This window comes from Toxotes jaculatrix, chromosome 11 (genome assembly GCF_017976425.1).
Source record: "Toxotes jaculatrix isolate fToxJac2 chromosome 11, fToxJac2.pri, whole genome shotgun sequence".
In the NCBI taxonomy this organism is placed as follows: Eukaryota; Metazoa; Chordata; class Actinopteri; family Toxotidae; genus Toxotes; species Toxotes jaculatrix.
The window spans coordinates 14836087-14906482 of record NC_054404.1 but is presented as its reverse complement, the minus strand read 5'-3'; the positions used below and the strand labels follow the sequence as shown (position 1 = coordinate 14906482).

Below are 70396 nucleotides of genomic sequence, written 5' to 3'. Positions count from 1 at the left end.
TAAGGCGTCAAAATCGGACAAAAAAAGTCAAAATTTTTTTTGACCTCAAAATGTCATAAAAACCGTCATAGTATAGTAAGGCGTCAAAATCGGCCAAAAAAAGTCAAAAAATTTTTTGACCTCAAAATGTCATAAAAACCGTCATAGTATAGTAAGGCGTCAAAATCGGACAAAAAAAGTCAAAATTTTTTTTGACCTCAAAATGTCACAAAAAACGTCATAGTATAGTAAGGCGTCAAAATCGGACAAAAAAAGTCAAAAATTTTTTTGACCTCAAAATGTCATAAAAAACATCATAGTATAGTAAGGCGTTTTTTTCGGGCAAAAAAAGTCAAAATTTTTTTTGACCTCAAAATGTCATAAAAAACGTCATAGTATAGTATGGCGTTTTTTTCGGGCAAAAAAAGTCAAAAATTTTTTTGACCTCAAAATGTCATAAAAAACGTCATAGTATAGTATGGCGTTTTTTTCGGGCAAAAAAATTCAAAAATTTTTTTGACCTCAAAATGTCATAAAAAAACGTCATAGTATAGTATGGCGTTTTTTTCGGGCAAAAAAATTCAAAAATTTTTTTGACCTCAAAATGTCATAAAAAACGTCATAGTATAGTATGGCGTTTTTTTCGGCCAAAAAAAGTCAAAATTTTTTTTGACCTCAAAATGTCAAAAAAAACGTCATAGTATAGTATGGCGTTTTTTTCGGGCAAAAAAAGTCAAAAATTTTTTTGACCTCAAAATGTCATAAAAAACGTCATAGTATAGTAAGGCGTCAAATTCGGACAGAAAAAGTCAAAAAAATTTTTGACCTCAAAATGTCATAAAAAACATCATAGTATAGTAAGGCGTTTTTTTCGGGCAAAAAAAGTCAAAATTTTTTTTGACCTCAAAATGTCATAAAAAACGTCATAGTATAGTATGGCGTTTTTTTCGGGCAAAAAAAGTCAAAAATTTTTTTGACCTCAAAATGTCATAAAAAACGTCATAGTATAGTATGGCGTTTTTTTCGGGCAAAAAAATTCAAAAATTTTTTTGACCTCAAAATGTCATAAAAAACGTCATAGTATAGTATGGCGTTTTTTTCGGGCAAAAAAAGTCAAAAATTTTTTTGACCTCAAAATGTCATAAAAAACGTCATAGTATAGTATGGCGTTTTTTTCGGGCAAAAAAAGTCAAAAATTTTTTTGACCTCAAAATGTCATAAAAAAACGTCATAGTATAGTATGGCGTTTTTTTCGGGCAAAAAAATTCAAAAATTTTTTTGACCTCAAAATGTCATAAAAAACGTCATAGTATAGTATGGCGTTTTTTTCGGCCAAAAAAAGTCAAAATTTTTTTTGACCTCAAAATGTCATAAAAAACGTCATAGTATAGTATGGCGTTTTTTTCGGGCAAAAAAAGTCAAAAAATTTTTTGACCTCAAAATGTCATAAAAAACGTCATAGTATAGTAAGGCGTCAAATTCGGACAGAAAAAGTCAAAAAAAATTTTTGACCTCAAAATGTCATAAAAAACGTCATAGTATAGTATGGTGTTTTTTTCGGGCAAAAAAAGTCAAAAATTTTTTTGACCTCAAAATGTCATAAAAAACGTCATAGTATAGTAAGGCGTCAAAATCGGACAAAAAAAGTCAAAATTTTTTTTGACCTAAAAATGTCATAAAAAACATCATAGTATAGTAAGGCGTTTTTTTCGGGCAAAAAAAGTCAAAATTTTTTTTGACCTCAAAATGTCATAAAAAACGTCATATTATAGTATGGCGTTTTTTTCGGGCAAAAAAAGTCAAAAAAATTTTTGACCTCAAAATGTCATAAAAAACGTCATAGTATAGCATGGCGTTTTTTTCGGACAAAAAAAGTCAAAATTTTTTTGACCTCAAAATGTCATAAAAAACGTCATAGTATAGTATGGCGTTTTTTTCGGCCAAAAAAAGTCAAAATTTTTTTTGACCTCAAAATGTCAGAAAAAACATCATAGTATAGTAGGCGTTTTTTTCGGGCAAAAAAAGTCAAAATTTTTTTTGACCTCAAAATGTCATAAAAAACGTCATAGTATAGTATGGCTTTTTTTCGGGCAAAAAAAGTCAAAATTTTTTTTGACCTCAAAATGTCATAAAAAACGTCATAGTATAGTAAGGCGTCAAAATCGGACAAAAAAAGTCAACATTTTTTTTGACCTCAAAATGTCATAAAAAACGTCATAGTATAGTAAGGCGTCAAAATCGGACAAAAAAAGTCAAAAAAATTTTTGACCTCAAAATGTCATAAAAAACGTCATAGTATAGTAAGGCGTCAAAATCGGACAAAAAAAGTCAAAAATTTTTTTTGACCTCAAAATGTCATAAAAAACGTCATAGTATAGTAAGGCGTCAAAATCGGACAAAAAAAGTCAAAAAATTTTTTGACCTCAAAATGTCATAAAAAACGTCATAGTATAATAAGGCGTTTTTTTCGGGCAAAAAAAGTCAAAAATTTTTTTGACCTCAAAATGTCATAAAAAAACGTCATAGTATAGTATGGCGTCAAAATCGGGCAAAAAACATCAACATTTCTTTTTGACCTCAAAATGTCATAAAAAAAGTCATAGTATAGTATGGCGTTTTTTTCGGGAAAAAAAAGTCAAATTTTTTTTTGACCTCAAAATGTCATAAAAAACGCCATAGTATAGTAAGGCGTTTTTTTCGGGCAAAAAAAGTCAAAAATTTTTTTGACCTCAAAATGTCATAAAAAACGTCATAGTATAGTAAGGCGTTTTTTTCGGGCAAAAAAAGTCAAAAATTTTTTTGACCTCAAAATGTCATAAAAAACGTCATAGTATAGTAAGGCGTCAAAATCGGACAAAAAAAGTCAAAAAATTTTTTGACCTCAAAATGTCATAAAAAACGTCATAGTATAGTAAGGCGTTTTTTTCGGGCAAAAAAAGTCAAAAAATTTTTTGACCTCAAAATGTCATAAAAAACATCATAGTATAGTATGGCGTCAAAATCGGGCAAAAAAAGTCAAAATTTTTTTTGACCTCAAAATGTCATAAAAACCATCATAGTATAGTAAGGCGTCAAAATCGGACAAAAAAAGTCAAAAAATTTTTTGACCTCAAAATGTCATAAAAAACGTCATAGTATAGTATGGTGTTTTTTTCGGGCAAAAAAAGTCAAAAATTTTTTTGACCTCAAAATGTCATAAAAAACGTCATAGTATAGTAAGGCGTCAAAATCGGACAAAAAAAGTCAAAAAAAATTTTTGACCTCAAAATGTCATAAAAAACGTCATAGTATAGTAAGGCGTCAAAATCGGACAAAAAAAGTCAAAAATTTTTTGACCTCAAAATGTCATAAAAAACGTCATAGTATAGTAAGGCGTCAAAATCGGACAAAAAAAGTCAAAATTTTTTTTTAACCTAAAAATGTCATAAAAAACATCATAGTATAGTCAGGCGTTTTTTTCGGGCAAAAAAAGTCAAAATTTTTTTTGACCTCAAAATGTCATAAAAAACGTCATAGTATAGTATGGCGTTTTTTTCGGGCAAAAAAAGTCAAAAAAATTTTTCACCTCAAAATGTCATAAAAAACGTCATAGTATAGCATGGCGTTTTTTTCGGACAAAAAAAGTCAAAATTTTTTTGACCTCAAAATGTCATAAAAAACATCATAGTATAGTATGGCGTTTTTTTCGGCCAAAAAAAGTCAAAATTTTTTTTGACCTCAAAATGTCATAAAAAACGTCATAGTATAGTATGGCGTTTTTTTCGGGCAAAAAAAGTCAAAAATTTTTTTGACCTCAAAATGTCATAAAAAACGTCATAGTATAGTAAGGCGTCAAAATCGGACAAAAAAAGTCTAAATTTTTTTTGACCTCAAAATGTCATAAAAAACGTCATAGTATAGTATGGCGTTTTTTTCGGGCAAAAAAAGTCAAAATTTTTTTTGACCTCAAAATGTCATAAAAAACGTCATAGTATAGTAAGGCGTCAAAATCGGACAAAAAAAGTCTAAATTTTTTTTGACCTCAAAATGTCATAAAAAACGTCATAGTATAGTATGGCGTTTTTTTTCGGGCAAAAAAAGTCAAAATTTTTTTTGACCTCAAAATGTCATAAAAAACGTCATAGTATAGTAAGGCGTCAAAATGGGACAAAAAAAGTCAAAAATTTTTTTGACCTCAAAATGTCAGAAAAAACATCATAGTATAGTAGGCGTTTTTTTTCGGGCAAAAAAAGTCAAAATTTTTTTTGACCTCAAAATGTCATAAAAAACGTCATAGTATAGTAAGGCGTCAAAATCGGACAAAAAAAGTCAAAATTTTTTTTGACCTAAAAATGTCATAAAAAACATCATAGTATAGTCAGGCGTTTTTTTCGGGCAAAAAAAGTCAAAATTTTTTTTGACCTCAAAATGTCATAAAAAACGTCATAGTATAGTATGGCGTTTTTTTCGGGAAAAAAAAGTCAAAAAAATTTTTGACCTCAAAATGTCATAAAAAACGTCATAGTATAGCATGGCGTTTTTTTCGGACAAAAAAAGTCAAAATATTTTTGACCTCAAAATGTCATAAAAAACATCATAGTATAGTATGGCGATTTTTTCGGCCAAAAAAAGTCAAAATTTTTTTTGACCTCAAAATGTCATAAAAAACGTCATAGTATAGTATGGCGTTTTTTTCGGGCAAAAAAAGTCAAAAATTTTTTTGACCTCAAAATGTCATAAAAAACGTCATAGTGTAGTATGGCGTTTTTTTCAGCCAAAAAAAGTCAAAATTTTTTTTGACCTCAAAATGTCATAAAAAACGTCATAGCGTAGTAAGGCGTCAAAATCGGACAAAAAAAGTCAAAATTTTTTTTGACCTCAAAATGTCATAAAAAACGTCATAGTATAGTAAGGCGTTTTTTTCGGGCGAAAAAAGTCAAAAAATTTTTTGACCTCAAAATGTCATAAAAAACGACATAGTATAATAAGGCGTTTTTTTCGGGCAAAAAAAGTCAAAAAATTTTTTGACCTCAAAATGTCATAAAAAACGTCATAGTATAGTAAGGCGTCAAAATCGGACAAAAAAAGTCAAAATTTTTTTTTGACCTCAAAATGTCATAAAAAACGTCATAGTATAGTAAGGTTTTTTTTTCGGGCAAAAAAAGTCAAAATTTTTTTTGACCTCAAAATGTCATAAAAAACGTCATAGTATAGTAAGGCGTTTTTTTCGGGCAAAAAAAGTCAAAATTTTTTTTGACCTCAAAATGTCATAAAAAATGTCATAGTATAGTATGGCGTTTTTTTCGGGCAAAAAAAGTCAGAATTTTTTTGACCTCAAAATGTCATAAAAAACGTCATAGTATAGTATGGCGTTTTTTTCGGGCAAAAAAAGTCAAAAATTTTTTTGACCTCAAAATGTCATAAAAAACGTCATAGTATAGTAAGGCGTCAAAATCGGACAAAAAAAGTCAAAAAATTTTTTGACCTCAAAATGTCATAAAAAACGTCATAGTATAGTAAGGCGTCAAAATCGGACAAAAAAAGTCAAAAAATTTTTTGACCTCAAAATGTCATAAAAAACGTCATAGTATAGTAAGGCGTCAAAATCGGACAAAAAAAGTCAAAAAATTTTTTGACCTAAAAATGTCATAAAAAACATCATAGTATAGTAAGGCGTTTTTTTCGGGCAAAAAAAGTCAAAATTTTTTTTGACCTCAAAATGTCATAAAAAACGTCATATTATAGTATGGCGTTTTTTTCGGGCAAAAAAAGTCAAAAAAATTTTTGACCTCAAAATGTCATAAAAAACGTCATAGTATAGCATGGCGTTTTTTTCGGACAAAAAAAGTCAAAATTTTTTTGACCTCAAAATGTCATAAAAAACGTCATAGTAGAGTATGGCGTTTTTTTCGGGCAAAAAAAGTCAAAATTTTTTTTGACCTCAAAATGTCATAAAAAACATCATAGTATAGTAGGCGTTTTTTTCGGGCAAAAAAAGTCAAAATTTTTTTTGACCTCAAAATGTCATAAAAAACGTCATAGTATAGTATGGCTTTTTTTCGGGCAAAAAAAGTCAAAATTTTTTTTTGACCCCAAAATGTCATAAAAAACGTCATAGTATAGTAAGGCGTCAAAATCGGACAAAAAAAGTCAACATTTTTTTTGACCTCAAAATGTCATAAAAAACGTCATAGTATAGTAAGGCGTCAAAATCGGACAAAAAAAGTCAAAAAAATTTTTGACCTCAAAATGTCATAAAAAACGTCATAGTATAGTAAGGCGTCAAAATCGGACAAAAAAAGTCAAAATTTTTTTTGACCTCAAAATGTCATAAAAAACGTCATAGTATAGTAAGGCGTCAAAATCGGACAAAAAAAGTCAAAAATTTTTTTGACCTCAAAATGTCATAAAAAACGTCATAGTATAGTAAGGCGTTTTTTTCGGGCAAAAAAAGTCAAAAAATTTTTTGACCTCAAAATGTCATAAAAAAACGTCATAGTATAGTAAGGCGTCAAAATCGGACAAAAAAAGTCAAAATTTTTTTTGACCTCAAAATGTCATAAAAAACGTCATAGTATAGTAAGGCGTTTTTTTCGGGCAAAAAAAGTCAAAAAATTTTTTGACCTCAAAATGTCATAAAAAACATTATAGTATAGTATGGCGTCAAAATCGGGCAAAAAAAGTCAAAATTTTTTTTGACCTCAAAATGTCATAAAAAACGTCATAGTATAGTAAGGCGTTTTTTTCGGGCAAAAAAAGTCAAAATTTTTTGACCTCAAAATGTCATAAAAAACGTCATAGTATAGTATGGCGTTTTTTTCGGGCAAAAAAAGTCAAAAATTTTTTTGACCTCAAAATGTCATAAAAAACGTCATAGTATAGTATGGCGTTTTTTTCGGGCAAAAAAATTCAAAAATTTTTTTGACCTCAAAATGTCATAAAAAACGTCATAGTATAGTATGGCGTTTTTTTCGGCCAAAAAAAGTCAAAAATTTTTTTGACCTCAAAATGTCATAAAAAACGTCATAGTATAGTATGGCGTTTTTTTCGGGCAAAAAAAGTCAAAAAATTTTTTGACCTCAAAATGTCATAAAAAAACGTCATAGTATAGTATGGCGTTTTTTTCGGGCAAAAAAATTCAAAAATTTTTTTGACCTCAAAATGTCATAAAAAACGTCATAGTATAGTATGGCGTTTTTTTCGGCCAAAAAAAGTCAAAATTTTTTTTGACCTCAAAATGTCATAAAAAACGTCATAGTATAGTATGGCGTTTTTTTCGGGCAAAAAAAGTCAAAAATTTTTTTGACCTCAAAATGTCATAAAAAACGTCATAGTATAGTAAGGCGTCAAATTCGGACAGAAAAAGTCAAAAAAATTTTTGACCTCAAAATGTCATAAAAAACGTCATAGTATAGTATGGTGTTTTTTTCGGGCAAAAAAAGTCAAAAATTTTTTTGACCTCAAAATGTCATAAAAAACGTCATAGTATAGTAAGGCGTCAAAATCGGACAAAAAAAGTCAAAATTTTTTTTGACCTAAAAATGTCATAAAAAACATCATAGTATAGTAAGGCGTTTTTTTCGGGCAAAAAAAGTCAAAATTTTTTTTGACCTCAAAATGTCATAAAAAACGTCATATTATAGTATGGCGTTTTTTTCGGGCAAAAAAAGTCAAAAAAATTTTTGACCTCAAAATGTCATAAAAAACGTCATAGTATAGCATGGCGTTTTTTTCGGACAAAAAAAGTCAAAATTTTTTTGACCTCAAAATGTCATAAAAAACGTCATAGTATAGTATGGCGTTTTTTTCGGCCAAAAAAAGTCAAAATTTTTTTTGACCTCAAAATGTCAGAAAAAACATCATAGTATAGTAGGCGTTTTTTTCGGGCAAAAAAAGTCAAAATTTTTTTTGACCTCAAAATGTCATAAAAAACGTCATAGTATAGTATGGCTTTTTTTCGGGCAAAAAAAGTCAAAATTTTTTTTGACCTCAAAATGTCATAAAAAACGTCATAGTATAGTAAGGCGTCAAAATCGGACAAAAAAAGTCAACATTTTTTTTGACCTCAAAATGTCATAAAAAACGTCATAGTATAGTAAGGCGTCAAAATCGGACAAAAAAAGTCAAAAAAATTTTTGACTTCAAAATGTCATAAAAAACGTCATAGTATAGTAAGGCGTCAAAATCGGACAAAAAAAGTCAAAAATTTTTTTTGACCTCAAAATGTCATAAAAAACGTCATAGTATAGTAAGGCGTCAAAATCGGACAAAAAAAGTCAAAAAATTTTTTGACCTCAAAATGTCATAAAAAACGTCATAGTATAGTAAGGCGTTTTTTTCGGGCAAAAAAAGTCAAAAATTTTTTTGACCTCAAAATGTCATAAAAAAACGTCATAGTATAGTATGGCGTCAAAATCGGGCAAAAAACGTCAACATTTCTTTTTGACCTCAAAATGTCATAAAAAAAGTCATAGTATAGTATGGCGTTTTTTTCGGGAAAAAAAAGTCAAAATTTTTTTTGACCTCAAAATGTCATAAAAAACGCCATAGTATAGTAAGGCGTTTTTTTCGGGCAAAAAAAGTCAAAAATTTTTTTGACCTCAAAATGTCATAAAAAACGTCATAGTATAGTAAGGCGTTTTTTTCGGGCAAAAAAAGTCAAAAAATTTTTTGACCTCAAAATGTCATAAAAAACGTCATAGTATAGTAAGGCGTCAAAATCGGACAAAAAAAGTCAAAAAATTTTTTGACCTCAAAATGTCAGAAAAAACGTCATAGTATAGTAAGGCGTTTTTTTCGGGCAAAAAAAGTCAAAAAATTTTTTGACCTCAAAATGTCATAAAAAACATCATAGTATAGTATGGCGTCAAAATCGGGCAAAAAAAGTCAAAATTTTTTTTGACCTCAAAATGTCATAAAAACCATCATAGTATAGTAAGGCGTCAAAATCGGACAAAAAAAGTCAAAAAATTTTTTGACCTCAAAATGTCATAAAAAACGTCATAGTATAGTATGGTGTTTTTTTCGGGCAAAAAAAGTCAAAATTTTTTTTGACCTCAAAATGTCATAAAAAACGTCATAGTATAGTAAGGCGTCAAAATCGGACAAAAAAAGTCAAAAAAAATTTTTGACCTCAAAATGTCATAAAAAACGTCATAGTATAGTAAGGCGTCAAAATCGGACAAAAAAAGTCAAAAATTTTTTGACCTCAAAATGTCATAAAAAACGTCATAGTATAGTAAGGCGTCAAAATCGGACAAAAAAAGTCAAAATTTTTTTTGACCTAAAAATGTCATAAAAAACATCATAGTATAGTCAGGCGTTTTTTTCGGGCAAAAAAAGTCAAAATTTTTTTTGACCTCAAAATGTCATAAAAAACGTCATAGTATAGTATGGCGTTTTTTTCGGGCAAAAAAAGTCAAAAAAATTTTTCACCTCAAAATGTCATAAAAAACGTCATAGTATAGCATGGCGTTTTTTTCGGACAAAAAAAGTCAAAATTTTTTTGACCTCAAAATGTCATAAAAAACATCATAGTATAGTATGGCGTTTTTTTTCGGCCAAAAAAAGTCAAAATTTTTTTTGACCTCAAAATGTCATAAAAAACGTCATAGTATAGTATGGCGTTTTTTTCGGGCAAAAAAAGTCAAAAATTTTTTTGACCTCAAAATGTCATAAAAAACGTCATAGTATAGTAAGGCGTCAAAATCGGACAAAAAAAGTCTAAATTTTTTTTGACCTCAAAATGTCATAAAAAACGTCATAGTATAGTATGGCGTTTTTTTCGGGCAAAAAAAGTCAAAATTTTTTTTGACCTCAAAATGTCATAAAAAACGTCATAGTATAGTAAGGCGTCAAAATCGGACAAAAAAAGTCTAAATTTTTTTTGACCTCAAAATGTCATAAAAAACGTCATAGTATAGTATGGCGTTTTTTTTCGGGCAAAAAAAGTCAAAATTTTTTTTGACCTCAAAATGTCATAAAAAACGTCATAGTATAGTAAGGCGTCAAAATGGGACAAAAAAAGTCAAAAATTTTTTTGACCTCAAAATGTCAGAAAAAACATCATAGTATAGTAGGCGTTTTTTTTCGGGCAAAAAAAGTCAAAATTTTTTTTGACCTCAAAATGTCATAAAAAACGTCATAGTATAGTAAGGCGTCAAAATCGGACAAAAAAAGTCAAAAAATTTTTTGACCTCAAAATGTCATAAAAAACGTCATAGTATAGTAAGGCGTCAAAATCGGACAAAAAAAGTCAAAAAAATTTTTGACCTCAAAATGTCATAAAAAACGTCATAGTATAGTAAGGCGTCAAAATCGGACAAAAAAAGTCAAAAAAATTTTTGACCTCAAAATGTCATAAAAAACGTCATAGTATAGTAAGGCGTCAAAATCGGACAAAAAAAGTCAAAATTTTTTTTGACCTCAAAATGTCATAAAAAACGTCATAGTATAGTAAGGCGTCAAAATCGGACAAAAAAAGTCAAAAATTTTTTTGACCTCAAAATGTCATAAAAAACGTCATAGTATAGTAAGGCGTTTTTTTCGGGCAAAAAAAGTCAAAAAATTTTTTGACCTCAAAATGTCATAAAAAAACGTCAGTATAGTAAGGCGTTTTTTTCGGGCAAAAAAAGTCAAAATTTTTTTTGACCTCAAAATGTCATAAAAAACGTCATAGTATAGTATGGCGTTTTTTTCGGGCAAAAAAAGTCAAAAATTTTTTTGACCTCAAAATGTCATAAAAAACGTCATAGTATAGTAAGGCGTCAAAATCGGAAAAAAAAAGGCAAAATTTTTTTTGACCTCAAAATGTCATAAAAAACGTCATAGTATAGTAAGGCGTTTTTTTCGGGCAAAAAAAGTCAAAAAATTTTTTGACCTCAAAATGTCATAAAAAACATTATAGTATAGTATGGCGTCAAAATCGGGCAAAAAAAGTCAAAATTTTTTTTGACCTCAAAATGTCATAAAAACCATCATAGTATAGTAAGGCGTCAAAATGGGACAAAAAAAGTCAAAAATTTTTTTGACCTCAAAATTTTATAAAAAACGTCATAGTATAGTATGGTGTTTTTTTCGGGCAAAAAAAGTCAAAAAATTTTTTGACCTCAAAATGTCATAAAAAACGTCATAGTATAGTAAGGCGTCAAAATCGGACAAAAAAAGTCAAAATTTTTTTTTGACCTCAAAATGTCATAAAAAACGTCATAGTATAGTAAGGTTTTTTTTTCGGGCAAAAAAAGTCAAAATTTTTTTTGACCTCAAAATGTCATAAAAAACGTCATAGTATAGTAAGGCGTTTTTTTCGGGCAAAAAAAGTCAAAATTTTTTTTGACCTCAAAATGTCATAAAAAAAGTCATAGTATAGTATGGCGTTTTTTTCGGGCAAAAAAAGTCAAAATTTTTTTTGACCTCAAAATGTCATAAAAAACGTCATAGTATAGTATGGCGTTTTTTTCGGGCAAAAAAAGTCAAAATTTTTTTTGACCTCAAAATGTCATAAAAAACGTCATATTATAGTATGGCGTTTTTTTCGGGCAAAAAAAGTCAAAAAAAATTTTGACCTCAAAATGTCATAAAAAACGTCATAGTATAGCATGGCGTTTTTTTCGGACAAAAAAAGTCAAAATTTTTTTGACCTCAAAATGTCATAAAAAACGTCATAGTAGAGTATGGCGTTTTTTTCGGCCAAAAAAAGTCAAAAATTTTTTTGACCTCAAAATGTCATAAAAAACATCATAGTATAGTAGGCGTTTTTTTCGGGCAAAAAAAGTCAAAATTTTTTTTGACCTCAAAATGTCATAAAAAACGTCATAGTATAGTATGGCTTTTTTTCGGACAAAAAAAGTCAAAATTTTTTTTGACCTCAAAATGTCATAAAAAACGTCATAGTATAGTAAGGCGTCAAAATCGGACAAAAAAAGTCAACATTTTTTTTGACCTCAAAATGTCATAAAAAACGTCATAGTATAGTAAGGCGTCAAAATCGGACAAAAAAAGTCAAAATTTTTTTTGACCTCAAAATGTCATAAAAAACATCATAGTATAGTCAGGCGTCAAAATCGGACAAAAAAAGTCAAAATTTTTTTTGACCTCAAAATGTCATAAAAAACGTCATAGTATAGTAAGGCGTCAAAATCGGACAAAAAAAGTCAAAAATTTTTTTGACCTCAAAATGTCATAAAAAACGTCATAGTATAGTAAGGCGTTTTTTTCGGGCAAAAAAAGTCAAAAAATTTTTTGACCTCAAAATGTCATAAAAAAACGTCATAGTATAGTAAGGCGTTTTTTTCGGGCAAAAAAAGTCAAAATTTTTTTTGACCTCAAAATGTCATAAAAAACGTCATAGTATAGTATGGCGTTTTTTTCGGGCAAAAAAAGTCAAAAATTTTTTTGACCTCAAAATGTCATAAAAAACGTCATAGTATAGTAAGGCGTCAAAATCGGAAAAAAAAAGGCAAAATTTTTTTTGACCTCAAAATGTCATAAAAAACGTCATAGTATAGTAAGGCGTTTTTTTCGGGCAAAAAAAGTCAAAAAATTTTTTGACCTCAAAATGTCATAAAAAACATTATAGTATAGTATGGCGTCAAAATCGGGCAAAAAAAGTCAAAATTTTTTTTGACCTCAAAATGTCATAAAAACCATCATAGTATAGTAAGGCGTCAAAATCGGACAAAAAAAGTCAAAAAATTTTTTGACCTCAAAATTTTATAAAAAACGTCATAGTATAGTATGGTGTTTTTTTCGGGCAAAAAAAGTCAAATTTTTTTTTGACCTAAAAATGTCATAAAAAACGTCATAGTATAGTAAGGCGTCAAAATCGGACAAAAAAAGTCAAAAAATTTTTTGACCTCAAAATGTCATAAAAAACGTCATAGTATAGTAAGGCGTCAAAATGGGACAAAAAAAGTCAAAAATTTTTTTGACCTCAAAATGTCATAAAAAACGTCATAGTATAGTATGGCGTTTTTTTCGGGCAAAAAAAGTCAGAATTTTTTTGACCTCAAAATGTCATAAAAAACGTCATAGTATAGTAAGGCGTCAAAATCGGACAAAAAAAGTCAAAAATTTTTTTGACCTCAAAATGTCATAAAAAACGTCATAGTATAGTAAGGCGTTTTTTTCGGGCAAAAAAAGTCAAAAAATTTTTTGACCTCAAAATGTCATAAAAAAACGTCATAGTATAGTAAGGCGTTTTTTTCGGGCAAAAAAAGTCTAAATTTTTTTTTACCTCAAAATGTCATAAAAAACGTCATAGTATAGTAAGGCGTCAAAATCGGACAAAAAAAGTCAAAAATTTTTTTGACCTCAAAATGTCATAAAAAACGTCATAGTATAGTAAGGCGTTTTTTTCGGGCAAAAAAAGTCAAAAAATTTTTTGACCTCAAAATGTCATAAAAAACGTCATAGTATAGTAAGGCGTTTTTTTCGGGCAAAAAAAGTCAAAATTTTTTTTTACCTCAAAATGTCATAAAAAACGTCATAGTATAGTATGGCTTTTTTTCGGGCAAAAAAAGTCAAAATTTTTTTTGACCTCAAAATGTCATAAAAAACGTCATAGTATAGTAAGGCGTCAAAATCGGACAAAAAAAGTCAAAAAATTTTTTGACCTCAAAATGTCATAAAAAACGTCATAGTATAGTAAGGCGTCAAAATCGGACAAAAAAAGTCAACATTTTTTTTGACCTCAAAATGTCATAAAAAACGTCATAGTATAGTATGGCGTTTTTTTCGGGCAAAAAAAGTCAAAATTTTTTTTGACCTCAAAATGTCATAAAAAACGTCATAGTATAGTAAGGCGTCAAAATCGGACAAAAAAAGTCTAAATTTTTTTTTACCTCAAAATGTCATAAAAAACGTCATAGTATAGTATGGCGTTTTTTTCGGGCAAAAAAAGTCAAAAATTTTTTTGACCTCAAAATGTCATAAAAAACGTCATAGTATAGTAAGGCGTCAAAATGGGACAAAAAAAGTCAAAAATTTTTTTGACCTCAAAATGTCATAAAAAACATCATAGTATAGTAGGCGTTTTTTTCGGGCAAAAAAAGTCAAAATTTTTTTTGAACTCAAAATGTCATAAAAAACGTCATAGTATAGTATGGCTTTTTTTCGGGCAAAAAAAGTCAAAATTTTTTTTGACCTCAAAATGTCATAAAAAACGTCATAGTATAGTATGGCGTCAAAATCGGGCAAAAAAAGTCAACATTTCTTTTTGACCTCAAAATGTCATAAAAAAAAGTCATAGTATAGTAAGGCGTTTTTTTCGGGCAAAAAAAGTCAAAAATTTTTTTGACCTCAAAATGTCATAAAAAACGTCATAGTATAGTAAGGCGTCAAAATCGGACAAAAAAAGTCAAAAAAATTTTTGACCTCAAAATGTCATAAAAAACGTCATAGTATAGTAAGGCGTCAAAATCGGACAAAAAAAGTCAAAATTTTTTTTGACCTCAAAATGTCATAAAAAACGTCATAGTATAGTAAGGCGTCAAAATCGGACAAAAAGAGTCCAAATTTTTTTTGACCTCAAAATGTCATAAAAAACGTCATAGTATAGTAAGGCGTCAAAATCGGACAAAAAAAGTCAACATTTTTTTTTACCTCAAAATGTCATAAAAAATGTCATAGTATAGTATGGCGTTTTTTTCGGGCAAAAAAAGTCAAAATTTTTTTTGACCTCAAAATGTCATAAAAAACGTCATAGTATAGTAAGGCGTCAAAATCGGACAAAAAGAGTCAAAATTTTTTTTGACCTCAAAATGTCATAAAAAACGTCATAGTATAGTAAGGCGTCAAAATGGGACAAAAAAAGTCAAAAATTTTTTTGACCTCAAAATGTCATAAAAAACGTCATAGTATAGTAAGGCGTTTTTTTCGGGCAAAAAAAGTCAAAATTTTTTTTGACCTCAAAATGTCATAAAAAACGTCATAGTATAGTAACTCGTCAAAATCGGACAAAAAAAGTCCAAAAAATTTTTGACCTCAAAATGTCATAAAAAACGTCATAGTATAGTAAGGCGTTTTTTTCGGACAAAAAAAGTCAAAATTTTTTTTGACCTCAAAATGTCATAAAATGTCATAGTATAGTAAGGCGTTTTTTTCGGGCAAAAAAAGTCAAAAAATTTTTTGACCTCAAAATGTCATAAAAAACGTCATAGTATAGTAAGGCGTTTTTTTCGGGCAAAAAAAGTCAAAAAATTTTTTGACCTCAAAATGTCATAAAAAACGTCATAGTATAGTAAGGCGTCACAATCGGACAAAAAAAGTCAAAATTTTTTTTGACCTCAAAATGTCATAAAAAACGTCATAGTATAGTATGGCGTCAAAATCGGGCAAAAAACGTCAACATTTCTTTTTGACCTCAAAATGTCATAAAAAAAGTCATAGTATAGTAAGGCGTTTTTTTCGGGCAAAAAAAGTCAAAATTTTTTTTGACCTCAAAATGTCATAAAAAACGTCATAGTATAGTAAGGCGTCAAAATCGGACAAAAAAAGTCAAAAATTTTTTTGACCTCAAAATGTCATAAAAAAACGTCATAGTATAGTAAGGCGTCAAAATCGGACAAAAAAAGTCAAAAATTTTTTTTGACCTCAAAATGTCATAAAAAACGTCATAGTATAGTAAGGCGTTTTTTTCGGGCAAAAAAAGTCAAAATTTTTTTTGACCTCAAAATGTCATAAAAAATGTCATAGTATAGTATGGCGTTTTTTTCGGGCAAAAAAAGTCTAAATTTTTTTGACCTCAAAATGTCATAAAAAACGTCATAGTATAGTAAGGCGTCAAAATCGGACAAAAAAAGTCAAAAATTTTTTTGACCTCAAAATGTCATAAAAAACGTCATAGTATAGTAAGGCGTCAAAATCGGACAAAAAAAGTCAAAAATTTTTTTGACCTCAAAATGTCATAAAAAACGTCATAGTATAGTAAGGCGTCAAAATCGGACAAAAAAAGTCAAAAATTTTTTTGACCTCAAAATGTCATAAAAAACGTCATAGTATAGTAAGGCGTCAAAATCGGACAAAAAAAGTCAAAATTTTTTTTGACCTCAAAATGTCATAAAAAACGTCATAGTATAGTATGGCGTTTTTTTCGGGCAAAAAAAGTCAAAATTTTTTTTGACCTCAAAATGTCATAAAAAACGTCAGTATAGTAAGGCGTCAAAATCGGACAAAAAAAGTCAACATTTTTTTTGACCTCAAAATGTCATAAAAAACGTCATAGTATAGTATGGCGTTTTTTTCGGGCAAAAAAAGTCAAAATTTTTTTTGACCTCAAAATGTCATAAAAAACGTCATAGTATAGTAAGGCGTCAAAATCGGACAAAAAAAGTCTAAATTTTTTTTTACCTCAAAATGTCATAAAAAACGTCATAGTATAGTAAGGCGTCAAAATGGGACAAAAAAAGTCAAAAATTTTTTTGACCTCAAAATGTCATAAAAAACGTCATAGTATAGTAGGCGTTTTTTTCGGGCAAAAAAAGTCAAAAATTTTTTTGACCTCAAAATGTCATAAAAAACGTCATAGTATAGTAAGGCGTCAAAATGGGACAAAAAAAGTCAAAAATTTTTTTGACCTCAAAATGTCATAAAAAACGTCATAGTATAGTAGGCGTTTTTTTCGGGCAAAAAAAGTCAAAATTTTTTTTGAACTCAAAATGTCATAAAAAACGTCATAGTATAGTATGGCTTTTTTTCGGGCAAAAAAAGTCAAAATTTTTTTTGACCTCAAAATGTCATAAAAAACGTCATAGTATAGTATGGCGTCAAAATCGGGCAAAAAAAGTCAACATTTCTTTTTGACCTCAAAATGTCATAAAAAAAAGTCATAGTATAGTAAGGCGTTTTTTTTGGGCAAAAAAAGTCAAAATTTTTTTTGACCTCAAAATGTCATAAAAAACGTCATAGTATAGTAAGGCGTCAAAATCGGACAAAAAAAGTCAAAAAAATTTTTGACCTCAAAATGTCATAAAAAACGTCATAGTATAGTAAGGCGTCAAAATCGGACAAAAAAAGTCAAAATTTTTTTTGACCTCAAAATGTCATAAAAAACGTCATAGTATAGTAAGGCGTCAAAATCGGACAAAAAGAGTCCAAATTTTTTTTGACCTCAAAATGTCATAAAAAACGTCATAGTATAGTAAGGCGTCAAAATCGGACAAAAAAAGTCAAAATTTTTTTTGACCTCAAAATGTCATAAAAAATGTCATAGTATAGTATGGCGTTTTTTTCGGGCAAAAAAAGTCAAAATTTTTTTTGACCTCAAAATGTCATAAAAAACGTCATAGTATAGTAAGGCGTCAAAATCGGACAAAAAGAGTCAAAATTTTTTTTGACCTCAAAATGTCATAAAAAACGTCATAGTATAGTAAGGCGTCAAAATGGGACAAAAAAAGTCAAAAATTTTTTTGACCTCAAAATGTCATAAAAAACGTCATAGTATAGTAAGGCGTTTTTTTCGGGCAAAAAAAGTCAAAATTTTTTTTGACCTCAAAATGTCATAAAAAACGTCATAGTATAGTAACTCGTCAAAATCGGACAAAAAAAGTCCAAAAAATTTTTGACCTCAAAATGTCATAAAAAACGTCATAGTATAGTAAGGCGTCAAAATCGGACAAAAAAAGTCAACATTTCTTTTTGACCTCAAAATGTCATAAAAAAACGTCATAGTATAGTAAGGCGTTTTTTTCGGGCAAAAAAAGTCAAAAATTTTTTTGACCTCAAAATGTCATAAAAAACGTCATAGTATAGTAAGGCGTCAAAATCGGACAAAAAAAGTCAAAAATTTTTTTGACCTCAAAATGTCATAAAAAACGTCATAGTATAGTAAGGCGTTTTTTTCGGGCAAAAAAAGTCAAAATTTTTTTTGACCTCAAAATGTCATAAAAAACGTCATAGTATAGTAAGGCGTCAAAATGGGACAAAAAAAGTCAAAAATTTTTTTGACCTCAAAATGTCATAAAAAACGTCATAGTATAGTAAGGCGTTTTTTTCGGGCAAAAAAAGTCAAAATTTTTTTTGACCTCAAAATGTCATAAAAAACGTCATAGTATAGTAACTCGTCAAAATCGGACAAAAAAAGTCCAAAAAATTTTTGACCTCAAAATGTCATAAAAAACGTCATAGTATAGTAAGGCGTCAAAATCGGACAAAAAAAGTCAACATTTCTTTTTGACCTCAAAATGTCATAAAAAAACGTCATAGTATAGTAAGGCGTTTTTTTCGGGCAAAAAAAGTCAAAAATTTTTTTGACCTCAAAATGTCATAAAAAACGTCATAGTATAGTAAGGCGTCAAAATCGGACAAAAAAAGTCAAAAATTTTTTTGACCTCAAAATGTCATAAAAAACGTCATAGTATAGTATGGCGTCAAAATCGGGCAAAAAACGTCAACATTTCTTTTTGACCTCAAAATGTCATAAAAAAAGTCATAGTATAGTAAGGCGTTTTTTTCGGGCAAAAAAAGTCAAAAATTTTTTTGACCTCAAAATGTCATAAAAAACGTCATAGTATAGTAAGGCGTCAAAATCGGACAAAAAAAGTCCAAAATTTTTTTGACCTCAAAATGTCATAAAAAACGTCATAGTATAGTAAGGCGTTTTTTTCGGGCAAAAAAAGTCAAAAATTTTTTTGACCTCAAAATGTCATAAAAAACGTCATAGTATAGTAAGGCGTCAAAATCGGACAAAAAAAGTCCAAAATTTTTTTGACCTCAAAATGTCATAAAAAACGTCATAGTATAGTAAGGCGTTTTTTTCGGACAAAAAAAGTCAAAATTTTTTTTGACCTCAAAATGTCATAAAATGTCATAGTATAGTAAGGCGTTTTTTTCGGGCAAAAAAAGTCAAAAAATTTTTTGACCTCAAAATGTCATAAAAAACGTCATAGTATAGTAAGGCGTTTTTTTCGGGCAAAAAAAGTCAAAAAATTTTTTGACCTCAAAATGTCATAAAAAACGTCATAGTATAGTAAGGCGTCACAATCGGACAAAAAAAGTCAAAATTTTTTTTGACCTCAAAATGTCATAAAAAACGTCATAGTATAGTATGGCGTCAAAATCGGGCAAAAAACGTCAACATTTCTTTTTGACCTCAAAATGTCATAAAAAAAGTCATAGTATAGTAAGGCGTTTTTTTCGGGCAAAAAAAGTCAAAATTTTTTTTGACCTCAAAATGTCATAAAAAACGTCATAGTATAGTAAGGCGTCAAAATCGGACAAAAAAAGTCAAAAATTTTTTTGACCTCAAAATGTCATAAAAAAACGTCATAGTATAGTAAGGCGTCAAAATCGGACAAAAAAAGTCAAAAATTTTTTTTGACCTCAAAATGTCATAAAAAACGTCATAGTATAGTAAGGCGTTTTTTTCGGGCAAAAAAAGTCAAAATTTTTTTTGACCTCAAAATGTCATAAAAAATGTCATAGTATAGTATGGCGTTTTTTTCGGGCAAAAAAAGTCTAAATTTTTTTGACCTCAAAATGTCATAAAAAACGTCATAGTATAGTAAGGCGTCAAAATCGGACAAAAAAAGTCAAAAATTTTTTTGACCTCAAAATGTCATAAAAAACGTCATAGTATAGTAAGGCGTCAAAATCGGACAAAAAAAGTCAAAAAATTTTTTGACCTCAAAATGTCATAAAAAACGTCATAGTATAGTAAGGCGTCAAAATCGGACAAAAAAAGTCAAAAATTTTTTTGACCTCAAAATGTCATAAAAAACGTCATAGTATAGTAAGGCGTCAAAATCGGACAAAAAAAGTCAAAATTTTTTTTGACCTCAAAATGTCATAAAAAACGTCATAGTATAGTAAGGCGTCAAAATCGGACAAAAAGAGTCCAAATTTTTTTTGACCTCAAAATGTCATAAAAAACGTCATAGTATAGTAAGGCGTCAAAATCGGACAAAAAAAGTCAAAATTTTTTTTGACCTCAAAATGTCATAAAAAATGTCATAGTATAGTATGGCGTTTTTTTCGGGCAAAAAAAGTCAAAATTTTTTTTGACCTCAAAATGTCATAAAAAACGTCATAGTATAGTAAGGCGTCAAAATCGGACAAAAAGAGTCAAAATTTTTTTTGACCTCAAAATGTCATAAAAAACGTCATAGTATAGTAAGGCGTCAAAATGGGACAAAAAAAGTCAAAAATTTTTTTGACCTCAAAATGTCATAAAAAACGTCATAGTATAGTAAGGCGTTTTTTTCGGGCAAAAAAAGTCAAAATTTTTTTTGACCTCAAAATGTCATAAAAAACGTCATAGTATAGTAACTCGTCAAAATCGGACAAAAAAAGTCCAAAAAATTTTTGACCTCAAAATGTCATAAAAAACGTCATAGTATAGTAAGGCGTCAAAATCGGACAAAAAAAGTCAACATTTCTTTTTGACCTCAAAATGTCATAAAAAAACGTCATAGTATAGTAAGGCGTTTTTTTCGGGCAAAAAAAGTCAAAAATTTTTTTGACCTCAAAATGTCATAAAAAACGTCATAGTATAGTAAGGCGTCAAAATCGGACAAAAAAAGTCAAAAATTTTTTTGACCTCAAAATGTCATAAAAAACGTCATAGTATAGTATGGCGTCAAAATCGGGCAAAAAACGTCAACATTTCTTTTTGACCTCAAAATGTCATAAAAAAAGTCATAGTATAGTAAGGCGTTTTTTTCGGGCAAAAAAAGTCAAAAATTTTTTTGACCTCAAAATGTCATAAAAAACGTCATAGTATAGTAAGGCGTCAAAATCGGACAAAAAAAGTCCAAAATTTTTTTGACCTCAAAATGTCATAAAAAACGTCATAGTATAGTAAGGCGTTTTTTTCGGGCAAAAAAAGTCAAAATTTTTTTTGACCTCAAAATGTCATAAAAAACGTCATAGTATAGTAAGGCGTTTTTTTCGGGCAAAAAAAGTCAACATTTTTTTTGACCTCAAAATGTCATAAAAAACGTCATAGTATAGTATGGCTTTTTTTTAGGGCAACAAAAGTCAAAATTTTTTTTGACCTCAAAATGTCATAAAAAACGTCATAGTATAGTATGGCGTTTTTTTCGGGCAAAAAAAGTCAAAATTTTTTTTGACCTCAAAATGTCATAAAAAACGTCATAGTATAGTATGGCGTTTTTTCGGGCAAAAAAAGTCAAAAATTTTTTTGACCTCAAAATGTCATAAAAAACGTCATAGTATAGTAAGGCGTCAAAATGGGACAAAAAAGTCAAAATTTTTTTTGACCTCAAAATGTCATAAAAAACGTCATAGTATAGTAAGGCGTTTTTTTCGGGCAAAAAAAGTCAAAATTTTTTTTGACCTCAAAATGTCATAAAAAACGTCATAGTATAGTATGGCGTTTTTTTTGGGCAACAAAAGTCAAAATTTTTTTTGACCTCAAAATGTCATTAAAAACATCATAGTATAGTATGGCGTTTTTTTCGGACAAAAAAAGTCAAATTTTTTTTTGACCTCAAAATGTCATAAAAAACGTCATAGCATAGTAAGGCGTCAAAATCGGACAAAAAAAGTCAACATTTTTTTTGACCTCAAAATGTCATAAAAAACGTCATAGTATTGTAAGGCGTCAAAATCGGACAAAAAAAGTCAAATTTTTTTTTGACCTCAAAATGTCATAAAAAACGTCATAGTATAGTAAGGCGTCAAAATCGGACAAAAAAAGTCAAAATTTTTTTGACCTCAAAATGTCATAAAAAACGTCATAGTATAGTATCGCGTTTTTTTCGGGCAAAAAAAGTCAACGTTTTTTGACCTCAAAATGTCATAAAAAACGTCATAGTATAGTATGGCGTTTTTTTCGGGCAAAAAAAGTCAACATTTTTTTTTACTTCAAAATGTCATAAAAAACGTCATAGTATAGTAAGGCGTTTTTTTTCGGGCAAAAAAAGTCAAAATTTTTTTTGACCTCAAAATGTCATAAAAAACGTCATAGTATAGTAAGGCGTTTTTTTCGGGCAAAAAAAGTCAAAATTTTTTTTGACCTCAAAATGTCATAAAAAACGTCATAGCATAGTAAGGCGTCAAAATCGGCTGAAAAAAGTCCGATTTTTTTTTTTGCCTCAAAATGTCATAAAAATGTTCATAGTATAGTAAGGCGTCAAAATCGGCCAAAAAAAGTCCAAAATTTTTTTGACCTCAAAATGTCATAAAAAACGTCATAGTATAGTAAGGCGTCAAAATCGGACAAAAAAAGTCAACATTTTTTTTGACCTCAAAATGTCATAAAAAACGTCATAGTATAGTAAGGCGTCAAAATCGGACAAAAAAAGTCAACATTTTTTTTGACCTCAAAATGTCATAAAAAACGTCATAGTATAGTATCGCGTTTTTTTCGGGCAAAAAAAGTCAACGTTTTTTGACCTCAAAATGTCATAAAAAACGTCATAGTATAGTATGGCGTTTTTTTCGGGCAAAAAAAGTCAAAATTTTTTTTGACCTCAAAATGTCATAAAAAACGTCATAGTATAGTAAGGCATCAAAATGTGACAAAAAAAGTCAAAATTTTTTTTGACCTCAAAATGTCATAAAATGTCATAGTATAGTAAGGCGTTTTTTTCGGGCAAAAAAAGTCAAAATTTTTTTTGACCTCAAAATGTCATAAAAAACGTCATAGTATAGTATGGCGTTTTTTTTGGGCAACAAAAGTCAAAATTTTTTTTGACCTCAAAATGTCATTAAAAACATCATAGTATAGTATGGCGTTTTTTTCGGACAAAAAAAGTCAAATTTTTTTTTGACCTCAAAATGTCATAAAAAACGTCATAGCATAGTAAAGCGTCAAAATCGGACAAAAAAAGTCAACATTTTTTTTGACCTCAAAATGTCATAAAAAACGTCATAGTATTGTAAGGCGTCAAAATCGGACAAAAAAAGTCAAATTTTTTTTTGACCTCAAAATGTCATAAAAAACGTCATAGTATAGTAAGGCGTCAAAATCGGACAAAAAAAGTCAAAATTTTTTTGACCTCAAAATGTCATAAAAAACGTCATAGTATAGTATCGCGTTTTTTTCGGGCAAAAAAAGTCAACGTTTTTTGACCTCAAAATGTCATAAAAAACGTCATAGTATAGTATGGCGTTTTTTTCGGGCAAAAAAAGTCAACATTTTTTTTTACTTCAAAATGTCATAAAAAACGTCATAGTATAGTAAGGCGTTTTTTTCGGGCAAAAAAAGTCAAAATTTTTTTTGACCTCAAAATGTCATAAAAAACGTCATAGTATAGTAAGGCGTTTTTTTCGGGCAAAAAAAGTCAACATTTTTTTTGACCTCAAAATGTCATAAAAAACGTCATAGCATAGTAAGGCGTCAAAATCGGCTGAAAAAAGTCCGATTTTTTTTTTTGCCTCAAAATGTCATAAAAATGTTCATAGTATAGTAAGGCGTCAAAATCGGCCAAAAAAAGTCCAAAATTTTTTTGACCTCAAAATGTCATAAAAAACGTCATAGTATAGTAAGGCGTCAAAATCGGACAAAAAAAGTCAACATTTTTTTTGACCTCAAAATGTCATAAAAAACGTCATAGTATAGTAAGGCGTCAAAATCGGACAAAAAAAGTCAAAATTTTTTTTGACCTCAAAATGTCATAAAAAACGTCATAGTATAGTATCGCGTTTTTTTCGGGCAAAAAAAGTCAACGTTTTTTGACCTCAAAATGTCATAAAAAACGTCATAGTATAGTATGGCGTTTTTTTTGGGCAAAAAAAGTCAAAATTTTTTTTGACCTCAAAATGTCATAAAAAACGTCATAGTATAGTAAGGCGTCAAAATGTGACAAAAAAAGTCAAAATTTTTTTTGACCTCAAAATGTCATAAAATGTCATAGTATAGTAAGGCGTTTTTTTCGGGCAAAAAAAGTCAAAATTTTTTTTGACCTCAAAATGTCATAAAAAACGTCATAGTATAGTATGGCGTTTTTTTTGGGCAACAAAAGTCAAAATTTTTTTTGACCTCAAAATGTCATTAAAAACATCATAGTATAGTATGGCGTTTTTTTCGGACAAAAAAAGTCAAATTTTTTTTTGACCTCAAAATGTCATAAAAAACGTCATAGCATAGTAAAGCGTCAAAATCGGACAAAAAAAGTCAACATTTTTTTTGACCTCAAAATGTCATAAAAAACGTCATAGTATTGTAAGGCGTCAAAATCGGACAAAAAAAGTCAAATTTTTTTTTGACCTCAAAATGTCATAAAAAACGTCATAGTATAGTAAGGCGTCAAAATCGGACAAAAAAAGTCAAAATTTTTTTGACCTCAAAATGTCATAAAAAACGTCATAGTATAGTATCGCGTTTTTTTCGGGCAAAAAAAGTCAACGTTTTTTGACCTCAAAATGTCATAAAAAACGTCATAGTATAGTATGGCGTTTTTTTCGGGCAAAAAAAGTCAACATTTTTTTTTACTTCAAAATGTCATAAAAAACGTCATAGTATAGTAAGGCGTTTTTTTCGGGCAAAAAAAGTCAAAATTTTTTTTGACCTCAAAATGTCATAAAAAACGTCATAGTATAGTAAGGCGTTTTTTTCGGGCAAAAAAAGTCAACATTTTTTTTGACCTCAAAATGTCATAAAAAACGTCATAGCATAGTAAGGCGTCAAAATCGGCTGAAAAAAGTCCGATTTTTTTTTTTGCCTCAAAATGTCATAAAAATGTTCATAGTATAGTAAGGCGTCAAAATCGGCCAAAAAAAGTCCAAAATTTTTTTGACCTCAAAATGTCATAAAAAACGTCATAGTATAGTAAGGCGTCAAAATCGGACAAAAAAAGTCAACATTTTTTTTGACCTCAAAATGTCATAAAAAACGTCATAGTATAGTAAGGCGTCAAAATCGGACAAAAAAAGTCAAAAATTTTTTTGACCTCAAAATGTCATAAAAAACGTCATAGTATAGTATTGCGTTTTTTTCGGGCAAAAAAAGTCAACGTTTTTTGACCTCAAAATGTCATAAAAAACGTCATAGTATAGTATGGCGTTTTTTTCGGGCAAAAAAAGTCAACATTTTTTTTTACTTAGAAATGTCATAAAAAACGTCATAGTATAGTAAGGCGTTTTTTTCGGGCAAAAAAAGTCAAAATTTTTTTTGACCTCAAAATGTCATAAAAAACGTCATAGTATAGTAAGGCGTTTTTTTCGGGCAAAAAAAGTCAACATTTTTTTTGACCTCAAAATGTCATAAAAAACGTCATAGCATAGTAAGGCGTCAAAATCGGCTGAAAAAAGTCCGATTTTTTTTTTTGCCTCAAAATGTCATAAAAATGTTCATAGTATAGTAAGGCGTCAAAATCGGCCAAAAAAAGTCCAAAATTTTTTTGACCTCAAAATGTCATAAAAAACGTCATAGTATAGTAAGGCGTCAAAATCGGACAAAAAAAGTCAACATTTTTTTTGACCTCAAAATGTCATAAAAAACGTCATAGTATAGTAAGGCGTCAAAATCGGACAAAAAAAGTCAAAATTTTTTTTGACCTCAAAATGTCATAAAAAACGTCATAGTATAGTATCGCGTTTTTTTCGGGCAAAAAAAGTCAACGTTTTTTGACCTCAAAATGTCATAAAAAACGTCATAGTATAGTATGGCGTTTTTTTTGGGCAAAAAAAGTCAAAATTTTTTTTGACCTCAAAATGTCATAAAAAACGTCATAGTATAGTAAGGCGTCAAAATGTGACAAAAAAAGTCAAAATTTTTTTTGACCTCAAAATGTCATAAAATGTCATAGTATAGTAAGGCGTTTTTTTCGGGCAAAAAAAGTCAAAATTTTTTTTGACCTCAAAATGTCATAAAAAACGTCATAGTATAGTATGGCGTTTTTTTTGGGCAACAAAAGTCAAAATTTTTTTTGACCTCAAAATGTCATTAAAAACATCATAGTATAGTATGGCGTTTTTTTCGGACAAAAAAAGTCAAATTTTTTTTTGACCTCAAAATGTCATAAAAAACGTCATAGCATAGTAAAGCGTCAAAATCGGACAAAAAAAGTCAACATTTTTTTTGACCTCAAAATGTCATAAAAAACGTCATAGTATTGTAAGGCGTCAAAATCGGACAAAAAAAGTCAAATTTTTTTTTGACCTCAAAATGTCATAAAAAACGTCATAGTATAGTAAGGCGTCAAAATCGGACAAAAAAAGTCAAAATTTTTTTGACCTCAAAATGTCATAAAAAACGTCATAGTATAGTATCGCGTTTTTTTCGGGCAAAAAAAGTCAACGTTTTTTGACCTCAAAATGTCATAAAAAACGTCATAGTATAGTATGGCGTTTTTTTCGGGCAAAAAAAGTCAACATTTTTTTTTACTTCAAAATGTCATAAAAAACGTCATAGTATAGTAAGGCGTTTTTTTCGGGCAAAAAAAGTCAAAATTTTTTTTGACCTCAAAATGTCATAAAAAACGTCATAGTATAGTAAGGCGTTTTTTTCGGGCAAAAAAAGTCAACATTTTTTTTGACCTCAAAATGTCATAAAAAACGTCATAGCATAGTAAGGCGTCAAAATCGGCTGAAAAAAGTCCGATTTTTTTTTTTGCCTCAAAATGTCATAAAAATATTCATAGTATAGTAAGGCGTCAAAATCGGCCAAAAAAAGTCCAAAATTTTTTTGACCTCAAAATGTCATAAAAAACGTCATAGTATAGTAAGGCGTCAAAATCGGACAAAAAAAGTCAACATTTTTTTTGACCTCAAAATGTCATAAAAAACGTCATAGTATAGTAAGGCGTCAAAATCGGACAAAAAAAGTCAAAAATTTTTTTGACCTCAAAATGTCATAAAAAACGTCATAGTATAGTATTGCGTTTTTTTCGGGCAAAAAAAGTCAACGTTTTTTGACCTCAAAATGTCATAAAAAACGTCATAGTATAGTATGGCGTTTTTTTTGGGCAAAAAAAGTCAAAATTTTTTTTGACCTCAAAATGTCATAAAAAACGTCATAGTATAGTAAGGCGTCAAAATCGGACAAAAAAAGTCTAATTTTTTTTTGACCTCAAAATGTCATAAAAAACGTCATAGTATAGTATGGCGTTTTTTTCGGGCAAAAAAAGTCAAAATTTTTTTTGACCTCAAAATGTCATAAAAAACGTCATAGTATAGTAAGGCGTCAAAATGTGACAAAAAAAGTCAACATTTTTTTTGACCTCAAAATGTCATAAAAAACGTCATAGCATAGTAAAGCGTCAAAATTGGACAAAAAAAGTCAAAATTTTTTTTGACCTCAAAATGTCATAAAAAACGTCATAGTATTGTAAGGCGTCAAAATCGGACAAAAAAAGTCAAAATTTTTTTTGACCTCAAAATGTCATAAAAAACGTCATAGTATAGTAAGGCGTCAAAATCGGACAAAAAAAGTCAAAATTTTTTTGACCTCAAAATGTCATAAAAAACGTCATAGTATAGTATCGCGTTTTTTTCGGGCAAAAAAAGTCAACGTTTTTTGACCTCAAAATGTCATAAAAAACGTCATAGTATAGTATGGCGTTTTTTTCGGGCAAAAAAAGTCAACATTTTTTTTTACTTCAAAATGTCATAAAAAACGTCATAGTATAGTAAGGCGTTTTTTTCGGGCAAAAAAAGTCAAAATTTTTTTTGACCTCAAAATGTCATAAAAAACGTCATAGCATAGTAAGGCGTCAAAATCAGCTGAAAAAAGTCCGATTTTTTTTTTTGCCTCAAAATGTCATAAAAATGTTCATAGTATAGTAAGGCGTCAAAATCGGCCAAAAAAAGTCCAAAATTTTTTTGACCTCAAAATGTCATAAAAAACGTCATAGTATAGTAAGGCGTCAAAATCGGACAAAAAAAGTCAAAATTTTTTTGACCTCAAAATGTCATAAAAAACGTCATAGTATAGTATCGCGTTTTTTTCGGGCAAAAAAAGTCAACGTTTTTTGACCTCAAAATGTCATAAAAAACGTCATAGTATAGTATGGCGTTTTTTTCGGGCAAAAAAAGTCAAAAATTTTTTTGACCTCAAAATGTCATAAAAAACGTCATAGTATAGTAAGGCGTCAAAATGTGACAAAAAAAAGTCAACATTTTTTTTGACCTCAAAATGTGACAAAAAAAGTCAACATTTTTTTTGACCTCAAAATGTCATAAAATGTCATAGTATAGTAAGGCGTTTTTTTCGGGCAAAAAAAGTCAAAATTTTTTTTGACCTCAAAATGTCATAAAAAAACGTCATAGTATAGTATGGCGTTTTTTTCGGACAAAAAAAGTCAACATTTTTTTTGACCTCAAAATGTCATAAAAAACGTCATAGCATAGTAAAGCGTCAAAATTGGACAAAAAAAGTCAAAATTTTTTTTGACCTCAAAATGTCATAAAAAACGTCATAGTATTGTAAGGCGTCAAAATCGGACAAAAAAAGTCAAATTTTTTTTTGACCTCAAAATGTCATAAAAAAACGTCATAGTATAGTAAGGCGTCAAAATCGGACAAAAAAAGTCAAAATTTTTTTTGACCTCAAAATGTCATAAAAAACGTCATAGTATAGTAAGGCGTTTTTTTCGGGCAAAAAAAGTCAAAATTTTTTTTGACCTCAAAATGTCATAAAAAACGTCATAGCATAGTAAGGCGTCAAAATCGGCTGAAAAAAGTCCGATTTTTTTTTTTGCCTCAAAATGTCATAAAAATGTTCATAGTATAGTAAGGCGTCAAAATCGGCCAAAAAAAGTCAACATTTTTTTTGGCCTCAAAATGTCATAAAAATGGTCATAGTATAGTAAGGCATCAAAATCGGCTAAAAAAAGGCAGATTTTTTTTGGGCCTCAAAATGTCATAAAAATGGTCATATTATAGTAAGGCGTCAAAATCGGACAAAAAAAGTCAACATTTTTTTTGGCCTCAAAATGTCATAAAAATGGTCATAGTATAGTAAGGCGTCAAAATCGGACAAAAAAAGTCAAAATTTTTTTGGCCTCAAAATTTCATAAAAATGGTCATAGTATAGTAAGGTGTGAAAATCGGCAGCAACAGCAACAGGCTGTATACTGCTGTGAAGCCTTGTGGCCGTAGCTAGGGCTAAAAATAATGCATACAGACAGTAGGTGGCGCTATGACTGTACCATCATATTAGCATATCAATCTGTTCAGAATCACATGCTCATCATGCCTGATTTTTTTCATCCACGTTGGATGAAGTATGTATATCCCTTTCCTGTGTGTAGGCGAAGGGTCAAGTTCGTGGCGGCACCACGGGTAGACCGTGTAACCCACACCAAAACTTTTGATAACTTTTTGTCCCTAATGCCTTCTGAGCAATCTGATCAATTCCCCTAGGAGGAGTTCGTCAAAGTACGGCAAGAGCGAAAGGAAAAATGGTGCAGTCTTTCCAAAATGGACTTCCTGTACATCATGGAATTTTTCTCCAAGAGGCTTTTTTTCCTGTCTTGACATGATGCATCTGTGTACCGATTTTCAAGTCCGTAGGTCTTACGGTGAATATTTCCACACTCTAGGGGGCGCTGCAGAGCCGTTTGGCCGCGCCCGGTCGCACGGACAGTGTCAAACAAGAATTTTCATCGAGGGACAATTTTGGGCAAAGTTTGGTGACTTTTAGAGCACGTTCAGGGGGTCAAATTAGCTGACAAAGCGGCGGAAGAAAAATAAAAGAGGAGAATAACAATAATCCCTTCAGTTACAATAGGGCTTTGCACGAATTTCGTGCTTGGGCCCTAAATATGTGCGCACATGATAAAATGTCCAGCAGATTTCCTATTTACAGCTCATGCAACAGGGAATTTTATTCAGAGTTTTTTTCTCATCTAAGAGAGCTGTGTTTGGTGCATCTTCATTTCCCTCTGGTGTTGGCAAGAGGAAATTGATATTATTTTGGGTCAAACTGAAGAAAGCATTAAAAGTGAATTCCTTGTACGTCAGTGTATCTGTTTCCACTTCTAGTCTGTTTTACTTTCAGCTGAGGGATGGGGATCCATGACCCAATTCACACAGATGTAATTATTAACTGTGAAAAACCCAACTGATGCCCGAGTGCTTGACTCACTTGAGCGTGACTGTTGTTTTGCTTCTTTGAGAACATTTTAATTTGGGGAATGGATTATTTAGCCCATTAAAGTTATTTATGCTGCTAAGTCAGTGGAGGAATCTTGCTTTTATCAAAATTGACTTTGAGGAGTTTTATATGATAAATGAATTTAACAAGAGTGGTTGAGCTTTGGTGGTCCTGAGCTATAAAGTCCTAAGTCAGGGTTGTTAAATCTTTAGGCAGTGTGTAACAAATAATGCAGAAGACATCTGAAATATTTCCATTTGATGCCTGAAAACACTTTTCTGGCTACGGTTCTTACTATCAGCACTGTTGTAGTGTAGAGAAAAAAAATTAACTTTAAACCTGCTTGAGAGGAAATTTGAAGGAACAACCAGGTTAATGAGTCCAAGAGTGTTATGTATTGTGAAGTGCTACTAGTACTAGTAGTATTTATTTGCAGTCACACCCCAAAATTTCTGATACTGAGGTCCACCTCCTGTGCTGCGGACTAGATATTGCCTGGATTCATTTAAGGTCAAGTAAAATCACTTTTGTTATGCACATACCACAGATTACCTGCAGGGAGTGCTGTTAACCAAGACCCAGCACCACTGTTTGCCAGTTTCCTTTAAAAACTCTGGCAACATATTAAACACTCTGTGGTCTGATCCAGACAAAAAAAGAGAAAGGAAGTGACATTTGGCTGAAACAGCCGTCACCTTTGTTGGCTTTATTATACTTTTATTGTAGTTTATCAAGAAAAGACCACTGCGCATGCGTCCCACTCCACCTTTCCTGTGCCCAAATATAGGCAACGCAAAGATGAGGAGAAACAGAAAGAGGTCTCACTCTTTCCCAGTTTGTGGCACCAAGAAACGACAGCGTGTAAAAGCTGTTTAACGCTTTAGAGGTTTACTCGACACAGATCACACACAAAATAAACGTATTACAAGTATCCTGAGTGAAACGTGACCTGTTGACTGATTACTGAATATTTATCGTTATTTAGCACACCGGTCACCATGGTAACAGGGCTGCTCTGCGTATGAATCAATGCGCGCACCGTGGCTGCGTCTTCCAACATCTTTGCAGCCGGCTCGGCTCCACAGTTTCTAGAAGGAAGCGGAGCTCTCATATGTCTCCATCCTCCGGTCCACGCGTGGCTTTCAGATGGGTGTGGTTCCTTGTTCGAGGAAGTTTTTTTTTTCTCTTCTTCTTCTTTCATCGTCGGCCACTGAACACATGTCATGTGGAATGAATATGACTGAAATCTGAAGAAGAGCAGGAGCCCTAAGTGGCATGGACATATAGTGAAGACTGGTGTTTTCTTTTTTCTTTTCTTTTGCCAGCTGAAAGGTTGAAGGTCTCTGTGACAGGGCAGCTCTCTTCTTGGCGAACACAAAGTGATCAAGGTAAATGTCACGTTTTCAGATTAATTTCAGGTGTGTGTCCCTTTTTTTTAAATTTCCTCTTTATATAGTCATAACTTGACATTGGACCTTGTCAGACGCAGTCTGTTAAAATAATCTTTGTCATTGTTTGCACTTAATCTGATTTTATTTTATTTTATTTATTTATTTTTGCTGAATTTCCATCTCATCTCTTCTCCGATATGTGAATGTCACATGTTGTTGTTTACTTGCTGTGTTGTACCATCAAAAGCAGTTTGATGGTAAACAGTAAGGATAGTGCGTCTCAAAGCTGTGGAACAGTTGACAATGTGACCTTCTAATAAGCTGCTAAACTACAGTATAATTGACCTGACCTTTCAGCGCACATGGTTTCAATAACACAGATAATGCCTGTAAACTGATATTACCTTGACTTTAGGGAGATGTGCTGACAAAACTACAGCATATTTATGGGCTTGGTGATGATACAGTGTCTGTGTCCTTGAAGGGGTTTACTGTGAAGAATGACCTTTTACCCTGTGAAATGCTGTTTATGCACAGTCCAGCTCAGAGGCTCCATTCAGCAGATGAAATCCAGTCAAAGAAAACCTTTATGTCAGAGTGGGCTCAGTGCTGGGAGAACAGTTTGCTGTCACAGCCCAGGGCAACACCAGCTGACAACTTTATCTAACAGAGCTGAATGGTGACATATATTGTAGCAAGGGAAGTGTGTGTGACGCAGGGAGGTGGTTGTGTTTTAATGGTTTAAGTTGTGCAACTCTTACAGAACAATGGGTGTCCTGCAGCTGCTGAAATCCCAGTTCTTGTGCCATCTGATCATCTGCTGTGTGTTCTTGGTCAGCGGCCTCATCATCAACCTGCTGCAGCTCTGTACTTTACCTCTGTGGCTGGTCAGTAAACAGCTGGCCCGCAGGATCAACATCAGACTGGCCTACTGCATCAGTAGTCGTAAGTATTGTCCTCTGTCTCTGTCAAACTGTCTTTTGTTCACAAAACATGGACACGTGCATCATTGTGTCTTCGTGATCCTCAGAGATGGTAGCTGCCCTGGAGTGGTGGTCTGGGACAGAGTGTACACTCTACACGGACCCAAAGAGTTTCCCACTGTATGGAAATGAGAATGCAATTGTGGTCCTCAATCACAGTTTTGAGATAGACTTCCTATGTGGCTGGACCTTCTGTGAGAGATTCGGAGTCCTTGGGGTAAGAGAAAGTGTCCCAGAAAACCCAAGAGCTCAGTATGTCTTTTTTTTTTCCTTATCTATCTTTTATATTTATCTTTTTCCAGAGCTCTAAAGTGTTAGCCAAGAAAGAGTTGGCTTACGTACCAGTCATTGGTTGGATGTGGTACTTCCTGGAGATAGTTTTCTGCAAGAGGAAATGGGAGGAGGATCGAAGGACGGTGGCACAGAGTCTTCAGAACCTGCAAGATTACCCAGAAAACTTCTGGGTAAGCTTCGTCCTGTGGAAATTATTATAAAATAAAGATGACAAGACAAGATAAGTGATATGTTTTTAGAGTTAGTGATGTCAGAGATATTTCTGAGTAATGCTATTAATGAACACTCTCTTTTCCTGGGTCCTAGTTCTTACTTTACTGTGAAGGAACACGCTTCACACCAAAGAAACACCAGGTCAGCATGCAAGTGGCTGAGAGCAAAGGTCTGCCCAAACTGAAGTATCATCTTCTACCCAGGACCAAAGGATTCTGGGTAACTGTCCAAAACCTCAGGGGAACTGGTGAGCATCCATCTCTGATGAAGTATTTGAATATGGCCACCAGTAGATACCAGATACTGTGAGCTGTGTGTCTTTGAGGGGGGAAGGCCAGAGGGATTTGCAAATCAAATGATCTGTACAGTAAACTGCTGTCATGTGGCTTTTCGTGTGCAGCTGCGGCGGTTTATGATTCCACGCTGAACTTCAGAAACAACGAGGCGCCGACCTTGCTTGGAATTCTTAATGGGAAGAAGTATCATGCAGATTTATATGTGAGGTACAAAGAAATGGGTTTGTAGTGAGCACATTTCATCTCCTGTTTACTGGTGTTGCCGCTCTTTATCTGAGAGAGACGACTTCCCCTGTCATTTGCAGGAGAATCCCTCTAGAGCAGATCCCAGAAGATGAGGCAGAGTGCGCTGCTTGGCTCCACAAACTCTACCAGGAAAAGGTAGGAGTGTGCTGAAGGTGTTCAAGTTTCAGGTCTTCCCACAAGGGAGTATATACAGGCCATACAGATTAAATGTAAAACTTAAAATTTACTGTATTTAGTATTCTTTTTCTTCTTTTTGTAGTGGTTAGCACTGTCACCTCACAGCAAGAAAGTTGATTGTTGACTCTAAATTGTCCATAGGTGTGAGTGTGAATGGTTGTTTCTAGAACCCTGTGATAGACTGGCAACTTGCCTAGAGTTGGCTGGGATTGGCTCTGGCCTCCTTAAGAGGATAATCAACGTCATGTTTACATTGATGTATCTGCAGGACAACTTTCAGGAGCAATACGTACAGACAGGGCGTTTCCCTGGCCCCATAGTGAGCCCTCCACGCCGACCCTGGGCCTTGTTCAACTGGCTGTTCTGGTCCTGCTTGCTCCTCTACCCTCTAGGCCTGCTGCTCGCTCAGCTCATCAGCTCTGGCTCGATGCTTACCATCTTAGCTTCTGTGGCTCTCTGCTCTGCAGGTCAGTTTTCATGCATTCAGGCCCTGGGTTGAAGTCTCCCTGAAATGGGTTTAACAGTCCTGAGTTTAACCAGCTCCTTTTTGTTCAAACATTCCATAAAGCAGCAGATCTGACAACTCAAATGTAAGTCCCCCACCCTTTTTCTGGAAAGTATGATTTATCAGTCTTGGGAGCATGTCCCCAAACAGCATTCAGGCATGTGGTTACTTAGCAGCGTTAAACATTAATCCATCTAAATAGTTTCACAGAGATGGTGCAATGGTGAAATGATTTCTCTAACAGCATGGGATCATGAGGAGCATGTTACAGTTTCCACAATAAATGAGAAGCCATGTTTGTGGTTGCGGTTAAAATGACAAAATTTTGTTTTGTTGGAGGAGACAAGTCCATCTTAAGCATTTAATAAAAAGTGTCAGTATAAATTTGAAATAAATTTAGGATTTTCTCCAGACTTCGGTTGTTGACAGACTCAGCCCTTGGCTTCCAATCTCAAAGTGGCAAATTCAGCCATATAACTTAATTCTGATCCTGAAAAATATTCACATTTTGAAGTTAAAAGTAAAAAATTTACTGTGGAAATAACCATGTATTGTACAGGATCTCAGAAATTGTCACCACTTCTTTGTGACTCGCTCGAATATTATTCTGAATGCACTCTTTCTGAATCTTTCCCTCACAGCTTCACTGGGAGTTCGCTGGATGATTGGCCAGACTGAGATCAACAGGGGCTCAAGCTATGGGAATAAGGAAGTTCCTCTGAACAGAAACTAAGGAATCCTGACCTACTGCGAGCTGCTTCTTTGCTCAGCTACTAACCTACAAGCTGCCAGCGGCAGAGTTTGTAACCACCAGTCTGTCAGGTCCCTGCTGGTCCAACAAGTGCAAACCTGCTTCAAAGCACAATGCAGACAGGGTAGTCTTAACGCTACGTTGCATAAGCTCATGATCGTGACACTGGACTGTGGTGAGCGGCTTCCTTTGGGAAACCTACAACAAAAATATGAGGCAAGATTAAATATGACCCCTCAAATCAGAGGGTAAATATTTGAATACAGTGACAGACATTCTTGTTTATCTTGACTGATATGTCTGATAATTCCAACTAAAATTTTAAATTTAGCCAAATGAAAAACTGACTACCTCTTTGATTGTAATGTAATGGATAAATGATTTTCGTGGTGGAATAAAATTTACATTTCACTTTAAAAAAAAAAGAAAAAATATATTGCTTTTTTTTTATATGTAAGAGCAGCAGAGCACCAGAAGTTGTGGTGTGTGTGTGTCAGTGTCTGGGTTTGTGTTGTTTGTGTGTTTTGTGTTCAGCAGCAGGGAAGGAGAGCAAACCACTGTCTCTCCTCTTAACTGTCTGCTCTCCAGTGGCAAGAAACTAGATTCTTGCCACTGGAAACTAGATTCTTGGCAAAGAAAAAAAAACATCTAACACACAACACAAAAATCCTTCCTGGTGTCTGCATTTGCCAGTTGTTGAATGATAAAACAATGTACTATGAGTATTAGAATATTTGCAGTTTTTTAAAGTAGATGCTAAAGCAGTGTCTCCCTTTGACTTCTACATTGTTGTAGCTGTGCCCGAGGAAGCAGAACTTAAAAATGAGGAGTCACCACCTGAGTTGTGAGTCACTTCCCTTTGGTTTTGATAAATAAAACAATATACTGCACCGTTACAATACATGTGTTGTTGACAGTAAAAACAGAGGTACAGTAATGTTGACAGTAAGTACGAATTTCAGTCACTCCTTTCCTTTCCTGGTGATGGGTGTAAGGACACAGCTCAGACTCCAGATACCTGCTGCTTGTCTATGACCTTCCACCCTTTGCTTGTGAAACTGTTAAAATTTCCATCACATACTCATCACCATTACTTCATAAGGCCACACTTGATTCTAAACATGGATTGGACAAAAAAAAAAAGACAAGCTATAGTGTCCCCTGGTGTTGGTATGCAGACACTAGACATAATTTCTTACTTTCTGTTCCCAGTGTTCTCTTCACTTCCCCAGGCATGGTATGAATGTTGTTCTTCAACTTCACTGAACAGGCAGACTCACCCAGCTTAATCATGCATGACAACGTCAGTGTCGTTGGCTGCTCATGTCAAAGGACAGGTAAATCAAGTTGTACAGTGACACCGCCCCTTGACGTCTTAGTGTACCATGTGATTTGTTAGTTTATAGTCTTTTTTTTTTTTTTTTAAACTACGTGTCATGTTTTATTATGGCATAATAAACGCATCAATTGAAAGGAAATACATATAACTGTGTTTCACTTAGCTTCATTTGAATTTTTATTTTTAATTCACCTTTGTAAATCCTCTATATTGCAGTCTGCTGAACAGACTAAAGAAGGTGCAAACACTTGAGCTCAGGCTGCTAGAGTATCATCTTAGCATTAGCTGAACCTAAAGATGTATATATATGTGTGTGTGTTTGAAGTTACCACTAGCATTAGTGGAGTTTTGACCTCTTCAAATCACAGCTATTAACAGTTATTGTCACACCTTAGGACAACACAAGGCTTGAGCTGATAGGTCTGTTTGACAAAGGCAAGTGATTCAGTATCTGACCACTACGTCAGGTCTATGATGTGGAGGTGGTTGTGTTTTAATGCTTTAAGTTGTGCAACTCTTACAGAACAATGGGCTGCTGAAATCCCAGTTCTTGTGCCATCTGATCATGTGCTGTGTGTTCCTGGTCAGTGGCCTCATCATCAACCTGTTCCAGTTCAGTAAAGAGCTGGCCCACAGGATCAACATCAGACTGGCCTACTGCATCAGTAGCTGTAAGTACTGGGTGTTCACTGTCGCTTCAGTGCAAGTGTCACTTTGTTGAACAAGATCAAAGATTTAAACTCAGTTTGCGTGAAGCATAAGACTTTACAACCACAATCAAACAATCCTTTGTTCACAAAACACGTATGTGTGTGCCTCAGAGATGCATTTCATTTCCTGTTTACTGGTGTAAACAAAATGGTCTTTATCTGAGAGATATTACTTCCCCTTTTATTTTCAGGGGAATCCCTCTAAAGCAGATCCCAGATGAAGAGGCAGAGGGCGCTGCTTAGCTCCACAAACTCTACTAGAAAAAGGTGAGAGTGTGCTGCAGGTGGAGGTTTTGTCTGTAACAACTCTGTGGCTTCTGTCATTGGTTCCCTTGTCATGTTCCTCATGTCAAGTCATTAAACTGCCTAATATTAAGAATTTTAAGCTTTTCAACTCCAAAACATCATAAAACGTGGTCACAAATTTCACTTTCAGACTTTTGGTATTGACTCGTTTGCATTGATGTATCACTACACACAGACAGGGGGGTTTAACCTTGCTCCATAGTGAGCCCTCCATGCTGACCCTGGGCCTTGATCAACTGGCTGTTCTGGTCCTGCTTGCTCCTCTACCCTCCAGTCTTGCTGCTCGCTCAGCTCATCAGCTCTGGGGTCGATGCTTTACTGTCTTAGCTTCTGTGGCTCTCTGCTCTGCAGGTCAAATGGATATAATTGTCTCCTGGCCTTTATTCTGTGACAATTTGTGGTAAAGGTATGATTGGTATTGATTTGTAATTTCCTGCCACTTCTGCTACTTGGTGAAAAGTTTCTCACCTTCTAATTATTAATAGAATACTTAATAATATTCTGTAAGTCATCTGCAGTCTGCAGTTTTAAATATTGAAAAGTTGCTAATGGATGGATTATGGTCCAGAAACTCTCATTTTACCTTAACAACAAACATTTACACAGCCAGGGTATCCAAAAGTTTTTCTTTATAAGACCTCTAACTGATCCATAAAGAATTAGTAAAGTATTTACCCTTAATAAAGACACAAGTTACACTGTATGAATGCTTTATAATGGATGCCTCATTTGAAAGTATCATGAAGTTCATGCACTGTTGTGAGAGCAGATGTGAGAATTTCCCAGTGTTGTGAAAATGATTTTTATTTGAGGAAAGCAAATAATCTGATACTGAAAATCCTGGAAGGGAAATTGACTGTGGAAACCGTGTCTTGCAAAAACTGTCACCACTTCTTTGTGACTTGCTCAAATAATATTCTAAATGTACTCTTCCTAAATCTATCCTTCACAGCTTCTCTGGCACTTTGCTGTCTGGATAACTGGCCAGACTGGGATTGACAGAGGCTCAAGCTGTGGGGGATAAGGAGGTTCTTCTAAACAAACACTCATGACATACACTGAGCTGTTTCTTTGCATAGCAGCAGAACAGTAATCATCAGTTTCAACACCTGCAAGTTTTGTCTTAATGCTGAATATGTCAGATCATGAAACTGGGCAGCGTATGTTCATCTTGCTTTGGGGAAATCTGAGGCAAGATAAATATTATGCCTCCAATTACAATGCAAATATTTAAATCTAGCTATATTGAAAAAAAAACACATTTCCCTTTAAAAAAAAAAAGATTGGTTTATTAATATTGTTTGTACATAGCAAACACTATAAGAGCAGCAGAGGACCAGAAGTTGTGGTGTGTGTCAGTGTCTGTGTTTGGTTGTGTGGGTGTTTACGTGTTCAGCAGCAGGGAGGGAGAGCAGGCCCTGTTTCTCCTCTTTGTTGGCTACGCTCCAGTCACGTGAACAGCTCTTCACCGGTGACCAGTAGACTTGAACATTGCTCCAACTTAACATTTACTCCTCAACAAAAGGCAAAGAAAAATACATAACATAAAATCCTTCCTCATTTGCCCGAGCTTGCCAAATGACAAGTGATAAATTAATTTGACTATTTGGATGGTGCTCATTCTCATTTCACAAGGTAAACCAGCATCTCCTTCCCTTCAGTGTGGTTTACCACATCCTTTTCTGCCTCAAAGGGCGACTGAAATATGATTCCTCCCTCCTCTACTCAACTGCACCCTTGGGTAAACAGTTTAAAAGTGCCATAGATTCTTGCCCCCCCTACCCATTTCTTTAAAAAAAAAAAAAAGTATTCCTCCATGCCTTTTCAGAGGTCTCTTTACCAGTGAGAACAACAAATGTGGCAATAGTTACTTTAACTTTACAATATTGTTTATACAAGAATTGAAGCCAATCCTATTCTTACAGTATGTACAGCCCCACCCCTGCCCCTCCTCCCCCGAGTCCATAGTACATAAAAACACAACAACCCTATACTTCATAGGTCCAGTTGTCCTCTGAAATGATATTGTATTAGTTCCTCAGTTTAACTCCATGTGCCTTCAGCCGTAGCTTCCACTTCTCCGCACCCACAGTTCCTTTTTTCTTTTGCCAACAGCATGTACAGTAGTGCTTTAATTTGTAAACTTGAAAGCCACAGAGTAGGTTTCATTCACTCTTCATCTGTACAAACCTGAAACAGGAGACAGCAGCTGTAATGTAGGGCCGTATGATTTCCGCGATCACTGAATTGCGGAATTGGCTGACTAGAGCGGAGTCTATTTTTTGACGCGGAATATCGCGGAATTTGACATAATTTGTCGGGTTCCGACACAACTTGACAAGTTCCGCGATGTTCCGCGTTAAAGAGTGGATTCCGTTTTGGTTGGCCAATTCCGAGATTTGGTGATTGCGGAAATCATAGGGCCCTAGTAATGTAATGTAGTATTCACTCATGAAAAAAAAAAAAACAGAAAGAAAACATGACGGCTTTATAATCCATGCCACGCTAGTACCTCACCTTGACAAACGGGTGGTCCAGCAGCATGCTAGCTGTCCAGCGGCGTTTGGGTTCACTCTCTAGACAGTGACCAAGGAAGTCCTTCCCCTCTGTGCTCAGCTTCTCTGGGATGGGGGGTTTATGGCCCATGCCCACTTTGTACATGATCTGGAAGTTGTGCTCGTACTCGTGCCAAGGTCTCTGCAGGTCGAGATGAAAGTAAGAACATGAGTCACTTCCTGCTGGTTTTTAGTTTTGTTTTTACTGTAAGAGCTAAGAAAGGGGGAAATTTAAGACCTTAAGCCAACAGACAAAGATTTGCCTGGAATGAGCAGAGTGAGCATTAGATTTTGATGGCTATTTCAAATAACCACCATCATGTCACTACCATGAAAGTGGCAGGTTTGGTATAGGAACACCTGCTCCACAGGTTTTTAATCAGACTAAAACAGCAATAATTTGTTGCCAGAACATAAAGAATTTATGTCTATAATGATAACAAATAATAACAAATCGACCATAAATTGAGACATTAAAACAAATATTTCCTTCTGTGTCCTCTCTGACAGCAGAAACCAACATCATACTCACGGCACAGAAAACTATCCCTGAATAAGATGTAAGCCTGTGTGCCTCTTTTATTGTTTTTGAAAACCTTTAGAAGATCTATGAGTGTGTGAAACAGACGATCATTTCTGTCACGTCTAACCTTTCCTGTCACCATCTCAATGAGGACGCAGCCCAAACTCCAGATGTCTGCTGCTCGTCCATGACCTTCACCCTTTGCTCTTGTGATGACTTCGGGTGCCATGTATGCTGATGAAAACAAAAAAGGAAAAAAAAAAACATAACCAACAGGTACAAGACTAGAATTTATTAAGCATAGTTTGGCATAATGCTGCAAATGACATAATACAATAAAAAGTGTGTAGTATATTGATTATTTTCAGTATGAAGGATGAAAATGCATCAAAAATTAAGACTGCTGTTATATTAGGATTCATGCTTCATGTTCTATTATTTTTTTTAATTAAACATAGCGTGACAGACAGTAGACATCCATTAGTAAAAGGGCGTAAATAAAAATATCACAGTGACCCCTGCTGGCAGCTGCAACCCAAACACAACATAAAAGCTTTTACCTGCAGTTCCCAGGGTGCTGTTCACCTCTCCGGGCATGGTGTGAGTGTTGTTCCTCAACTTGACGGAGCAGCCAAAGTCCCCCAGCTTAATCAGACCGGACGATGTCAGAAAGATGTTGGCTCCTGATATGAAAAGAACAGAGACAGAATCAACAAAGGGAAAACTCGGAATTTCCTGAACTTCTGAGAAAAAAGAAAAAAATAAACATGAGGAAAAGCATGTGGCACTGACCCTTAATATCACGGTGGACAATGCCGTGTTCATGGAGGACATTGATGGCTGTAGTGATCTGTTTACTGTAGAGCCTGATAACATGTTCCTGCAGCCCCAGTCTGGACACCTCCTCCAGAGTGCCCTCATCACAGTACTCCATGAAGATGTACATCTCCTCCTGCGGGTGGGCATCGTGAAAATTTAAACCAAACTACTTTGGTATGTATGTACCGCGTGATGTCTGAACTGACATAAGCATGTGTGCCTCTTACCCGATGGAGCTCAACTCCAAAGTATCGCACCAGGTTCGGGTGTTTAATGCCTTCAAATATTTTCAGCTCATCCGCAGTCTCCTTGATCGTTTTGTGATCATTCGGCTGGAATCGGATCTGGTTGACAGAAAAAAAAAAAAAATCTTTATTTAAATATTATTTTTTTATTATTATTTTGAAAACCACTGAACTCGCTGGAGTGCATACCTCCTTCATGGCCATTAGTTCTCCAGTGTCAACATTGATGCAGGTGTACACCTTCCCATACTGGCCCTCACCTGTTACCACACACATGGACTTAACATCACTGCCTGTACGTGCATTAAATCATCCACGTGATAGCAAATGCAGTCACAAGGTAGCCGTACCTATCTTGTTGCCCCTCTGCCACTTGAAGGTCACCTTCCTGAGCCCAACTTGCATGACGTTGTCATAGGACTTGGGTGTGTGACACACTTGGCCAATGATATTGCGCTGCTTCATCATGGCATAGCGTTTATCTTCGAACTTGCGAATGGAGCGACGGACAGCCTCCATGGGGCTTTGCCGTGCTGCTGTGTCTAAGACGGGAGCGAGAAAATAATTAGTTACTGAAGTCAAACAGCTGAGTGGAGCAGTCTGTCTAACAAAGCTGCTGTACTCAACAATCTCACCCTTGGACTGGCTGATGAAGGTGCGGAGCTCCCAGCTTCGGCGTGCAGTGCTGTTAGGATCTCCCTTAGGATAGGAAGGTTCTACAGGGAAGAAATAACCAGAGGATGTTCACCTAATCAGGGGGATGAACATTGACAGTGTGTATCAAACCATACCAATTACTCAATGCACCCACCTTCTCTGTCCTCTGTGGGGCTGGAGTGGCGGCTCAGAGATTTGAAATGCAACTCTGCTGCGACTGATGACAGACGGTCATTCTCATGGAAACTGGATCCCCTGCAAGGACATGAAGGAAACTGATGCAGCACTGTGGTCCAAACATAATCTTCTGATTTAGACAGTATGTTTCAGGGGGGGTTCTCTGTTAATGGCCAAATTAAGGGTCAGCACAGAGTGCAATCTCTTCTGCCAAATTAAACAGCAGAGGGCCCTGTTTCCTAAAAGCATCTTAATTTTATGAGACAAAGTGACTTGCCAAGGGTTAGAGATTTCCTTCACCTTTTGGGGAAAATGTTCCCAGACTTATCCTTAAAATGAAAACTACTTAAATATTGTAAACCATATAAATAATCCAACCAATAAAATGTTTCACAAATTCTATGCTGAAAATCCAGAATTAAGGTTTCAAGATGATTTAAATAAACTGACGAGCTCATCTGGCCTTTCAAGAGAAACAAAGATTTCTGCCTTTTGAAACCCACTGACAGTTCAGCATGCATCAGAGTCATTCACACTTGAAGGTTAGAGGTCTAGAGTGCATTGTTTTGATTTGAAAAGCACACACAAATGCGCCAGAAAATCTAATCAAATGGCAAATAACCAGCATCAAAGCAAGACTGGTGTTCACAGCACTATAAAGCAGAATCTCAAAGCCCACTCTTTCAATGAGGTAGTGTGTTTGTTTTTTTTTTTCTCCATTCTCACACCATGCACAACAACTTCCCTTGACCTGCAGAAAAGACGTGTTAGGCACTTTTCTGATTGGGTGACATTTAGTGGGGCTTGAAAACACTACTTGAAACACTTATATTAACATTTGAGCAAAAAAAGTCTTTTGTAGCTGACAGTGATTCCATGCAGGTCATTTAAGCTTTAGCAAGTCTACAGTGATTAACATAATCAAATCTGAAGAGCCGTGCTGTAAACGCAGCAGTGGATTAAAAACCAGATTCTTCAAGTAAAATGACATTTCAGGTAGAATGTGAAGGGTAATGCCTCATTAGATAATTTAATAAAATTGTTCCTACAAAATAAAACTTCTCTGTAACTACAGGGGATACATGCCTGTGATGTTGTACCAGTGTAGAGCCTGGAAATGCTCAGTTTACAAAGAATGGCAGAGTAACTTTGTGGACACAGTAGTTAATCCAATATCTGTCCTAATATCCAAATTTATAGTGTTTGTTTAGATGCTATCAGACGGCTAAAAGCAGGAAATCTGAAATCTGCCAGTGAAACGTATAAATCAAAGCTACAAATCTAATAATGGAAGAAAAGCCAGTACAGTATAAACTATATCCCTCTATAACAGCACTATCACAAGCACAGTGTTTCATTTGTTTCATCTTTAGAAATTCACTGCTAAAGCTATACATTAGCACAACATCACAGGTTTAAAAAAAGGGCAAAATATGTTTTGGCTCGAAGCTAAGTTTATTGCCCAAAAACAATATAGTGAATCCAATACAGAACAGTTCCGATTTGCAGTGTCCTGCTAATAATGAATTTATGATTTCAAATCTTAAGATGAGGCATTTTCTCCTTCCATTTCCAGAGGCCTGATAAAAAATGTAAATAAAATTAGTGACGGGTTTTGCTTTTGTTTCTGGGGCTGTGATTTCGACAACAGTTTCTGCTGGGGGGGGCAAGGCTACCTGACGTCACTGGGGGTGCTGCCTGGTGCTTTGGTGTGGCTTTGTTCCCCTAGGCCCTGAGGGACGGGGCGAGGGCCGTTGGGGAGCTGGTTCCGGAGATCGCAGGGGAGACTTCGAGAGCTGTGTGGTGAAAAAACAAACTGAGGAGCTCTGCCTTGGGAGGTGAGGTGGCTTGCGAGGGATATGTACACATGTTTTTGTGTGTTTGACTGGGTGGCTGATTCAGGGACACACACACACACACACACACACACACACACGCTCACGCACTCACACACTCACTCCCTCTCTCAGACACTATGATATTAAAAAAAAACTCGACATAGTGACATACTCGACAGCGGACACAGACACACAAAGAAGCTCACTTAACACACAACTACAAAAACACCAGGCATAAAAAAAGCAAGAGGAGCCATGCAGGAAAGAGTAATAACAGTAAGACACAGTAAGCACGCAGAGTAGTGTCAAAACCTGAACTGTCACGACTCACCTGAACCCTTCAGCATTGGGGATGAACAGATTGGGGTTTGGTGGGTCACTATGGCAACGAGGGACCTTTACGGGACGAGGACTATTCCTGGGAGCTGAAAAGAAAAACACCCAAAGCTTAATTTAGTCAAGACGCCTTTCCAAAGCAACCCCCAAACAGACTATGCATTAATTGAGTGGAACTCACGGCTATAGACAGTTAAAGTGCTATGGTAACGTAAAACAGGACACCACGAGCAAGCACGCAAACACTGTTTATATACAGTAGCACTACTTAAAACAGACATTCACAAAATGCTTCATATACACATGGAAAAGGGACAGAGGGAGACAGAGAAGACAACATATAAAACAAGGAGAGATAAATGTATAACACACAAAGGAAAAAGTTAGACGTCAATAAAAAGGTAAAGGAAAAAACTAATGGGTTTTCAGATCCTTTTTAAAGATGTGCCCTGATTTGGTTTCTCAGAGTCAGAGTGCATTTACTACACTGCTACGTGGTCTATGTTTCTTCAATTTTTTTGTTTGTTTGCATGACGTAAAATATTCCGTTCTCAAAATCTGTGAACTGACACCACATAATTAACATTAATTCTGCTCTGCAGGGGCAAACCTGCTGACCTCTTTACAACCACATACATCCAGTGGTAAGGTTATTATACAATCACATGAAAGCCACTGTGCTGTGTTGCTTTACTTCCGCCAAGTCACAGACAGACAACTTGCAAAATTTTGTTTCATATCAAAGTTTGCACAAAATTAAAACCTTTTGCATCAGGAAATTATTTTTAGCAGGATCTGGTGATCACTTTTTTGTAGCATTCATTTTCTATAAAGACACCACTTTTGTATTGAATTAATAGGCAGAAACAAAGCTGTGGGTGACCTTCTGCCGCTAGCCTGGTTTGAATAACCGTTCCTTGTTTTACCCACAATAAAATTAGTTTTGTGGTCTTTTATTTTTTTAACAACTTAATTCATGGTCTTTTGCCCAAAAACAACCACTGGTTTCTACTGCTGCCCACTGAGCAGCAGTATCCAATGGAGTCACTCAAACTAACAAACGTCAGGTCACACAAATAAATCTTTGTTATTCTACGGGAACTGGATTGTTATTTCATTGCTGTTGTATCTGCTGTGTGTAACAGCCCGTCCCCATGACACCCAGGTTATAAACCTGCAACAGAATGTAAACACTGAAATAAATCCTGAACTCCAGAGGCAGAAGTCACCGACAGTTTGTATCACAGGAGAGCGCCCTACCGATGTACAAGCCGGTGACTGGGCTATGAGGTTTTCCGATCACATGTCCAATACATTCATTCATCAAAGCTTGTAAATTCTGCAGAAAGAAAAGTAAATTCAAGGTGAACGGATAATAAATCCATTATATTCCACATATACTTGTGCATTTGTAGAAAACAATAAAGAGAATAGAACAGGTGATTTTACCAGGAAGTCATCTTCAGGTAATGCTGATATGAAGGCAGGTTCAATGGCCTGTAGGAAATCAAAACCCTGAGTCGCCCACCTGTAGGAGTAACACGGCAGTCCATCAGTGAGCCCCAAAACTTCCCGCTGCTTTTAATTTCATTTTTTCCCCCTCGCTGCCATTTGTGTTTTAACTTAAGAAAATGTGCAGCAGTCATCACATGTGAGCATCATAACTGACATGTCATTTGAGGTGTTAAAGACACTTCTACAGTACAAGTCCATCCTCTAGGACATGTTCTTCTTGTGTTCCCCTCTGTGAGAACAGGGAGAAATATGGTAACAGAGTTATAAATAATCCAAATATGATTATTTGACTCATGCTCACTGTTAAATGTGCCTATTTTTGTTTGCATATTTGCCATAATATCAAAAAAAGGTCTCAGTTGCGTCTCCAAAATGTCATGCCACTGTTGCAGTTGTATTCCATGAAATAACCTACAAAAGCTTCCCTCTATTATCAGAGTACAACGTTGCCATGGTAGCTTGATATGGCTCAAAACATGAGCTCTTGACAACGAGAGCTAAAATAAATGTATTTCAATTAAGACTGTAGCTCTTACAGAGAAGCTAAATATATCTGGTTTTACAGTTAACTATATATATCTTAAAATAAGAAAAGAAGCAGCTGGGCAAATGAGGAATTTATAACATAAACAAAATTACTTTAACTACCATGAACTTATATACAGTAAAAAAAAAAAAAAAAAGCTTTTATCAGTCTAAACACAACAGTTTGTTTAGGGGGGAACATTGTTCAACTGATTTATCTAAGACTAATGCCCAAACACAGGGCCTTGCTTTAACTCTCTCTGCAGCAATGCTACAAAAAGCATCCCTGAGAAACATCCTCAAACCAGTAAATGGAGCCTCAGGAACACCACACTAAACTGCCAGTCCCCAACCAGAGGGTAAAAAACAAACAAACAAACAGAGACATAAGTACATAACACAAAAATGTCTGTGAGTGCTCCACTGATGAAAGGCAGGGCCTTACCTGGGCTTGGTGCCTCTTCCACTCTCGCATTTGGTCAGGACATAGGTCATCCATTTGCGGGCAAAAGCTATATAGCGCTCCCCGATCCTCTGCCTGAACTCTCCTGACATGAGGCGCACCACCTCCTTGTGGTACTGCAAATAACAGATTTTTTAAAAATGAAAGAAATAAAACGGCAAAGAAATTACTCCTCATCTGATGTGGTGTTGGTGGTGGGAGGGGGGGCCTTCGAAGAATGCTCAAAGAGTTTCCAGTGAATAGTATTTTTGCTTGAAATGCCCTTATGCCTAATTCAGTCCTTATGTAACTTTATTGCCCTCTGCAAAGCGTCACCCATAACCACACCGATATTTCAAAGTCTACATTGGCCCAAATGTTAGTGAAGGGGAAATGTGACTGTCACAAGCTCTGACCAGGAAAAATCTGAGCTGAAGAACAGATAGATGAGATGTGTAGAATCTAAAGCATGTGCTACTGTAAATAAAAAAACAAAACACACACACACTGTGTTACGGCTCACACCTCTAAAACCCTGCAGGCTCTTACCTCGAAGGCAAAATTGTAGCCCTGTATCATGGCCTCCCTGTAGTACTGTTGCAGAGTGGCTGACTCAGACTCCTCCACCTCTGCCTCAAACTCGGTGGTGAACATGTACTCCACTCGTTCGATGGCAGTGCTGATCTTAATGCATAGCTGTAGTGCCTCATCCTGTGGCAGGAAAGAGAATGATGGGGAGAGTAAAGAGGAAAGAAGAGCTTTATTATGCTTTATTATTATTTTCTGATTTAAAAAAAAGGTTCTGTAGAAAATCTCAAAGTGAGCAGCATTCAAAATGGGAAACTGATAGCATCCATGTGAGAAATCACATGAGGTATCACAGCTCCGACTGCAGCGTCCTGCACCGGGGTACCCAAACCATTTGCAAAACTGGACCCATGCAAGACTCTGACCACCAGGCTGTCACAGATAGGAAAGTTTAGTCACTTCCCAAATACATCGAAAATTAGGTCTGATAGTGGCTTTCTTTTCAGGTAATGTCACTAGAGTCGAAATTGAGGGTAACTGATGGCAGTTGCGGAGAAAAACAGATGTGAAAGTAGGACATGAACATGCACCTGTTTTAAATCAGTGTTTGAACAGGTTAGAAATCATCGCGTGTGATTTTGAAAGTACCTTGAGCTCCTCCAGAGCGGTCGCGATGAGAGGCTGACTAGACGTTTGCTCCCGGCTAAGAGTGAGCACGTCCTCCATGGACTGCTGAAAGGCCTTTCGCTGTGCCACCAGGTGAGCGGACTGCATCACTATCAACAGCATGTTCTCCACCTAAGAGCGCATAAAACCACTGTGAGGCCTGTAAACAATGGATGCATACACATACACACAAATACACAGACTCACACACACACCTTCATAGCTCTTAAAGTGTCAACAGTTTCCATCTGAGGGACCAGTTTGAGCAGCTCTCCGTCCCACTGAGCCCATTCAGAATCGGTCGCGGAGTCCCCGGCTCTGTGTTTGCTCATGAGCAGGTAGGCCTCATCGTCTGCAATTTCCTCAGGCTCTTTGGAGCAGTCTTTGCCGGCAGCAGCATTGAGAAGCTGCAGGATGAGTGGCCTCTGATCCATCAGACCACAGGGGACAAAAACCTGCAGCTCCTCCAAGCCCGGAATCTGAACCTGGATATACAAGGAGGAGGTTAAACTGTAAATAAATGACCTGAGGAGAGAAAAGAAAGATGTGGAAATGTGCAAAATGAACAGAAAAGGAAAACATACCTTGACATAGTTTCTCTTTTTCAGTGCCTCCAGGAGGCAAGTCACCCCGTTAGTGATGCTGAAATCCGCAGCGACCTCTAAGTCCTGCAGAGAGGGAAGCAAACAAAGTGTGTGTCAGAACACTCAGTCCCAGTTCTTAAGTGACCAGAGAAAACAGGGTCACAGATAAACAGCAAAGTTTGTGCTGCTTCCATTTCAAGGGAGTGAAATATTCTTCACTGCTGTCTCTCACCTTGCGAAGCATTTTGGCAAAGCCTAGAGCCTTGGACGCTCGCTCCCTGGCCTCGTGGAACAGCTCTTTCAGTGACCGACTAGCCTCAATAACCCACCGCCTGGAAGGGTCGAGAGGTTCAAAGGTTAAAAACACTTCCACTGGGACAAAGAAAGTATAATACTGACTATAATTATTATTAAAAAAAAAAAAACAAACATGTTATTCCCTTTACCTGATCTCATCTGAGGCCGTGCTATCATCTGCACTTTCCCAGAATTCATTCCCACATTTCTGCAGTCCGGCATCAAGGAACTCTCCAGTGGATTTGAGCAACATCCCAGCAATGTCACTGCCAATAGCGGGACAGTCCTCAAGTCACATATCAATAAGTTTGGTAGGTAGGTGACATGACTATAATAGGAATTTAAAAATAATAATAATAATGTTTTTTTTTAACTGCCACATGTTAGATGTCTTGCAGGTCCACTTACCAGAAAAGCTTCCCAGACTGGGCCTCGCCTCCACGGATGTAAGGAGTGATGACCTTGGTGAAGTGCCACTCCTCCTCTAAGAGGTTCTTTAAGCTGTGAGAGGCCTGAGGAAGCTGCTGCAACATCTGGATCCAACTGTGCATGTAGTCAAAGTAAACCTAAAATCAAAGGGGACAGATGTTAGTATTTGTTACTGTATTTGTTTTTCAATAATTCATAAATTTGTAAGCCAGTAGTTATGCACTCAGAGTAAATACAGGAGGACAGCGGAAGATTAGGAATCTTACCACGAGCATCTTGTGAAGGTCCTCCTCAAAGTCGTCAATGTTGGCATTTGTCTGCAAGCCCTGAGCATCAGTCACCACGCCGCGCAGCATGAACTGATAATACTGCTTCATCAGAAGACCACCTTTAAGAACCTCCTTACACTCGCGCACCAACTGCAGAGAACACGCACAGAGGTTAGCACATTTTAAATTGCATGGTTTAGTGCTGTCCAGTAAAATGCTTTCAATAGTTATCTCAATGGGTTTTTTTCTTTAAGACAAAATGAACTAATAACTTATTTGATAATCAATAAAGAAGAATTACATAGCTCTGTATAAGACTTGACCAAGTGACGACCAAATCAAATCAAACTAAAGGAATAAGTATGTATTTCTGTCAGGCAATCGTGTCCATCTAGAAAGTACACAAAATACATACAGCCTATATGTTCAGATTATTGGTTCTACTAATAGTGCATATGTGTATATATTTGCAGGCCATGCCATATGACTGATCTCTTTTTTTGCTTATGCTAAGATTAGTTTTCAAACAGCTTCTTGCCTGTTTAATACTGAGCAGTGAAGGCTCTCCAGCAGGCCTTTGTTCAAGTCGCAGTTTAAGGCATTCGTGAATGACATTGAGAAGGACTCTGCACAGCACGAGGAACGCCGGCCGGAAGGATGGGAGGTCCATGTCCAGCAAATCCTCCCAGGACACCTGGTCTGCTCCGAGCTCTGGGTGAGCCGGACCGCTGTAGGACACGTGGCGCGACAACTCTGGCAGGTAATCACTGTACAGCATGGGGTCTGGGAAGTCCGCAAACTGCAGGTAGAAGACAAGGTCCAGGGAAGTTAATTCAGAAAGTCTCAGTGGTATAATATGCTGTTATATTAACAGAGCCCGTTTTTGTTTTATTTTGCTGTTTAATAAATCTTATTCAGACTGTGTCTTCATTGCTTGATCCATCATGGCTGCCCAATCTCAGAAAGGAATCTGCAAAGATTCTGTCAAGATGCATCCCTTTTGGACTGCACAGCACAGTACGCATTACCGAAAACTGTGACGAAATCTAGAATGGTGCCAAGGCAGTGTTCTCACCTCTTTAAAAATGCTCCACTAAACTGTCAAAGCTCGTCATTTCAAACTCCCAGATGAGCTCATCATCTATTGTAACAAACTCAAAGACGAGCCTTTCCCATTCACTGCTCTTTCTTTCTTCTTTCTCACTGTCAACACATCCTCTTGTTGTGAAGCGTGGGCTCAGACTTCTTGTAAACTCCTAGCTGTGAAAACTCCTCCAAATGCTGTTCCCTGAAGTGCCTAATGAAATGACTAACATTTGCACAGAAATGTTGATACGTATTTTTACATAAACCTGTAAGTTTGAGGATTCAGAAACATTTAAAAATGTTAAATGAAGAATAAATTCTTAAGGCTCGGCACCATTTCTGTGTCAGCAGTCTAACTTAAGTGAATTTGAGCAAATGACCAATTTAACTCCTTTATGCAAAAGGTCAGATTACGTTGAGTTGTATCCTTTCCATTAAGGCATCCGCTCAGATGACACTCAGGTGGATTTGATCTACTCTTCAGAGGTTAATTCAAGTAAGCCATTGTTCATCTGTTATAAATAAGGCTGTGCCTCATGTTTCCAGCACTAAGTAGCACTGTGATAGTGGGGAAAGTGGCATCACAACTAAGCGAAAGTGTCAGAAGTCAGATTGTTATTCTAAAGAAAGAGGGGCTTTCTCAGTGTCAAATCATGGCTGGACTAAAGGTTTCTAAGTGGGGGGTGCATGGAAGTCTAAAACGCTTTACAGAAACTGGATCGGTTGTATCCAAAGCATGATCAGGCAGACCAAAAGTGACCACACCATCACAGAAACAGAATTTGCTAAATAAAGAACACAAGACTGCAATCAACAAAAGTACTGTTAAAAGAAGGCCGTCTTGAAGTGGTCTCAGAGGACGAGTTTCTAAACCACTTCTCAGGAGGGGAAACAAGGCCAAATGCTTGGAGTGGGCTAAGAAATACCAGCATCCCACAGAGGATGACTGGAAAAAAGTCCTGTTTACTGATGAATCCAAGTTTGAGATTTATGGCAGTAACAGTGTGTATGTAAGGAGACAAACAGAGGAGATAATGTTGCCACAGTCTATGTTTTGCCTTCTCTGGAGTTGGAAACCTGCACCAAACTGACCACACCAGGACCAAGGAGAATATGTATATGTGCTACTGAGCTGATTTTAGTTCTGTTTAATGCTGGATGGTTTTGGATAAAATGGTAATCATGTAAGTGTGCAGTTTGCAGATGTTATAGCCTCACCTCCAGTGCTGGAGTGTGGCGGAGCAACGCTGCTCTGGACCGTTGAAGAGAGCGGTCCATCAGTTTGTGCAGTCTGAGGATCAGTTTACGCAGTCCCATCTGTTTCAGAGCTTTATCCACAAACGGTCTGTAGATGGCTGTGGGGCAGAATACTCCCCCTCCCGCACTTGCTTCTGCACTTCCTGCAGCAGCAGTTGAGAGAGACTCATCTTCTGACAACAATCGGGAAAATTTAAGAGTCAGGGAGGAAGACAACTCTCCATCTGTTTCATGTCCCAATTCCCCCTCCCCCTCCTCCTCCTCCTCCTCCTCGGCATCCCTGTCCTCCCCTTCACTTTCCGCGGTAAAAGTGGCTGTCGAGTCATTCTCCTCATCTTTCTCAGTCTCCTCTTCTTCGTTGCCACGGGAGCAGCGAGGTGAAGGGATCTCAAAGACAGGCCACCCGATACGGGATAGATCATGGAGTCCCAGCACAGTCGCCATAACGCGCAGCTTCTGGTTGAGGTCCTGGGTGATATTGAGCCACAGACAGAGCGCCTGCACCCTGCCCTGGAAGTCTCGTGCTGCATACTTTTCGTAGTCCTTCTGCAGGGCCTGCAAAGATGGGTACAAAGCTTCCACATACTCCAGCAACTCCATAACCCGCTTGACCTGCTCAAATGCCAGCCGCTGGCGCTGAAGGTGTTCCCTGCAAGCAGCACCAGAGCCCAGAGGCTCTGCTGCATTCATTGCAGTCGAGGGGCTGGCGCTAAAGCCCCAGGGATCTATTCCACAGTGGTTGGTCTCTGCTACAGCAGGCTCCCTCTCCTCCCCACAAAGCAGATCTGGGATGCTCGGATAGTCCCCCTGGATTGTTTGAGACCCCAAACACTGGGCCCCTCTCAAACTGTCATAGTCGACCTTAAAGTGCAGCACCTCATTGATGATGTCAGGGATGGCCTGGCGGGCAGTGAAAAGAAAGAGGTCTTGATCACCGGTGGAGCGTCGTGCGTGCCAAGCCTGCAGCTCCAACCAAATGACCTCATTGTTGTGACCCATGAAGGCCATGATCTCCTGGCCTCTCTGCTCCTTCTCCTTCCTCTTGGAGGACATAGACGTGAGCTTGAGCAGGAGCCGCAGAGTTTCAAAGAACTTGAGGCGGTCGGCAGGACAGTCTGTCCTGGAGGTCTGGCGGTGGGTCCGGGCAATATGGGGCATAGACACAGGAAGTTTGCCGCTGCTGCAGCCCAAACTCAAGTAATGCTTCCTGGGATCCATGTTGATGGCACCGAAAGGGCTCGACTTTGAGAGTGGATCCAGCATGAAGGAACCTTCAAAGGTCTTCTTGTGGTCTCTCTCCGTAGAGCGCAATGTAGCCCTGTGCTTCTTGCCCTGCTTGTAGCTGTGCTCCTCAGGGGTCTCCGCTGGCCTGGGACCCTCTCTCAGAACAGATGGGCTGAGGTCTGCTGAAATTGACACAGAAAATACCTCTCAGTCAGTACAAGGCATGTAAAAATGTTAAAACATTTTCAAAACTTATTATCACGCATGCAGTCAAATCGATTTCTTAACTTACTCTTGTTGGGAGACCGACCAGCACTCCTCGCCTGGCTGTTCCTTTGATGTTTGCCAGACATGCGTTTCATCTGACGGGGGGTACACGGAGGTGACGTGCCATACAGAGCTTCCTCTTCCTCACTGGCAGAGTCCCAGGATTCATCCACCTCCGAGTTCTGTTGGGATGCATCTTCCACCGGCTTAGCCTGCCTGTCAACATGCAAAGACATTTAAGCAAAAACAGAACAAACTATGACTGTGGGCTAGATTTGCATCTTTACCATAACCACTGTTACCTGGAAGTGATGTTAACCACAAGCCAGTGCATTATGAAACTGTCTCCGTCATATAACAAGGAAACCCAAGAAATGTGTGTGCAAGGTCAAAGAGTCCTAGGTTGTTTGTACCCATAACAGGGTGTGCAGCAAATCTCCTCTAATACCACAGCAAATAGGTTGCTAAACTGCAACTAGACTGAATGTCTGCTGCAACCGACAGCAGACTGACGAGTCGTCTGTCCTCTGGAGCCTGACCGGCTGCCTCCCAAATGTACAGCAGCAACGCTCTGTGCATGACCACAGCCATCCAGACGCAGAATAATAAGCTGTGGGCACCCTCTCTCGGTCTAGGTAAACATAAAGGCTCAACCAGAGAGGGAGAAATAGTAACCCTCATTAACTCTGTCTGCTAAGTCATCAGCCGTACTGCACAAGTCAAGTTTTCATGGAGCACTGAGATTCACTCAACCACAGTGTGTAGAAGCTGTTCGACCGTGTGCGAACACAGTGCTAATGCAAAACAGAATTTCACTTTCATGTGATTATAGTAAATCTTGAGCCACAATAGAAAGATGTGGACATCATGGTTGTGTAACCACATTCTGTGAATTTCAAATAATGAAAGGCCATAGAAGAATTTGTTGCATCAAAAGAAACACAATAATCACTGGAATCCCTTCCTTCTGGGGAAAAAAGCAAAAGAAAAAAAAAAGAAAACAGAGTGTGCGAGCAGCACGCTTTTCCAGATTACAATGTCACAGCTTTGTTCCTTAATGTCTTTCTGAGGGCTTTTTTAATAGGATTAGAGAGAAAGGTTGGTGGGTCTGACCCTGCCAACAAAAACAAAAGGAGAGAGAAGAGGAGGGGCATGAAAAAGCGCGTACTATATGCTTTTCACCATGTGTCCCTCCATCGATCAACTGACTGAAAGGCATTCCCCAACACGCGCCTGTTAGCGTCTGTGCAGACGGAGTTGAAAGGGGCAAGGCTGTATCACTTTCACTGGGGGAGTGTGTGCGTGCGAGTGTTAAGGGAGGGGGTTAATCTGGAAATGACTTGCTTAAACTTTTCAAGGAGCCACATAGCGAGAGAGAGACCAGACTTCTATGGCCCATCTGCTCCAAAGCATTTGAATTTGTCTCTATACACACACGCACGCACACACTCACAGTCCCCTGGGAGCAGCTGTAGCAGTTACACGCGAGTCAGACAGACACCTGCTGCAAATCCTGCAACTTTAAATGCAATAAGAATCCAGATGCAATCAAGACTTCATGAACGAAAAGTACCGCAAGACTAATGTGAACAGCAGAGCGCAACCATTTAAACCACAACAGTCTTGAAACTGCAAAATAACTCTCTTGCATGAAAGAACACTGGTGCCTTTATGAGTGTATTGTATGGGAAATTGTGAAGGGGCTTGTTCTACAGGAGCAGCACACCACAGTGATCTTTTCAGTATGCAGGCACAAGAAGGCACAGTAAGCAATCCTGTGCGTTACAATAAGGCATTTAAACAACGGCAACAGACACACCGCTGTGCAAACACAATGTGAAAATCGAGACAGGTATCAGGAAACTGCGTGGAGGAAGCTGATAGAGTGAACGCAATCAACCTCCCCCTGAATCCATCACACGTATGACAGGATTGTGCGCACATTTGTAAACATTCCAGAGCGTGCATGGGTGTGCGGTGTCTAGAGGACAGAAATAGCAAATGCATGTGAGAGTGAGTGAGACCGAGTTTTAAAAAGACACTTCCTTACGCAGAACAGCATGACTAAATCACTCAGGAATGACAGCGGAACCAATGACGCCATCACCGCCGGTTATTTGTTTGGTTGCCATGAGACACTTTGAGCACAGATTGTGCTGCTGCAGTAAAGGCTGCACAAATTCCTGCTCTAAATTCTTTTCTTTTTTTTTTCTTCCCCCAAACCTACTTGCAGGTCGCCCAGAGAACGTTCCTGGCCTGCATGCCCTGCAGTTAACCATAGCCACACTATGGTCTTCAAGCTGGCCTTGCCTGGCTGCCACTGGTGAATTATCACTGCAGATGGTGTCTGGCTGCTCTCAATGGCTCATCTGATGGCTCATTGGGGCTCCAATAAAGGCCAGTGGAATGCTAGAGCCCCTAGGCAGAAACACTGAGTGCATAATAAACAGCACAAAATTGGGACTCTTTTCTGTATAGCGACTGAAGCAGTGATACCAAGGGCTGCCAGAGTCAGGGGGGGGGGCTGACCTTTGACTCCAACCATCCACACCATTGTACCAGGAAAGGGCATTCTATTGTATAGTTCTGACACGTGGCCCGAGAGGCCCACAGCTGAATAGCACACAGCTGGTTAGTGAGCACACTTGCTCACAATGACCAAACTAAAGGGTTTTTTTTTTTCAGAGAGGGGAAAAGTAGGAAAAGGTGGCTGGGGTTTTCTAAGAGCACACTTTTCACTAATTAGGTCATCCTGGCTTAACTGATGCACGATAGGCCCAATCCAGATTTTGACACCCACCCCCTGTAAAAAGGATGTGTCTGCTTGTCTAGTATTCAAGCCCAGGGGTAACTGGTGAGGCATTAAGTATATAAAACCTATATGTACACATGTATCCAAATTTCAGTGGAAGTGTGGTTTGCCAACCACGCGCATCATGTCTGGCCTGTAAATCCATGACCAACAGGCAGAGGTTGATGCAATGATCAGAATTTGTGCCATAAGCTGACAGAATTCAGAAACAATGAACACAACGTCCTTGACCACACCCTTCACTGGAACAGCGTGACACTGCCAGGAGTGGACCTCCCAACCTCTCCTACATGCAGCTGTGAGAAGCATACTGTGCATGCACAACAGAGAGGTTTGCTTCTGCAAAGACAGGGTACTACATGCAGACAGTATCATGCAGACTTTCATTCATAACAATCAGAACATCAATGCATTTCTACAAAACACTGCTGTGCTTACTATCTGCCCCTATGTTAGACCAGAGGAAGCTCATGCTATTAACCACAGCAGGCCACATGACCTATATCTAACTGTAGACGCTGCAGACTGTGGGCTGCAGCATGAGGTAAATGGCGTAATGACATGTTTTTCTCCTTCCGCCACTTGCATCACACATACAGAGCAGGGAGCAATCTGCTTCACTTTTCAAATTTAATTTGAAACTGTAAAGAGTCATAGGCAACAACTTGGTCGGTTTCAACTCTCATTTCAGTTTCTTTTGCGCTTGTGTGCATCAGAAATGCCAAATCTAATTGATGAATATGTTATTCTGCAGCACTTAACTACCTTTCCTTTCCCTCATTATTAGTTATTCGTAAGAAACAATCTTACTCTTGCAGCACATCAATAAAATTAAAAAATGCCGCAGTTACAAAGATCCTATTGTTTAAAAGGAAATAACAGATTGAGAGTGACAGAATGTGAGAACAGCATTAATGTCTCTAAAGCAGGTGTGGGCAGAGACAGGATGCAGTTAGGAAATGCTAGAGGACGGTCCATCTGTATTCTCCAGCCTGTGCTCCTGGCAAATGCAGGCATTAATGAGTTCTACCCCATGAGCGTCTCCAGGGCTCCAGGCAGCCATCCACTGTGCACAGTACACCACATCCTGAAATCCCTGGAATGCCTGTCAGCCACAGTGTCTTCAGACTGACTTTGAAAATGAGACATTATTGACAAAGAACCTCTGTACTTGCAACAACAGCGATAACCTTCATTTGTCATGCAAGCATATAGCTCTCCTTTCCCAATATAGTTTTCAGATAGAACTAACCTCAAAGAAAAAAAAAACGCTCACCGAATGGACAGCATGATGTTTCTGTTACAAAAACGAAAAGATAACTAAATTTTTTTTGCATGCGGTGAGGTCTGTCATTTCAGTCTGAATTTAATTACAGAGCTGTCTGAAAACAACACAGGCTGAACTAATGTTGTGTCCCTGCAAACTCTGCGGTGTTGACTGTCTAACTCTGACCGTGCGCAATTGTCCAAGTTTCGTATGTTCCTGATTCCATTACTATGCAAATGGTAACTACAACAAATAGTAACACGCGGCCAAGGCATATATTTGAGCTCTCTAGAGCATTTGTTACCTTTAACCCTAAACTTTGTGCACACACTAAACAAGAGTATGAAACTGGAAGGAAAAGAAACATGAAAATGAAACTCTTGCAATCATGCCAGCTTGTGATATTGCCATGCCTCCAGCATCAGCAAGGTTAATGGCTCAGTATTTTTTTTCTTTATGCGACAGTGCAGTTACAGTAACAGGGCCAGTATTGCACAATCATGCGAGCTGTTTGTGTGTCCACCTCGGACTGAGTGGCCACAAGCGTCCAAGTGAATAACAACTGGCTGGTGCTCGATCATTTACTGAAAGAGCCAACAGAGAAAGCCAAGCTGTTTGCTCAAAACCAGGATTATCGCAGATAACAGAGCTGATCCAAAGGGATAAATGCCCTCAAAAAGTCACTGGCTCTGCAGACAAACAACTGCATGTGAGGAGAAGGGAGGAGGAGAGGGGGAAGACATAACAGCAGATTCCTGAGGGTCTGTCGCCAGCGGTCAGGGGCAAACAGTGCGGCGTTTCGATTAGGATATGTGCACATATGAGGAAAATAAAAAAGAAAATCTCATGAGTGTCTCTTTGTATGCATTCCCCCGTATGCACTGCAGACATGTATCCTTCATTAGCCCTGTCATCTGCGCACTGCGAACACATACGGTATGATGAAACATTTCACTGCACAAGTGTCTGCAACAGATTGTCAACTAAGTTCAGGACCTCTAAGAAAAGAAACTCCGCATTATAGCACAGCACAAAGTGTATGAATTAGCAGTACAGTGTCAACCAGCCCGTATCATGATTCAGCAATGGAGTGCGAGACGACAACAACAGGAGCGCCAAGTCCAGCTAGAGGATTAACAATAACAGTGGAGGAAAAAAAATGCTAGCTAAAGCCAGCGAAGTTTGTGCCTCGGCGTTATGGCGAAATGCATGGTCCGGCAATCTCAAAGAACCAGCGACACACTTCGAGGTCCACCTTACGAGCCCACATTGCAACACTCATCTCGCTCCGGCACCGTCAGTTTCTGTTCGTGAACTTACGGGTGAACAATAAACTGACAAGCGACAGCTAACAGGAGATGTTAGCTAGCTTGTTCCCTGACATGTTGCACTGTTACAGCGGCCGATAACTGTTCGCGGCGTTACCTTATCATTTGGCGAGCATTTTGCCTCCCTCTCTAGAAATCGCGAATTGGACGGGAGGCTAATATCCGCAGCGAAGTGCGCCTGAAAATGTTGCTGCAAAAAGTTTGCAACTCCAGTGTTGCAAATGCAGTGACTGCACGCGTATCACTATTTGACAGGAAGTCGATTTCTAAGGGATGCGCAAGCGCTCCCATAGAGTCGACTGCAGTGTCACGTTCAGCTCCCTATTTGGCAAGTGCGAGGTCCTGATGGTGTAGTGTCTGTTCAACAAATTCGCATACCTGCTGGGCTTGTTACGATCCGGAGGCTCCATAGCAAAGCAGTGGCTTCTTGTTCCTAGCCGTGCATGGACTAAACCATGTCGGAGCTGTTTCACACAGACTTTGCACCGGTAAATATTTGCAAGAGAGGCGGATTTCTGTCTCTTTAGAGCACTTTCTATCCGCCGGCACAGTTGACTCTCGCTTGTGCGTATGCCGTCGCCATCTTTCCAACGTTCATTGAGGAGGAGTGCCACAGTATTTGCATTACTACGGCAACCCGGGTAGGTCATCTGCGGTCATGCAGCGCACCCGGTGCTTGTTTTTTTTTTTTTTTTTTTTTTACCAATGACTGTAAGATGTCCCCCCGCCCTCACAGTACAGTCATAGTGAATCAGTTATCATGTGGTCATCATGAATTATCACACTTTAAATCACTTGACATGCAGTGCAGTGGGAAAAAATAAATCTGCTGCAAATGACCGCTGGGGATCATTCCAGTAAATTATTCATGACAGCCTAGTTTGTAGTTGTCAGTGGGAGAACGGGGGCAGCTGATTACAGATGGCCCTTCACCATCAGTGTATGCTGTACAGTACTGGGACCAAGTGGAACATAATGTCAGGGGCCAATTGCCATGTTAAGCCGCACCCTGTCTGTGGTATGATGAATGAGGATTTTCTTAAGTATGAATGCAATCTGTAACCGGTTTCCAGAATAACCTACAGAGGGCCACCGGTTGGTTTGCCCCTATGAATTCACCTATTTTGTAACCAACCCTTTATGAATTGTGTGCAGTATTCCTATAGTTTAACATAACATGAGCCCATGCTGGCAATGTGATGCCAGCTGAAATAATGGCTTTATTGATTTTGACAGACAGGGCCTTGAGTCCAGGTAATAAAGCAGGCCCACCTGATGGCTGTTAATGTGTCAGTTGACATTGTGCTTTCATAATACGGCGGTTTTGGGGACCCCTGGTGGTCTTGGTTTCTGGGACAGTTTCCCACTTGGTTATTTAACCTTGCTAAGGTAATGTTGCATACATTATTTACATAATGAAATAATTGTACAAATTAATGTTTACATCTAAGGATGCGTGTTGTTTTTGTGCTGACACTTTAATATACATAAATACATTTAATATACATAAAATTGTGCAAGTTCACACAAATGGCCCAAATCAAAAATGAACAGAACAAATGCTTCCATCCAGGCATGTGCCCATTTCAATCAAACATGTATGGCTCCAGGCATAATATGCACAAAGGGTAACTTTGGGTCAACTACCACTTTCCATTTATTCCTGCACAAAAACACTGTCTAAACATCTACAAGTAAAACACCAGTTCTTGATTAATACTCAGACACTTAATGGGAGCCAGAGTTAACCTGATAATATCTGCCTGAACTACTCAAATTAATAGCCCCTTATTCAAGGGTTTGTTTCAGTTGTCACAAGGCAAGAGTGAAAGCCACAACAAGAACTAGAGATCTAGAGATTGAATACATGTGTAATTCAAGAACATGAAGTACTGTGACAGATTCAGGAAATAGCCCATCACACAAAAACCTCTGAGAAAACTAATGGAAAATGTATCAGTTAGGTCTTATCTAATTGCAGGCTGCAGGAGCAGCAGAGATGTCTGCTCTTCTTTTCTTGGGATTATGAAAGAGAATGTGGTCAGCACAATGACCTTATTCTGACCTTTGTTCATTTTTAAACACAGCAACCTAAATGATGAACAACCACCCCCAGTGGATTTTATTTGTGCTATTAATCAAATAACCTTTAGGGCTATCGCTTCATGGAGGAAACATTACACCCACTCAAATCCCATGCACCCTTGCAACAAAATAAAGAGTCAAATAAAGAATCAAGAATAACATGTCAAAACTGCATCTGTGATGATTACTACAAAACTTTATTCAGCTAAATTTGTAGTAACTTCTACCAGTACACCAAAAATTTTAAAGCTTATGTTAAGGCGTCTTTCATCTGCAGTCTGAAGGACCAGTTTTCCCTGAAGCAACGTGTAAACCTGTCTCTCTAAAGTTTCTATTTCGTATCGGGGCGTTGTAACTTCCCTCCTTCTGATCACTTTCTTTTACAGAGACAGTTGCCTTTTCTTTTGACAGAAACTGAAAGACATCTCGACAGATCACTACCTGGGAGGAGAGGACGACGTCTTCCTACGTCACACGGCGCCTTTGTCGCCGCCACATCACTGGCTGCCTTTACGTAACACCTGCAGCTCGGAAGTTCGAACACTGCTATGTGAGGGGCTTTTCGAAAAAAAAAATGAAATGGAATACTGGTAACAGAATTTATAATTTTAAAAAATGACGTCTAGATGTTTTTTTTTTTTTTTTTGTTTTGCCTATGAAACAGAAATAAAAAGCAGTTTTTCTAATCAAAACACCGTTCTTCTTACAGCATCATAATAACATTTCCGACTGTACATGAAAGCCTCAAATGCCACATTAGGTTTCGCGGAGGGGGAAGAGAATCTTCATTTGAGCCTTGTCTTAAACAACATCCCTTTCTATAGGATATTTCCCGAAAATATCACACGTGAGGCGGTTAAATTAATAACGTTAGTTTATCGTTATATTCATCTAAACCCGTAACGTAACACTGAGGTGATATACCTCTTGAAAATGCTTCAGTCTCTAGCCAGCAATTCCTGTGTGCGTTTGATACAGAGTCACAAATCGACGTGGTATTTTGTATCTCTAGTCTTAGGGTATCTGCTTTATCTCATATTCGGCGCTGTTGTATTCTCTTCGGTCGAGCTGCCTTATGAAGACGTCCTGCGCCAGGAGCTGAGGGCCATTAAAAAACAGTTCCTCCAGGAAAATGAATGTCTATCCGAAGAGCGCCTGGAGCGGTTCCTTAAAAAAGCGCTGGATGCCAGTAACTATGGGGTTTCTATCCTCAACAACGCCTCAGCTAACTGGAACTGGGACTTCACCTCTGCGCTGTTTTTCGCGAGCACCGTGCTGTCCACCACAGGTAAGTCTAGGTCACCACCGATAGGCTCAGGCTGGACGGTGTAGGTGATGCTGCAGACGGCCAGGTGCGCAGCATCAGAAATATAGAAAAAAAGAGGAAAATATATAGTACATGCATTCAGCCAGAATCAGTTTTAAGTGGACTCTCTTTTTGGGGCTTCTTTATGTTAGCTTTTTGTCATTTTAACAAAACACCACCTCTGATTTGCAGCGCACCCGAGCCGCCACTAGGCCACAGAAACCTATGGCCTGCGGAAAAAAATAGGCAGGTGGTGGAAACAAAAATTAAAAAAAAAAAAATCAGAATGTGAGAACTGTGGTGTAAATGAACACATTTTATCAAAAGTTATCCCGAGATTTCAGTCAGGCTGTAAAGCTGTTTGGTAGCTTTATCCTCAAATTAAAACATGTTAATATCGAGTTTTGATGTAATTATATAGTTATTAAGGTACAAGCTTAGCCTATATGTTTTTCTGTCTTGCATTTATGTTGGCACAGGGATCACTGCTTTGCATTCAGCTCAGTCTTTGATAAACATATTTTTCTGCAAAGGAGCAGCCCTGTGGCAAAGTATACAGTGCATATTGCTGTATTTCAGACAGAAGCAGACCTATATTCAGTGTCAGGGACAGAAGCACACAAACTTGATAAGGTATATGTCAACATGGCCTTCCTTTCTCCCCCCAGGAAATCGCTGATTCTAATTTAGGCAAATCCTCTGAACAAACTGTTTTGTATGTTTTGTCTGTAGGCATTTGGACTGTTTTGCACGACACTGCTCATGGAGTCATTTTCTGCATTGCACAAAAGAATGCGGCTTGCAGATACTTGTCACTCAGAATAGCCTGTAAGGAACTTTAGTCTGACCACATGGCAGCAGAGTTATCTGTGAGGTTTCAACATATGCGATTGTGCAGATACCATGTACAGCAGCGGCTGCCTGGTTGCATAAAGCACTTGTTTTCAGTCTCAGCAAAATTCTGTTGATGGTAAAACAGACATTTGCGTGACACCCAGCTCAAGTAGAGCTCAGACTCTTTGTAATAGAGTAGTTACAAAATATATTACCAGCGACCATGATGGCATCCTCACCTGAGGAAAAAAGGGGCAGGAACCTGTGAGCAGCCATATATTCATTTTATTCTTAAAAGAAGTAGCTGCATCGTGTTTAAGAAATGTCAAGAGCTGAACGTAAGTAAGTTGTTTGGGAACAACATATATCACAAGCAGACATACTGCTCTTTCCTCATTTGCACTCTTTAGTTAGTGAGCCATGGCATTTTTAACACTCTTGTTAAGTCCACCTCACGAGAACATGTTAGGTTTTTAAAGCGATGCCTCCTTCACATCAACATGACATAACTTCAAGTCTGTTCTCAGTAACTGTCCTTTACCTGCCAATTGCAATTGCTGCAGCTGACCCTGAACCTTGTTTATTGTCTCTTATTCTGTTTAATACTCATATATGTAACAAATTACTCTTTCTGTTCCTGTTTTTCTATTTCAGGGAATTGCTTTAAAATAGCATGTATGCTCAGCCAACCTATTCTGTATAAATAAAGCTTAAATAAGCCAGAAACAGGCTGAATTCCAAAACCTGGTGGAGGAGACGATGTGCAGGCTCGCACAGATACTGAAAAACAGAAATACCACACAAATTTACAATAATAATTCTCTGTGCTTTATATTGTCCATCAGCAGTCAAATGCAGGACTGGTAATGTTGTGAGCACAGAGAGAGACATTTGAAGAGGAGTTGTTTTTGTGCTGCTCCTGTGTATTTTAAGGGCATTTACCCAATTTTTGCCTATAATGAAGTGCTAAAATGTAAATAATGCATCATTATACTGTATCTGAATCAAAGTATTTCATCATATTAAACACTTTAAAACATTAAAAATGTCCTCAGTAAACAAACAAACTAGAACTGTAAACATCACAGTGTAAATACATAGTGCGTAAATGTAATATAGCAGTGCTGAAATAAGAAATCGTGATGTGACACACGTATACAGTGAACTTATAAATCCATTCTGTTGGTAAATATTTACCTATATGTGTATAATTTCACACCTGACATGATAGGGCCAGTGAGATTCTGGAGGAAATACAGACTAACATCATGTGTTCAGTAGCAAATGTTGTGTGGCTTTCATAATAACAATATAACTGAAACACTTTCTGTCATGTGTATTTTTGTGCAGGATATGGTCACACAGCACCTCTGTCAGATGGTGGGAAGGCCTTCTGCATTATCTACTCGGTGATTGGGATCCCCTTCACCCTCCTCTTCCTCACTGCCGTGGTGCAAAGGATCATGGTATTCAGCACACGGAGGCCGATCATGTACATCCACACGCGCTGGGGCCTGTCCAAGCCGCTGGTGGCCATCGTTCACGCCACTCTGCTCGCCTCATTGGCCGTCTCTTGCTTCTTCCTCATCCCCGCTGCCATCTTCTCAGCGCTGGAGGAAAACTGGAACTTCCTGGAGTCCTTCTACTTCTGCTTCATTTCCCTGAGCACCATCGGCCTGGGAGACTACGTACCTGGAGAAGCTGCTAATCAGAGGTTCAGGGAGCTGTACAAAGTGGGCATCACTGGTGAGTGCTGATGATTCTTTGTATTTGGAGCTATTTCCACAGCAAGGTAAGGTGGAAGGTCTAAAATGTATTCCTCTCACTTACTATCAATTTTCATCCTTATTGAGATGTTTTAATGGTACTATGTGGAGCATTTTAAACAGCATATATCATTGTCAAATTAAATGCAACACTTTGGTCTAATTACTGTTCCCAGAAGATATTATGAATGAGACGACGGGCACATGGCAGTGATATTGTTAGTGCCTGTGTTTTAAATCAGTGTGACATTTCTCATAAACCCTTATGGTTCCTGTTGCAAAGAGGATATTACTGTTTCAATTGTTTGCAATGGAGGAACAACACTTTTCTTCCTTATTGAGCCATAAAACAATCCGGCTATAAAACCCTACAAATCCTGTATGATTTGGGCCACACTGTCTAACATGTAGTATAGTAATGGTCTCTCAAATAGTGACAGTTTCTCAGAGTTTATGTTGTAATCAGTTCTTGATGTGAGAATAATACATAGAGAGGGTTTTATGATGGTGAACTTTGACTTACCTGGTTGTGACACAATCAGCTGGGTCCATTTTTTGACCTGTTTAGGGAAAGCTTATGTAAAAAGTATTATACCATGTGCAATATGGCAAGCACAAATTTTATGTTATTATTTAATGGGCTAATGGATAAGATTTAGCTGAGGTTTATACTTGGAGGTATAAGCCTATTACAGATATAGCTTTTAATATACATGGTAGTAAAAGCTTTATCACAGTTTAACTTACAGTAAAGTCAGAAGTGAGTTATAGCTCTTTAATTTTTAATCCATACAAAACAGCTTTGGGTTAGACACCAAAATAGATAGGATTTATGGTTTTACTGCACTGAAGGATATATTAGGAATCGTCACTATTGATTTTAAAATGGCCTATTAAAAAATTTCAAAACTTGAACTATGTGCTTCAACCGATCAGTAATACTCCTCTAAACAATGCAAAGCTTGTTCAAAGGAATCAGTTTTCAATAGCAATTATTTCTACACTTTGGATGTTGTTAAGCTGCTGTGATAAAACAACACAGTGGCACTGCTAAGATAAAAACTGGGCCATGGCCTGAAGCAGTGCAGCAAGGCATTGATTGCCTTTTCTGGGTGACTTGTGCAGTTTGCTGTCAGCAGCACTTTCAGGGGCAAATAGTGACTAGAATAAAAAAAACAAAACAAAAAGCAAAGTCAAACTCCATTTTAACGCACAGTGATGTGGGCGTGTGGTACCCACCAGCCAGGGAGACGTCATTCAGTAGGCACAATGTGCCAGTCTGAAGGAGGAGAGGAGGCTGTGACAGAATGTGTTTGTTTGTACAAAATGACTCAGGACACATTTGTACAACTTCCTCTGTGAAAAATTACATGTCCATATTGGAAGTGACATCACCATTATCTGTAATGACATTTGGAGGCACTGAAACAGAAGAGCTAATATTGAACAGTTTGTGGCATTTGCTGAAGTGTTGATTTTTGCCAGTGCCTTTTGTGATCTGCAGTCATTGCTTTTGTGGTTTGCCTTTAAGGGCGTAGCCATTTTCTGCATGCATACAGTGTGATCTGCCTTCTTAACTGAGTCCAAACAAAAAGCAGTTAAATCCCAATACACAGTAAAATGTGTTATTACAGTGCTGTAATATTTTTTACTATTTTTGTAGTAGTACAGTAGTACTATAAATGGTAATAGTGCGAATAGAGTAGTTGTATTGTGGCTTAGAGAGTTCACATAGTGATCTAAACAAATCTTGGGTTTCTAGTGGGTTTTGGGGTGTTTTTCATGTTGGGTGTTGGCAAAGATGGCTCGCTCATGTCAAGTGGAAGCCACTAAATGAAAGACTTTACATGTGCACGTAAATGGGGTGTGGGGGAATTTCCAGCATTCTCTGAAACAGTTTCTCTCTGTTTCTCCTCCTCTCTTCAACAAAGCACACACACGCTTCTTGTGAACATGGCCAGCTACCCACTGCCCTCTTGTGTCAGTGCACATAAACGACAGCTTGTGGGACCATATTGAAGAAATGTATTATTTATGTTTTTTCAATAGAATGACCTACAGAGAATTTATAGAAAGTGTATGGTTATGGTTTGTTTTTGAATATTTTTTAATAATACTACTCTCTGCAGCGAATTAATCATATTTCTTGCAATCCCTTTCCTTGCCTGTGCGTTTGTCTCGTCAGTCTACCTGATCCTGGGTCTGATAGTCATGCTGGTGGTGCTGGAGACCTTCTGCGAGCTGCAGCAGCTGAAGCAGCTGAGGAAGATGTTCTACCTGAAGAAGGAGAAGCCGCAGGACCGCCTCGCCATTTTGGAGCACGACCACCTGTCCTTCACTACTGTTGCCAACCGAGCCACAGCCCATAACGAAGACAAAACCCAGCCATTTGTTAGTGTCCCAACCCTGACTTCTCCCAACGATGACCCCATGATTCAGTAAACTAAATTCAGAGCAAACACCTGCTGAAGGTTGAGAATATGAAAGTAGGGGGGTTAATGCACGCAAGACTAAAAGTAGATAGAGTGAGTAGATCATAAGTCTCAGCTGTAGGCATTCTGCAAAGCTCAGCCCTGCAAATTTTAGTAGTAAAACTAGTTGAGACTTCAGATCAAGCAAACAATCTCCATTATGGAACCACAATACTGAGAATATAGTGCTATGCAGCAGAGATAAAAAAATATGCACATTAATTAGGGAGAAAATTAATATTTTAACAGGAACTCTAAAGACAAAGTCACTGATAAAAGAAAAGCCTTCTGCTGCATTTATGACTCACAGGAGCCAAGCTCCTTTATGAGCTGTATTACTTATTGCATATTTAGGAACATTTTAGAAAGTAATTGGTCTCTTAAATCTAGATGAAATGTAGGAAAATTATCTGTAGTCTGTCACAAAATAGTACATAAATATGTGTGTATCTTATAAATGATGCTCGACGGTATGTGGAATGTACATAATCGGGTAAAAGATGTATAGTGCCATCTAGAATTGAGACACCTCTGAAAGATGAGCCAAAGTGCAGCCTAAACATAAAAACAGCACAAGTAATTCATTAATATTTCATTTGCATTCATATTTTTTTTATTAACATTATTTTATCAGGTGAAACTTTGACAAGAAGATTTAGTATCGTGTATTCAGAGGCCTGTTTTTACTTTACATGATGCGAGTGATATGGTTTACTGAAAAAGAGGTTGCAGTCGATCGTGAACAAAGCATGAAAGAACAGACAATGCATTTTAAAAACAATAAGTGAACCAATTTAGTCTACATGTAAGAACGCAGTCTTGCGATCTATGTTTTGTTGCACTTTTGGCTCATCTTTACAGAGGCGTTAACTATTCTGGTTGCGCTCCACATTTGTCGCATTTCATGTAAGGGAAAATATTTGTCTGCAGATATGTGTTTTTTCTCAACATGTTGCAGTACTATTTCAGAGTTGTCCGTGTGTGGTGATAAGCACTATAATTTATTGATTTGTCTGAAAGGCTTAATGTGTGCTGGACTGTGTGAAAAGGGAAGAGAGGTTAGCCCAGCTTAAAAAAAAGGGAACCACAGAGAGGCTGGCTGGCCCGTTGCATTTTACAGTCAATAAAGAGAGCTCTGTTTGCACATGTAGTGGAACCAGGCAGTAGTACAGAGAAAAAAAATAGCTGTTTGGGATTTTTCTGAAAGATGAAAGACATGGTTCCAAAGATTTCATCTGTAAAACAGGAGATATTTTTAATGGAAAAGATAATGTTACCTCTGTTGTGGATAATGGCTATAATGGCTAAGTTGCTTTAAACTAGAAAAGGGCAAGGCATTGAACAGAAAACTATTTTACTGTATTTACATCACTTGAATGTCAAAATGTATATTTTTCGATATGACACAAGGAAGGTTTACAAAATTTTGTTAGTAATTTATGAAAGTAATTCTGTACTAAAAATAGGGAAACTTGAAACTGTAAATTCAAGGAGTGCAGCTTGAATTGAAACATCCCAGTCCTGGTTGTCTACCACATCAGTTTTTAATCTCATCAACCAAGGACAACGTTCCGTCATTTGAATTTAAACCAATGGGTATACACTTGCAAGTATGTATGACACTGACATTGAACTCCTCTGTGTATTTTTTTTAAAATACATTTTTAGCAGGAGGTAAAATGTTCTGACAGAAGCACTAATTTCATGTGATTATCCGTCCTCTAATATTCTGTTTGGCGCAGACACCCACACACACACACAGCGCAGCACACCGCTGTACCGTTCTAATGTTTCAGTCTCCGTTTGCCGCTGAATTTCTGACCTCATCTTCTCTGCTACATCAAGACACAGTCGCAGCCTTTTATAAAGTCTTGAATGTAATGTTTTTTATGCTGTTTGCTACCGTGAGATTCAAGGCCTGACCAGAGCGCAGCACCGACTTCTTGTTGTTCTGCTGGCTCCGTTAGTTTAGTAGTGAGTAAGTTATATTTGAAACGGCGTGTGCAGGTGAGCTGCAGCAAGGCGTCACGACCACTTGCAAAACTAGCTTTGACTGTGTCAGCATCTGAGTTACTCACTGATCTGTAATATTGTGTTTTATGGATCAGTGGGATTGTTGTTCATTTTTTTTTTTTTTTCACCAGTCTGGGCCTTCATGTAAACTGTGAAGCATTGATGCTGTTCATAATGTCTGCTGAGAAAAAAGAAGAACTAGAATTTTGCCAAGTTGGGGATTCTCTTTTACTATGAGATGTTTCACTGTTTTGTAGATACATTAAGTAGATTGATGTCAAGGCTCGGACCCTCCAGCGTTACTGTTTTCGACAGTGTTTGTCTACACACAGTTTGTGTAGGGTGAGAGCTGTCAGGTAAAGTAGTTCTAGTTCTGTTCAGGGAGTAAACATTGTGTCAAGGATTACAAATGCAGGCATACTGTTATAATTTATTTACACTGACAAAACTGACAGGTTTGGAATATTTGGAATCATAAGTTTCTGTACATATCTCCTCAGATGTTGTGGTGCATACTGTACATACATATGCCCAGGTGAGTATTTTAGTGTTACAATACCAATATTGTAATACAGGATTGCCAAGGAGCACCAAGGTTTTCTGTAAAATTCATTTCAGCATAAGAAGTGAATCCATGAACTGTAAAATCTCAGTGTGTCTTAAATAAAGTGTTGGTTTGTTATTACTTCATTTAACTTGTTTGTTCATCATTTTTATCCCACTGACTGGATTATCCAGAGTTACTACTGTGCATATGCTCAGTGCCAAAAAGCCAGGAAACGAACTGATTCAGTGGCAGGTCATGGGGTATTGTGCTCTGATAGCGGTTTCAGCTGTCTGCCTGCAGCAACACGTGTGATTATATAACATGTATTTGCCATAAAAGTGTACTTCAAATGAATACAAGTGAGGGTGAGAGTTGTGTGTAGTTGCCAGGCTTTTGTACACACAAAACCACTCGAGTGTATCGGAAAGAAGAGCAGAACAAATGGCAATGAATGTGATTATCTTGTAGGGTCTTTTTTTGCTTTTAAAGAAAGAATCACATTGTTGGTACTTCAATACACTGTTTTAGTCATTCATCTAATCTTTGAATATGAAATAGAGA

The 70396-nt window shown here is 36.8% G+C and overlaps 3 protein-coding genes across 7 annotated transcripts; 2 read left to right on the top strand and 1 right to left on the bottom strand.

Moving 5' to 3' along the window:
* The first annotated feature begins 31104 nt into the window (after positions 1–31104).
* Positions 31105–35985, top strand: agpat4 (1-acylglycerol-3-phosphate O-acyltransferase 4 (lysophosphatidic acid acyltransferase, delta)). 2 transcript variants are annotated; one of them, XM_041049450.1, is made up of 9 exons: positions 31105–31344; positions 32111–32292; positions 32378–32547; positions 32633–32794; positions 32931–33084; positions 33238–33340; positions 33439–33514; positions 33825–34023; positions 34703–35985. In XM_041049450.1, the coding sequence occupies exons 2-9, from the start codon at positions 32115–32117 to the stop codon at positions 34792–34794; spliced, it is 1134 nt and encodes a 377-aa protein (XP_040905384.1). In that variant the 5' UTR covers positions 31105–31344; positions 32111–32114; the 3' UTR covers positions 34795–35985. The 2 variants fall into 2 exon arrangements, with proteins under 2 accessions (XP_040905384.1, XP_040905385.1); XM_041049451.1 differs by having other exon boundaries at positions 31106–31344; positions 32186–32292.
* A 2321-nt stretch (positions 35986–38306) lies between these two features.
* Positions 38307–59386, bottom strand: map3k4 (mitogen-activated protein kinase kinase kinase 4). Of its 4 annotated transcripts, none has more exons than XM_041049446.1 (27): positions 59192–59386; positions 53432–53622; positions 51877–53321; positions 50111–50371; positions 49570–49722; positions 49283–49440; positions 49024–49140; positions 48810–48909; positions 48578–48661; positions 48209–48478; positions 47976–48125; positions 47349–47510; positions 46803–46936; positions 45767–45845; positions 45578–45656; positions 44313–44406; positions 43820–43939; positions 42121–42221; positions 41945–42025; positions 41660–41851; positions 41499–41569; positions 41292–41408; positions 41038–41197; positions 40806–40928; positions 40373–40479; positions 39685–39864; positions 38307–39357 (listed from the first exon to the last, which is right to left on the bottom strand). In XM_041049446.1, the coding sequence occupies exons 1-27, from the start codon at positions 59221–59223 to the stop codon at positions 39337–39339; spliced, it is 4782 nt and encodes a 1593-aa protein (XP_040905380.1). In that variant the 5' UTR covers positions 59224–59386; the 3' UTR covers positions 38307–39336. The 4 variants fall into 4 exon arrangements, with proteins under 4 accessions (XP_040905380.1, XP_040905382.1, XP_040905381.1 ...); XM_041049448.1 differs by lacking the exon at positions 59192–59386 and adding an exon at positions 58911–59040; XM_041049447.1 differs by lacking the exon at positions 59192–59386 and adding an exon at positions 53709–53796.
* A 2268-nt stretch (positions 59387–61654) lies between these two features.
* kcnk1b (potassium channel, subfamily K, member 1b) lies at positions 61655–69978 on the top strand. The gene is made up of 3 exons (XM_041050387.1): positions 61655–62186; positions 64389–64784; positions 66990–69978. The coding sequence occupies exons 1-3, from the start codon at positions 61832–61834 to the stop codon at positions 67244–67246; spliced, it is 1008 nt and encodes a 335-aa protein (XP_040906321.1). The 5' UTR covers positions 61655–61831; the 3' UTR covers positions 67247–69978.
* Positions 69979–70396: the final 418 nt, after the last annotated feature.

What these genes read in the sequence shown, in the direction of transcription:
- kcnk1b (XM_041050387.1), top strand. Translation starts at nt 61,832, where the DNA reads ATGCTTCAGTCTCTAGCCAGCAATTCCTGTGTGCGTTTGATACAGAGT. An exon ending in CACCGTGCTGTCCACCACAG is followed by an intron (nt 62,187 to 64,388) that starts GTAAGTCTAGGT and finishes ATTTTTGTGCAG; the next exon opens with GATATGGTCACACAGCACCT. An exon ending in GTACAAAGTGGGCATCACTG is followed by an intron (nt 64,785 to 66,989) that starts GTGAGTGCTGAT and finishes TTGTCTCGTCAG; the next exon opens with TCTACCTGATCCTGGGTCTG.
- map3k4 (XM_041049446.1), bottom strand. Translation starts at nt 59,223, where the DNA reads ATGGAGCCTCCGGATCGTAACAAGCCCAGCAG. An exon ending in GATCGTAACAAGCCCAGCAG is followed by an intron (nt 53,623 to 59,191) that starts GTATGCGAATTT and finishes GCATGTTGACAG; the next exon opens with GCAGGCTAAGCCGGTGGAAG. An exon ending in AAAAGAGAAACTATGTCAAG is followed by an intron (nt 48,479 to 48,577) that starts GTATGTTTTCCT and finishes TTGTATATCCAG; the next exon opens with GTTCAGATTCCGGGCTTGGA.
- agpat4 (XM_041049450.1), top strand. Translation starts at nt 32,115, where the DNA reads ATGGGTGTCCTGCAGCTGCTGAAATCCCAGTTCTTGTGCCATCTGATC. An exon ending in CCAAAACCTCAGGGGAACTG is followed by an intron (nt 33,085 to 33,237) that starts GTGAGCATCCAT and finishes TTTCGTGTGCAG; the next exon opens with CTGCGGCGGTTTATGATTCC. An exon ending in CATGCAGATTTATATGTGAG is followed by an intron (nt 33,341 to 33,438) that starts GTACAAAGAAAT and finishes TGTCATTTGCAG; the next exon opens with GAGAATCCCTCTAGAGCAGA.